Source organism: Mesoplodon mirus (genome assembly GCF_964341445.2).
Source record: "Mesoplodon mirus genome assembly, chromosome: 20".
Lineage (NCBI taxonomy): Eukaryota > Metazoa > Chordata > Mammalia > Artiodactyla > Ziphiidae > Mesoplodon > Mesoplodon mirus.
In genome coordinates this window covers 19998439-20070031 of record NC_138996.1, presented here as the reverse complement: position 1 = coordinate 20070031, position 71593 = coordinate 19998439, and the positions used below count along the sequence as shown (strand labels likewise).

The 71593-nt window shown below is 47.6% G+C and overlaps 1 protein-coding gene across 1 annotated transcript; it reads right to left on the bottom strand.

The window, feature by feature from the left end:
* Positions 1–18128: 18128 nt before the first annotated feature.
* On the bottom strand, positions 18129–66852 carry PRAG1 (PEAK1 related, kinase-activating pseudokinase 1). Its single transcript, XM_082608599.1, has 6 exons — positions 66735–66852; positions 62070–62489; positions 57727–59558; positions 38289–38446; positions 26312–27051; positions 18129–19391 (listed from the first exon to the last, which is right to left on the bottom strand). Exons 2-6 carry the CDS (start codon positions 62397–62399, stop codon positions 18225–18227), a joined length of 4227 nt encoding a protein of 1408 aa, XP_082464725.1. The 5' UTR covers positions 62400–62489; positions 66735–66852; the 3' UTR covers positions 18129–18224.
* Between the last annotated feature and the right edge of the window lie 4741 nt (positions 66853–71593).

Genomic DNA, 71593 nt, shown 5'->3' with positions numbered 1-71593 from the left:
CTATCAAACTCTTCGAGGAAAACATAGGCAGAACACTGTATGACATAAATCACAGCAAGATCCTTTCTGACCCACCTCCTAGAGAAATGGAAATAAAGACAAAAATAAACAAATGGGACCTAATGAAACTTCAAAGCTTTTGCACAGCAAAGGAAACCATAAACAAGACCAAAAGACAACCCTCAGAATGAGAGAAAATATTTGCAAATGAAGCAACTGACAAAGGATTAATCTCCAAAATTTATAAGCAGCTCATGCAGCTCAATAGCAAAAAAAACAAACAACCCAATCCAAAAATGGGCAGAAGACCTAAATAGACATTTCTCCAAAGAAGATATACAGACTGCCAACAAACACATGAAAGAATGCTCAACATCATTAATCATTAGAGAAATGCAAATCAAAACTACAATGAGATATCATCTCACACCAGTCAGAATGGCCATCATCAAAAAATCTAGAAACAATAAATGCTGGAGAGGGTGTGGAAAAAAGGGAATACTCTTGCACTGCTGGTGGGAATGTGAATTGGTACAGCCACTATGGAGAACAGTATGGAGCTTCCTTAAAAAACTACAAATAGAACTACCATATGACCCAGCAATCCCACTACTGGGCATATACCCTGAGAAAACCATAATTCAAAAAGAGTCATGTACCAAAATGTTCATTGCAGCTCTATTTACAATAGCCCGGAGATGGAAACAACCTAAGTGTCCATCATCGGATGAATGGATAAAGAAGATGTGGCACATATATACAATGGAATATTACTCAGCCATAAAAAGAAACGAAATTGAGCTATTTGTAATGAGGTGGATAGACCTAGAGTCTGTCATACAGAGTGAAGTAAGTCAGTAAGAGAAAGACAAGTACCATATGCTAACACATATATATTGAATTTAAGAAAAAAAAATGTCATGAGGAACCTAGGGGTAAAACAGGAATAAAGACACAGACCTACTTGAGAATGGACTTGAGGATGTGGGGAGGGGGAAGGGTAAGCTGTGACAAGGCGAGAGAGAGGCATGGACATATATACACTACCAAACGAAAGGCAGATGGCTAGTGGGAAGCAGTCGCATGGCCCGGGGAGATCAGCTCGGTGCTTTGTGACAGCCTGGAGGGGTGGGATGGGGAGGGTGGGAGGGAGGGAGACGCAAGAGGGAAGGGATATGGGAACAGATGTATATGTATGGCTGATTCGCTTTGTTATAGAGCAGAAACTAATACACCATTGTGAAGCAATTATACTCCAATAAAGTTGTAACAAACAAAAAAAAAAGACAAGGTCATGCCTCCGCTACCACAATGAATCAAAACTGCGGGGGCAGGGGTGGGGTGGGGGGAAGAGGTGAGGAACAAATCTTGACCTAAATGCCATGAACTTTCTTTTTGTATTCTTGAGTCTTGGATTTTATCCATAGAAACACCAATATTATTCAAACAATAGGAAGTAGAAAAGATTCATCACTATTTAGCAAAACTTTAAGGAAACAAAGGTCAACAAACATTCCTAAAAAAAACAGATTTTTTAAACACTAACTCTCCTTTGGGTTAATATTGTGATACCCTAATATATGTTCTTTCATTTCAGGAAAATTATTCATGAACTTTTTTTTGTTAAAACACAGAATTTGCCTAAATTCTAAGTTAAAGCAATGCAAATACTTCTCTGTAAGGCTAGTTGAATTTTTTTTTTTTTTTTTTTTTTTTTTTTTTTGGCGGTACGTGGGCCTCTCACTGTTGTGGCCTCTCCCGCTGCGGAGCACAGGCTCCAGACGCACAGGCTCAGCGGCCATGGCTCACGGGCCCAGCCGCTCCGCGGCATGTGGGATCTTCCTGGACCGGGTCATGAACCTGTGTCCCTTGCATCGGCAGGCGCACTCAACCACTGCGCCACCAGGGAAGCCCTTTTTTTTTTTTTTTAAATTAGAGGTTACATGTTCAGTAATCACTTGTATTTATTGCTCTTGCCACAGTTTTTTTTCAGGGATTCTTTGGAGTTTTTTCGTAGATTTATTCATGAATAAGATTATTTCTCTTTTTCCCATTTCTTCTGTTTGGACACAGCTCTGCTGGATGCTTCAGTAACTGCCAGGTCCCACCATCGCTTCCAGATACCACAGCAGGTTTGGTACCAGGGCTCTGTTCGGGGCCAGCTGCCTCTCCTAGGCAGCGTGCTTTGTGCACTGGGTGCCCAGCCACACTCCCGCTGAGCTGCCGGGTGCTATGGTCTCTGCCATCCTCTTGGCACCACTGTTTCCCACTGTTCGCTTTTACCCCCCAGACACCCAAAGCTGGATGTATAGGCCCTCTGTATCTGCAAGCTCTGCATCCATGGGTCGAAAATATTACCCCAAAAATTCCAGAAATTTCCCAAAAGCAAAACTTGAATTTGCCTCATACCTCATGGCAACTATTTACATAGCATGTACATTGTATTAGGTATTATAAGTAATGGAGAGATGATTTAAAGTATATGGGAGGATGTGTGTAGGTTATATGCAAATACTACATCATTTTATATAGGGGACTTGAGCATCCATGGATGTTGGTATCCGAGGGGCATTCTGGAACCAATCCCCCCGGGGGTACGAAGGATACTGAGAGAGGACTGTACCTCAGGCTTAAGCTGGCATACACTCTGTATAATGTAACTTCCCTGGTAAGAACAGGAAGAGAATGAGGGGAGAATTTTCCCAAACCCTTTAAGTAAACTTACTCATTGTGAACTTCTGTTATAATATATGTAGGCTGTTAATTCTTATCCATTGCATGTAGCCGTTCTTTACTTCTTCAGTTCCTTTACTTCTCTGTGCTTCAGTCTCCCCATCTGTAAAGTGGGGATAATAATAGTATTCATTTCATAGGGTTTCCGTGAGGCTTAAATGAGTTAATAAATGTTTCATGCTTAAGAAAGGGCTTATAGAATGACTGCTATTTAAGTGTTGGCTGTGATTATTTTCCTAGCTTATTGTAATTCATTTTGTCATATCCTGTCTTTCATTAGCTAACTGAATGGTTTTCACAGGTGACCTAAGTTTGTTTTTCCCTTTCTCTTTTTTATTTTTGTCTCCCTACTTCCAATGTGAGGATTTTCCTTTGAAATATCCTTCCTGCTTTTGTTTAGCGCTTTTGCTAGGATTCCTGATGTGGTTGATTTCTCATTCATTTACTGGCTAATCTCATTCAGCTTTTCCATCTCTTCCTAGGCAAAAATGGAAGGGTACGTGGTGCTTAAGAGTCAAATCAAGGATAAGCCAGATTTGTGACAAGTGAGGCAGGATCCAGAAGAGGGGGATGTATGAATAAATTATCCCAGAGGCGGAGAGGATGAGGGGGAATGAGAGGAAGGTGCCCCTTGCTCCCCACAGCCTCCTCCCAATTCAGGGACTGTATGAGCCTTTCAAGGCTTGACGGAGAATCAAGAAATGGAAGTCCCTCCTGCCCCCACTCACCCGGTCCCCCGTCACTTCAGCCAGCTCACGGTGCCCTCAGCTGCGATCACTCACCCAACGTGACATGCTTCTTAAATCCCAGGCCTTTGTGCATCCCTTCCTTCTTCTCAGAATGAGCACCATTTCCTTCTTGGGGAAAACCATCCTCCACCTCTCAAGACCCAGCTCACAGCACGGTCCTAACTAGCCTCTGAGAAGCCTTCCCCTCCCCCCATCTCCCTGACAGGGGCCCTGACCGTTTGTCCCAACCCTTCCTCCTGTTGCCACCAGCACAGAACTTACTGAGGTCTTCATGATGAACTGGGCTTATTTCTCCAATTTGAAAGTGAGCCCTTGGAAGGCTGGGACTTTTTATCTACAGGCCTGCTAAAGGGCCTGGCACCCGGTAACCAAACCAAACCAATGGTGATTACATGACAGACTGAATGACAGCAGAGGGAGGAGAGAGGAGAAAAGTTGCTAAGAGGTGAGATTGTCCGAAAACTCCCTGTAAGTACAGGATAGTAAAATATTGCCAGATGGTAATAAGTAAGGGAGAACAGGGGGAACAAGAAATTGTTAGGAAGAATTCAATATCCTTCCTTCTGTGAATGAGGCACTTGACCCAGCTGTACCCTGCCAACCTCTGTCTACCTGGCTAGTTCAGCTGGGGCTGCTACACCTCACCCCCAGGGCTGGACATGACTGAGGTCAAGTTCACGGCTCCCCATTCACCCCTTCCTGACTCTGCAATTGGCCACTCCCAGGAGGGTGAGGGAGCCTGAGAATGGAGCACGTAAAGTGCTGTGAGCATGGAGAGCTGGGCACCAGCTGACCTCGCCAGCCACGTGCCACTTCTTTCCCTGTCTCTGGGCGCCGTCCTTCACGGCGGTGACTTTAGAGCCCTTCAGAACTGGGGGCCCCCAGTTCAGTGCTGTAAGCCACCTACTTGCTTCAGCTCCAGGTTTCGGGCCCCCCAGCCTCACCCTGGTCCGAGGTCTCAAGTTCAAGGCGGGGTCCCGTCTCAGTCAGGCCTGTGGCACCTCTGTGAAAAATACTTGTTTTAAAGTCACAGGCCGGGTGCTGCAATTAGGCCTCTGCCGTCCTCTCTCAGCTGCTAGATCCCATCTTAGGAAGCGCTGAGCCCATGGGTACCATTTCTGAATCTGTGAGTTAATTGTCTTGAGTTCCAGTCCATTCTGTTGAGAAAATGGGCCCCTGCAAGTGTTTGATGGGAGACACTTCTGGAAAGAGGTGCAAGAGCAGACCTCCCACTTCTCAGCCCAGGGAGCGAACGTCATTGATGGCCTGCTATGTGCGGGGGACAAGGCACAGCCTCGCCTTGTCCTCAACAGAACGGCGTCTTCCCTCCCCGTGGACGTGGCTGGTAGAGGCAAGCGGCTTCCTCCCACTCCTTGCCAAGGAGCCCAGAAGAGCAAACCCATCCAAGGAGCAACCAAACGTTCAGTTTGTTCCAAGAGGAGGGAGTGTGGGACTCGGTGGAAGAAACCTGTGCTGAGTCCCCTGCCCGCACCCCGGGGCCCAGAGCAGAGCGAGGGACCTGGCGGGGGAGGAGGGCCGCCCAGCTTCCTCCTTTCCTTGGCGCTCGGTGTGCAGACTTGCTCGCCTCTAAGTCTCGGCGTCTGGATCCCTCTGACTCACCTCTTGCTCTGACCGGGAGGGTGTTCCAGAGCATTCCATCGGCCTGACCTCAGCGGCAACCCCGGCCTCGCCCACTGCCGGGGCGCCCAGGGCGCTGCTTCCTGAGCGGCCTGTGACCCCTTTACCCCCTCTTTCTGCGAGGAGCCCACTTTCCTGGGAACCGGGCAGGTCACGCCTTCCCAGAGGCCTTGGCCCGTCCACACGGAGGGAGATTGTTTTTTTTTTGCGGTATGCGGGCCTCTCACCGTTGTGGCCTCTCCCGTTGCGGAGCACAGGCTCCGGACGCGCAGGCTCAGCGGCCATGGCTCACGGGCCCAGCCGCTCCGCGGCATGTGGGATCCTCCCGGACCGGGGCACGAACCTGTGTCCCCTGCATCGGCAGGCGGACTCTCAACTACTGCGCCACCAGGGAAGCCCACGGAGGGAGATTCTGTGCAGAGCCACGAGACCGAGCTTTCTCTGAGCGTCCCCGGACCAGGAAGGGGAGAAATCCCGAGCTGGGCCTCAGGGCTTCTGCTCCACAGGGATCATTTGTGGAACAAGAAGACATCTTCTCGGTCGCAGGCACCCGTGTGGTGCAGAGAGGCTGCCAAGGGACCCTTCCCTTCAGCCAGGCCGGAAAGGACACCAGGAGGCAAAGATGGCCGTGCGGAAACAGGGGTGGGGGCCGCCTGGGGGAGTTTCTTCTCCGTCTTCAGGAGTCCGTGTGGAAAATTCCAGTTCAGGCATGAAAACGGAGCCCTCAGAGGGGCCATGGAAAAATGTAGATTGGCCCAAAGGACATAATGAGATCTGATTCAGATGAAACTTCCAAAGAAAGCTAAAGGTTTAGGCCTTCACTGAGTCCTATGTAACCAGATGATGTGGTGACTTTGATGCCCTCCAGCTCCCTTCTTTTTTGAAATGGAGTTAATTGTATGTCTTGCCATCCCCCAAAAGACACAGAAGGAGCATAAGCACTTAGACGGTGGTGGCATTATAGTAAAAAAAAAATCACTAGTGTTCTGTCATCCCAAAGCAGGATTTGGAGCGCCTGGGAGAGACCAGGTGCGGAGACCAGGTGGAGAAATTCCTCTCTGAGTTTTAACTCCTGGGTTAAGGTTTCGGGTCTGAGTTCTGCCTGGGAAGGTGGGCAGACTCAGAAGGGAAATGAATGGTGTCCCCTTAGGGCTGACCACCTAGACAGGGTGGGTGGGTCAGCTGAGAAATTCTTATGGGAGGGGGAACTCTCGGGGCAGTATTTTAACAAGTGGCAATGTCTCCCCACTAATGGAAGGTGGAAATCAAGAAAAAGCCAAAGAGGGTGAGAGAGAAAGATCATGTGAGACGAGGAAAGAAGAAAGAACCAATGGGTAGTGTAGAGGGACTCAGTGTCAGGAGAAAATGAATGTTAACGTTCCAAAGAGTCTCTGCTACAGTGAGCCATTCAGCCACCTTGAGAAAGCCTTAACCTCTTGGAGAAGCGCTTCAGCTCAACACAAAGACTGAGGATAAATACTCCCAAGCAATGATGGTAAGAAAGAGAACAGGATAGAGGCTCTGCTTTAGTGACCGTAATTGTTAATAGTGGCAGTAGAAGATCTTAACCATTCATATATTTTAATAGCTTTAATCATAAGTTAAAAGAATAGTTGTATCTATTAACAGCTTATCACATACCTCCTCATTTTGCCCCAAAACAAGGCCCTCAGAGCACTTACAAAGCACAGAAAACAACGACTCAGATGCCACCCCAGGACCACGGACCACAGAGAGGGCTCCAGTCAAAACAGCCAGATTCTAATACTACTTCTCATCGGTGTCCCTCTTACTAGAGTCGCCCAGTGAGCCAGGATGGCTTGTCCTTGGTACACGGTCCTCAGCTGCATCTGGCTGGTGTTTAAAGGTAACAGTCATGCTCAGTCCCCTTTTCGGTTGGAGTGAGAAAATTGTCCAAGGAGACAAACCCCAACATACTGCCAGACTGTCTAAATGAAGAGTCACAGTTAACACTTGACAGGAAAAATAAATCCCTGAATTCCCAGGCTAAATGTCCAGGTACCATGCTGGGCCTGCATTAATAAGAAAGTTCCTGACATCTGTGAAAGGGCGGAAACCTTCACTGCTTACAAAACAGACTCAGTCATCATTTGTTTATTTAAAGGGAAGTAGCCTCTGGAGAACCACAGCACTGGAAAAGACATCACAGATTATCTTCTAAGGTAACCCTTGGGCTAAATTTTTCCCCAAAAGATTTTAAATGGACTGATTATAAAAAATAAACATATTTATAAGTGATTACTAATAGTGAGGTCGTGTTTGAGAGACGGAAAAAGGAAAGCTGTAGTTTTAACTAGGCTTTAAGTAACTGCAAGTATAAAGACAGAAAGTAGCTCCGGAGTTGTCCGGGCCTGGGAGGAATGGGCTCTTGAGAAGGGATGGCTAAGGTGGCGGTGTCTTTATGGAATAATAAAAATGTTCTAAAACTGATTGTGGTGATGGATGCAAAATTCTGAATTTACTAAAAGCTACTGAACTGTACACTATAAATGGGTGAATTGTATAGTGTGTGAATTATATCTAAATAAAGTTTTTAAAAAGTAAAGCATTTGTATGATAATTGAGTATTTTGCTTATAAACTACTGATTTAAAAAGATGTGTTTGAAAGAGGTGTGTGTGTGTGCAAACAAAGTGCTATACAATTTTGTGAAAATTATCCAAATTCCAGCCCTTAGAATGCTCTAAGAAAATGAACATAACTTTTTTCAAGCCCTGACTATCCCCATCCTAAGCCCATAATCCTGTCTTTGTGTCTATGAGTCTCATGGATAAAAGTCACAGGACATGGTCATGTCATTGATCTCTGTTTTTTTCCCATATGGCTACCCTGTTCCTTACAAGGATGCTGGACAAGTCAGTGGGGGGTTCTCACCTGGGTGTAAAAGCGACTTAGGGAAACTTTCTGAGATTAGCATAGCTCTTAGTTGCTGAACAGTGCTACACATTTCTATCAATCAAAAAAGCAATGACTTGAGGACATTACTGAGGGCTCGGGGCATCCAACAGTGATTGCATTACAGCTCAGTGATTGATAGAGAGAAAACATGACTTCTCACCCTAGGATTGTGGCATGTCACATGTTTCATTGACTTTTTTTTTTTTTTTTTTTGGCCGAGCAGGATCTTAGTTCTCCAGCCAGGGGATCTTAGTTCCCCAACCAGGGGATCTTAGTTCCCCAACCAGGGATCGAACCCATGCCCCCTGCAGTGGAAGCATGGAGTCCTAATCACTGGACCTCCAGGGAATTCCCTCACTGACTTTTTTTTTTTTTTTTTTTTTTTTTTGCAGTATGCAGACCTCTCACTATTGTGGAGCACAGGCTCTGGACGCGCAGGTTCAGCGGCCATGGCTCACGGGCCCAGCCGCTCCGCGGAATGTGGGATCTTCCCAGACCCGGGCACGAACCCATGTCCCCTGCATCGGCAGGCGGACTCTCAACCACTGCGCCACCAGGGAAGCCCTCACTGACTTTTTTTAATGCAGACAAATTTCCTGAGGAAATCTATGGATGCAAGAGTGAGTTAAATAGGAGTTGGAAATGTTTGTACCTCTCCGGTGTTATTAAAAAAAAAAAATCTAATTTCAGCATCCTGCAAGATGCCAGATTTTACCAAGAGCTGGATATTATCAACTCAGATAGAAGCTTAAAAAAGTTTTTATGATCTTTATGGCACACGCGGCAGCCTCTGCCCACTTTGGAGACTTTCAGTTCTTGTCAGGGCCCTTGTATTGTCTTAACTTCCTCCGCCCTTTCTGGATGATGGGAGCTGGGGGAAAGGCATGGCACCCACAAATCCACCCGGCTACAGCCAGAAAGAGTCCGTTGCAGTCACCCCTGACTCCGGATGCAGAGAATATAGTCATTCTCAGCTAAAGCAAACACTTCCCCATCTGGGAGGCCCACTGAGCGACAAGCAGCTTTTGATGTAGACATCACTCCCCCAGAGAGCTATTTGTTTGGAGGCTTTGGGGGGGGAGAGGAAAGAAGCTTGTCTGCCAAGATGCCGTGCTATCATATTTTTGCTTCCTGCAATGCGATCCTCATGGGTTTGGGTAGAAGCGGTTACCCTGGCACTTTCAAAGGAAAGTTGCTTCTGAAACCAGATTCTTCCTGCCAGAGCCCTGACATGCCTTTATTAAGGCTGATGAAATAATCTGCTGAGGATTGAGCTCACAGACCTTTCTGACCAGAAATGGACAGAAACCAGGCATAGGTCTGAACTCCACCAAGTGTGGCTGTCAGGGACACTGGGCTAGGTTCATGGAGCCTTTATGCCAGAAAGAGTGAGAAATTATTTTGGAAAACTGAATTCCTGCTGTAAGAACATCACTCTGAGAAGCAGCTCAAAGGGAAGGCACCGTTGGGCCATTGCCAGGAAATAGAATTGTGTCTTAAAGCTGGTCCGAATTTCGGGAAACCCAGAGCACTACCTAATGGAAATTTTTCTCAACAGTATTCCTTAAAAATCACTGATAAACATTTAAATGATTTGTAAACTTATGAATTCAGGTGATTCTCATTAAATTTCATCCTACATTTTACCTAAGCATTGAAGAAAAATGCACCTCATATAGAGGAAGTCACATGAGATTCTCTATTTCAAGTAACTAAGATGACGCATATCCAGCCTTTCAGCCCTGAGCCCCATTTCAGAGGTTCAGTGCTGGGGATATTGGGACAGCCTCATTAGAAACCCTATGTACCACCAAGCTGGCATCTCAATGACACTCAGACTCAGCCTTAAGGAGAAAAATCTTCCAATGCAGAGTGAAAAATAAGCAGCTTGAGAAGTGTGAAAACTCTTGCTCCCTTTCTGCCCAGGGAGCCTCAGTTTGGGGCAGAAAATGGAATTTGGTGTTTGGAGCCATCTGGCAAAGAAACCACACTGCTCTCTCTGTCCAGCTGTCCTGCCTGGAGCTGGGCGCCAGGGTGACAAGCCCGAGGTAGGGAGACACCTCAGGAGAGTGACTGTGGAGTCACAGCAGTTTCAATGTGAGTACCTGCCTGGGACATCCCCTATGTGCCCGTCACAGGCCCCTCACCCCCCGAGGCCTCAGCACAGCGGGGTGGCAGCTTGGCAACCGGTCAGGGCCGAGCAGAGGGTCTGAGGAAAGAGAATGTCTTCCTCTGGGTACCACGGAGTGGGGCATCATCACTCTGGGAGTGCATATAAGGTAATTCAATTGAAAATGGTGTTAATAAAACTTGTGTGCGTCTGTTACTACCCACCTCATTCCTACACATTTTAGAGGGACAGACAGTGTTGGCATGACGTGCCAGAGAAATTGTAAAATGTTCCTTTGAATTTAACTTTTAAATTTGTTTTATTTATTTATTTTTGGTTGTGTTGGGTCTTCGTTGCTGCGCGCGGGCTTGCTCTAGTTGCAGTGAGTGGGGGTTTCTGTATACTCCATCGCCACTTTTATTACAATGAGATAAAAAAACAGGACCCGCCTCTCCATGAGTGAGCCAGGAGTGAGTCAAGAGTAGCTGTTCAAGAGTGACCCAGGAGGGACTTCCCTGGTGGCGCAGTGGTTAAGAATCCACCTGCCAATGCAGGGGACACGGGTTCAAGCCCTGGTCCGGGAAGATCCCACATGCCGCGGAGCAACTAAGCCCGTGCGCCACAACTACTAAGCCTGTGCTCTAGAGCCCACGTGCCACAACTACTGAGCCTACATGCCACAACTACTGAAGCCCGCGTGCCTAGAGCCCGTGCTCCGCAGCCAGAGAAGCCACCGCAATGAGAAGCCCGCTCACTGCAACAAAGAGTAGCCCCTGCCTGCCGCAACTAGAGCAAGCCCATGCACAGCAATGAAGACCCAACGCAGCCAATCCTAAAATGTAGATTTCCTGTCTTGATTCCTACATACAACAGAGAAATGTTCTACAGAGGTAAAATGATATTTCAAACACCAGGACTTGAAGTCTTTTGGAACAGAGAAATCAGGTAAACAAGGAGACTATTATTATGTCATTCATAGTTTTCCAATATTTTCATTAGACACCAAACTAGAAACTTCTGTTTATACAACCCAGGGAGTTCACGAATGAAACGTTGCCCAGATGAAGGCATTCCTTTCTCGGTGCTCAGACCACAGGGGTGTGTGAGTGAAAGCTGGACAAAGAACCTGGAGTACATGGCCGGTTTCTGTTCACTAAACATCGGGGTGTCCACTTACAGACACACTGACAGCAAACAGAGATCCACGGTAGCATTCCCAGGGTTTGTGACATGCTTTTAACAGAATCATTCCAGGGATATTAAGTGTCTCTCTCCAACAGCCTTTCTTTCCCTTCATGGTAATGTTAGAGGTACCACAGAGGAGAAGTTCCAGACCTTCCAGGGTTTGTGCCCTGGAAGGTGATAATCCTGACTCTTCAGCAAACTGCTCCCAGAGAAAGCTCCTTTGTAGGAGCACATGTGAGCTGGGCATTGTTCAGCAATGGTTATCCTACCCAAAGGACATCAATCCCCATGTCACAATGCCCTTGGTTTTCTTCATTCCAATGCTTTCTCCGATTGGCTGCTGCCTTTCCAGAGTTGAAACAAAGGGGGCTGCCCAACGATCAGGCAGGGCCCAGCAGCTGGCTTGGGGCTGTCTGCAGGCTGAGGGCTGCAATCAAATGTGTGATTCATAGCTGGGAGGAGGCTGCCAGCTCCAGCTGCGGGGATAGAGTCGGCACTGGCCGAGAAGGCTCTCTCTGCTCTGTGCCCTTGTGTGCCTTCTGCGCTGGAAGCATGGCCTGCACACTCACCACCCCCACTTCTCTCCCCCAGTCCCTGTTTCCATGTGGAGCTGTTCCACTGGACAGAACAGCCAGCGAGCCCCTTCATTCTGTCCACAGTCAGTCAGGTACTTGAAACAGTGCATGACTCATGCTGAGCTCGGCCAAGACCAACAGCATCAGGCTCCTTTTGTTGAAGAGTTAACTCTAAGTTCCATAAACAATTTCCATTAGTGGAGTTCTTGTTGCTTACATGGCACTGTCTACAGTCAGGGAAAAGCCACAGAAAAGCCAAGCCACAGAGTAGCACAGTCTTTTCCCTCTTTGAACGCTCTTTCTGGACGATCATTGTGGATAGGTTTTCCTCTGCGACCTGGCCATGGTCAGCAGGTCGACTTTGCGGTATGGGCTCAAGGCAGAGCTTATCAGAGAAGTGCTGGGTTTCAAGTGCAAGAACCAGCGGTGCCACTCCAGAGAGGAGTGAGGGTCAAGGATAAAATTCATCACTAAACTCAGGGGCCTGCTGTCAGTGCTGACTGCGGTTTGGGGCAAACCTCAGGATTTCTGTCTGGGAGGAAAAACAGTCCATACCTCTCCGTGGCAATGAAATGGGTTGTTAAGGGATCTTTAAAACTTTGGTGGATGAATACTCTTCAGGCTGTGCACATGATGTTGTTAATGCCTGGGTCGAAGGCGATGAAACCCTGTCAATTCTCTGAATCAAGTGAGGGATCAAGTTGCCTCCTCGCTTTAAGAAAGCTTCTGTTGGGCTTCCCTGGTGGCGCAGTGGTTGAGTCCGCCTGCCGATGCAGGGGATACGGGTTCGTGCCCCGGTCCGGGAAGATCCCACATGCCGCGGAGTGGCTGGGCCCGTGAGCCATGGCCGCTGGGCCTGAGCGTCTGGAGTCTGTGCTCCACAACTGGAGAGGCCACAACAGTGAGAGGCCCGCGTACCGCAAAAAACAAAAACAAAAACAAAAACATAAAACAAAAAAACGAAAGCTTCTGTTGACACACCGCTGAGAAAAGCAAAGTGCTCTTGCATCTCCAGTCTACTAACATTTGTGCGAGACAAAAGAAATATATTTGCCGCTGCTCATTTGGTTCACGGCACACAGGAAGGATAAAGAAGAAATCAGTGAGGATGGGTGGGAGCAGGGTGGAAACGATGGAGGGATGGCAACAGGAGATGGGGGGGTGATACTTCTCTGAGTATATTTTTTTTGAATAGTTTGGGCTTTTATTTCCATGTTATGTTTTACATTCTCAAAATAAATAAAGCCAATAAGACTGAGGGGTAGGGGAGAGGCGATCTCTGTCACTCCTTTAGGGAAACCAAAAATTGTTTCCATCATCATGGTGATGGGAATGGTCAGTAAAGAAAGGACATAAATAAAGGGCGCAATTTTTAAAAATAAATTTATTTATTTATATTTATTTATTATTTTTGGCTGTGTTGGGTCTTCACTGCTGTGTGCAGGCTTTCTCTAGTTGCGGCGAGCAGGGGCTACTCTTCATTGCAGTGCGCGGGATTCTCTTGTTGTGGAGCACAGGCTCTAGAGTGCGGGGGCTTCAGTAGCTGCAGCACGTGGGCTCAGTAGTTGCGGCTCACAGGCTCTAGAGTGCAGGCTCAGTAGTTGTGGTACACGAACTTAGTTGCTGCACAGCATGCGGGATCTTCCCAGAGCAGGGATGGAACCCGTGTCCCCTGCATTGGCAGACGGATTCTTAACCACGGCGCCACCAGGGAAGTCCCAAGTCTTTCTTTTAAAGGAAACTGCTATAAACTTGGCAATTGAAATCTACACAATCTAGAGTTCTATAGTTTCCACATGGCTGGAGCTCTTTGAGAACAGAAGAGTGTCCATATGATCCCAGTGAAGGTCTTGACAAGAGTGATGCTGTGGACTGAATATTTGTGTACCCCCCTCTCCTCCCAAAATTCATACATTGAAACTCAATTCCCAGTGTGATGGTGTTAGGTGGTGGGGCTTTTGGGTGGTGATAAGGTCATGAGGTTGGGGCCTTCATGAATGGCATTAGTGGTCTTATAAAAGAGACCCCAGAGAACTCCCTTGCCCTTTCTGCCACGTGACGATACAGTGAAAATATGGCCTAGGGAGTGTGGTATTACCAGAACTGAATCTGCTGGCACCTTGATCTTGGACTTACCAGCTTCTAGAACTATGAGAAATAAATTTATGTTGTCATAAGCCACCCTTTATGGCATTTTGTTATAGCAGCCCTACTGGACTAAGACACAAGAATACCTTTTTGGGGGTTGTGGGAAGTCCTCAGGGCTGGATCCAGGCAAGTGATAAAACAGGTGGTTTGTCTCTGGATCTTGTCTTCTCATTTCCTGCCTTCTCTTCCTCCCTTAGATGAAGAGTTCAGTTGCCATGCTCAGTCCCCTTAACCTGTCTCCATGCCTGATTAGCTCTGATAGGGCATCAAGTCAGGAGTCTGAAGAATGACCTTTAGGTCCTAATACCATACATAAATGTTTTGGTAGTCTAACCACAACCGGTGTTCAGGACAGTGTTTTTGTAGGAAATAGCTATAATCACTTCTGGTAAAAGATCTGGAAAGATTTGAATCCAGCATTCACAATATGTGATAAGTGTACATGTTCGAGTCCTACTGGGATAGCCCAATACCAAGTTGGCTTGCTGGCATGCAGAAAAACCCCAAGTAAACTTGACTTTGCTTCTGCCACTCCAGAAAGTTGGGATGGATGTAGTCAAGTCCCCGGAGGAAACATGCAGATCAGAGAAGACTGAATACCCAGAATCCAGTAAGGTTGCAAACTGACCATGGAAGTTCTGGCCCATCCCCAGTTCCCCCTCCATCAATGATATTGTGTTCGGGTTAATTTGGACTCTTTTCCTTAAGATGACCTCCTTTCCAGGGCACAGGTTATCCAAAGACATCTCTTGCCTGGAGTAGGTTTCCTTGACTGTCATTAACCACATAATTAGCATTGGAAAAGAGAAGGAAAGACTAATTTGTCAAGACTTTTGTCCCATAGAACTTACCCTAGATGTTTTATTCTTGTCTTTTATTTTTAGCAATGACAGCAGTTGGTTTAAATTTTGGTTTCTAATAAATCAATTCCATTTACCTCACCCTCTATTAAATATGCCAAGCAGATTTTACGTTATAAATCTACTATTTTCATGAGATTTAATGAGCTTATCCTTAGATCTTCAAAGATTTATAGACATTCATCAGAGTGGGAAAGGGCTGCTTCCTTTATTGACTGTATATTTAAAGAACACATTTCAGAGAAGTCATTAAAGTAACGTGTGTCTTCCCTCTTCAAAATCTTCATAACTGTTTTGTGTACATGTGTGCAACACAAAAGAGCTTTTTCCAGCCCCAAGCCTTTGAAAACCAGGACGTGTCACACAGTGATAACTACAGCTCCCCAGAGCCCTGTCTTTTTAGATCTGAGCCATGTCTTTTGATAAATAAATCAACTCTGAAGTGCTTATCTTGCTTCTGGCAAGGATATAATAATTTAGATGCCTGCTTCGTAACGCCTACAGGAAAGAGAACGATTCCACATCTTGGCATGAGAAAGGGAAAGGCCCGTTAACAACCCAAATTACAATGTGGAAAGGATATGGGGGCGACTAGAGTTGGAGGGAAAAAAACCTGGAGATTTAAATACCAGTAGTTGGGTCTAAAGCCAAGAAAAAAAGGAGATGAACTCACAGATAACAGAACTATGAAATAGCCAGATGTTACAACACTGTCATCATATAAAGGTCCCTGCTTATTTCTGAACCTCAGTCCGTGGAAGAAACTTTTGTTTCTGGACTCAATCCATTCGGTCCTTGAACCTTCTGTGAGGTAAAGCCATGCATCTCAGGTGTATTTTGGGGTAACAAAAAAACAGTTATATCAAGCCCCTGAATTTTGTGTGAATGAAGCTGTTTGCCAAAGCTAATATTTGTAGCCACGTGACTTACCGTTCACGGAAGAGGTGGATCCATGGGGATGAGTGGGTGGCCAGTGCCCTGCAGAACCACCTTGATGAAACGAGGCCTGAACACTCCACACTTGGATTTCACCAACTGTGGATAGAAGAAATTGCCCTATCTAGAAAAATGTTATTTTGTTTATGTGCTACTGGGAACATTATTCCATGCCTTCAAACAAGGAAATCATTGGCAAAGTCCCTTCAAAACCAAGCACCCGGGAAATGTTTGTTCCTCTCAATGAACAGTTTCCTAAAATTACACGAATTCTGCAACTGGTTGTTTTCTACTTTTCTAGGTTGGTGGACAGCTCAGAAGTAAGTTTTATGTTTGATCGTTATCATTCTTCTCAATTAGAATTTATTGCTATAGTTCCTTTTCTTTCCACCTTTATTTTTGGGTTCATTTTGGTTCCTAAAACCTTTTCTACCATCTCAGTTTTTTTTTTTTTTTTCCTAAAGTGGGTGGCATATAAAAAAGGTGCAATTAATTCAGAGGTTTAAAATGTGCCTCTTGAGACTTTTATTTCCAAATAGCGCTGCATTCCCCGGCAGAATATTTGTTTCCTCCCTCTCCATTGTTTATTTATTTGAAGTGAGAAAGAATAAGAAAGCAAAAGACAGCAAATCGAAGGCAGAGGGTTTGCCTGGAAAATTCCCAGAAAGAAACAACTGACAAAATAATACCCCCTGAAACAGACAGGTCCTATGGAGAATTATGATTTCCATGTTCAAAACTCTTTCTCTTGTACAAACATAGTTGGAAGCTGGTTTTAGCCACTTCTTCCCTCAATGCTCAAGCAAAAGTTGAAATGACAAATGTGCCCCGAAGCCCCAGGTTTCACCTCAGATGCTTGGAAGTGTAGGTGTGTTTACCTGGAGTCCCAGGCTGGAAGGCTTGTAAAAGGAGTGAAATTAATATGCAGAAGGTGACCTGGGAGATTTCCCCATCCTGGTTGCTAGCCACATTCCTAGATTTCTAGGACATTCATTAAGATCTTTGCATTTGTTTTAAAATTGTCCATAGTTGTTAACAAGGTGTGAGAAATTAGTTCACAAGTTGGAAGATTACTCTTTAGGTAGAAATACAAGGGTCTTGGGCTGTTTCCCTTCAAATGAGTTATTTAGTGACTTCTTGTGAGTCCAGTTTTGAGGAGGAAAGATCCGCTGCTTCCTAATTTTCTTTGAGTATTTTAAAAGTATTTTGAATGAGTTTTTGAAAATGGAAACCCAAAGGAGCTTAGAACAGCAGGGGGACTAGCAGTCTGAAAGTGGGAACACTGGAGTTCTATTCTTGCCCTGTCCTTACCTAGGACAGCAGTAACAGTGGGCTGTTTTCCACCTAGCCCTCCATCCATTCTTCTCGACCCTGCCCAGGGAGGCCAATCCTGCAGACTGTATTACCCAGGTCCCCTTGCTGTCTGGCATCTCACTGGTCTTGGCCTAGGGATGACAGGTGGGAAACAGGTTGAGTGAATCCTCCCCATTCCTGCCCTTGCTTTTGCCTCATCATCCTTAGCTTTTCTCTTAACCCTGCCCACGACTCTGTAAGTGGTTCCCTGTTAAGGTCTTGTCATTTGAACCATCTGGGGTGGCTTCTGCTTTGAGCCAGGCTTCTGATACAAATGACAACCAGCTTTAGCAAACTGGAAATGGATTTCAAGCAGTGGGATTAAATTCTGAAATTCTGGGATCACACCAGCTGTGTCTGAATTCTTCCTAAGAGACTTGTTAGGTGGGGAGACAAGTAGGTAAGACTAACTGGTCTCTGCATGCCTGGGACCCTTGCAGCCTATTGCTCTATCTTACGAGAAGTGTAAGATAGAGGACAGTTCAGGTGGTCTTGAAGCCACTGCTTCAGGGGCTTAAAAACAATTTTACCCACCAAAGGTATTAACACACTTGTGCACTTGAGGATAAAAGAGCTTTCTTTACTCATGAGTCAACCGAAAATTTTAATTAAAAATGGAGGTGTTTTTTTCTTTTTTAAATAGCCACTTGACAAGAGGGTAAAGAGAGCCCATAATGGGGTAGTGAGACCAGAGTCCAGGCTTCACTCTGCTGGCCACACTGTCCTCAGGACCTTGCAATAAGCTAGAAATGTACACAATTGTAGGGGAAAACTTCAAGACTAGGGGAGGAGAGGAGGCCAGACCAGGGTGGGCAGTGACATCCTCAGTCTTTTGTATTTATATCTTACGTGTGTGTGTATATATATATATATATATATATATATATATATATATATATATATATATGTATATATTACATCCAAGTACAACAGTCATTTGTACCATTTCCCAGGAGACACAGATGTTTCCAAGGCAAGGCAGGGCAGGGCTGGGGGCAGCACGGGGGCGGGGGGCTGCCTCACAGAAGCTGCAGGAGCTTCAGCGACTGTAAGAGAGCTCCGGGCTCCGCCGACGCCAGATACTGGCAGCAGAGCCAGTCCTCCAGCTCCACCCCGCGCCGGCGGTCCACCGCCTTCTCGGCGAACTTCATCATCATCAGGGCCCGCTTCATGTCGATCCAGTTGCTGAGCGTGGCGCACAGCGCCTCCTCCGAGGTGCCCGGCTGCTCCACCAGCTCCCGCCGGGGTCCCCACAGAAGGCACTGCAGCACGCGCTTGGCCTCGCCGATGCGGATGCGCTTGATGGGGTCCGCCTGCAGCAGCAGGTGCGCGAGCCGCTGCAGGCCCGGCGAGTAGAGGGACAGCGCGGGCAGTGGGGGCAGGTCCTCTTGCCGGTAGTCCTGCTCCCGCAGCTGGGCCCGCACTTCGAACGGGTTGGGCTGGTGGAGCAGCTCGTAAATGAGGATGCCCGTTTGGAACTCGTCGAACTTGCGGTACTGGGAGGCAGACACAATCTCTGGGGCCAGGCGGGCCTGGCTCTTTTTCTGCTGCAGGTTGGCGGTACCGCCCGGCTTCTGCTTGGCCTTCAGGAAGTTGCTGATGATAAGTCGGGGCAGGTGCTTCTCGCCGGGCCCTCCCTGACAGGCGGGGCCAGCCGGAGGGGTGGGGGTGACGCCGGCTGGGAGGGCAGCAGAGGGGCAAGAGGAGGGGGTAGCGGCAGGGGCAGGGGGTACGGCGGTGGGAGGGCCCCAGGAGGTGGCGGAGGAGGGGTCCGGGGAGGCCTGCGGGGCACAGTGCACCAGCAGCAGGTTCTCCAGGCACAGGTCCCGGTGGATGATCCCGTGCTCCTTCAGGTGCTCCAGCCCATTGCAGAGCTGCAGAAGCAGGAAGCACACGCGCCGCTCGTAAACCTCGGGCTCAGACTGGTGGCTGGTGGCTGAGTCTTGCACAAAGTCCGAGGCGGTCTGGTGGGGTACCTCTCGGGTGATGACCACCACGCAGTCCTGCTCCTGGGCGGGGGGATGTGAAGGCAGGGCAGACAGGGGGTCCTTGGGCGCATCGGGAGAGGTGAGCATGCTGGAGGGCACCGAGGCGACAAAGTGGCCGCAGTCCTGCTGGATGTTGAAGTGTACGGGCACGGAAGGGCTGCAGTATGAGGCTGCTTTGGGCTCAGGGGTTTTGCAGATCTGCGGGGGAAAGGGGCAGTGAGGTCAAAGAGCCAGAGCCATCATTCGGTTCAGCAACTGGTGTTGGGACATTTAGATATCCACATGCAAAACGGTGAACTTAAACCCATAGCTCACACCGTACACACAATTGAACTCAAAATGGATCCCAGAGACCTAGGTCAAAATGGAGAGACTTAGATGTGAGAGCCAAAACATACACACTTTTGAAGAAGACACAGGACAGAATCTTTGAGACCTTAGGTTGAGCAAGGATTTCTCAGATACCACACCAAAAGCATGGTCCGTAAGAGAAAAAAAGGGACAAACTTGACCTTACCGAAACTCAAAACTTGTATGCTTCAAAAGATACTAAGAAAATGCAAAGACAAGTAATAGAGTGGGAGGAAATATTTGCAAAACACATATCCAGTAAAATGATTTCTATCCAGAATTTACCAAAAATTCTTGCAATGCAGTAATAAGATAAATTACCCAATCAAAAGGTGGGCAAAAGATATTAACAGGCATTTCACCAAAGAAATATATAATTGGCCATAAACACATGAAAAGATGTTCAACATCATGAATCATAAGGGAAATGCAAGTCAAAACCACAATGAGAGACCAGGTGAGGCCCACCAGAACGGCTATAATAAAATGGTAATAGCAAGTGTCTATGAGGATGTGGAGAAATGGGAACTCTCATTTATAGCTGGTGGAATGTAAAATGGTACCACCACTTTGGCAATTTCTTAATAACTTAAACCTAAAATTATCATACAACCCAGCAAGAGTGAGTTCCCTTGGTAGGAAGATGTCCCCATGCCCACAGCATAGGCTGGACAAATTCTCAGGAAGCCAGATGAGAGCTTACACAGGCAGTCAGCCTCACTCCCCAGCCCTCACACCTGATTTGGCAGCTACCTTATAATAGATGTGTTCGACCCCTGGGATGTTCCCTTCTTGGGGAATCTTGGGGGCAGATGCAGGCCCTAAACCTCTAGGCCTTGGTCAAATTCTCTTAGGCTGCCCTAGTTTCTAGATCCAGGTACATATGCCATGCCTACCAGCTGGCACAACCTGTTGGGCTGATTTCAGTGGAGCCGCTAAGTGGAAGCCACGAGCTTTTCCTACAAGGGTGAGTCAGAGCAGCTGAAAGAAAACAGAAATCTCCAGAGAATAGGGAACCCAGAGGGCCCAAAGGCACCCTCTGAACCAGAGGTGGGAATAAACAGACGGATGATCTCAAGCTCCTTTGGGGAATTCCCAGTGTCTTTCCCACCTCTTCTACATCTTCTTGTACTAACGACAGCGACTGCCACCTAAGGATCCTGAGCAACAGGAACCCTCATCTGGTGGCCACACAACTGAAGAGTCTTGAGCCAGACACAATGGCCCTGTCAGGTCTCAATATCCCTCTAATTACACTGAAAGGGACGGTATATGGTCTGTGGGTGCCCCTCTCAAAAGGAGATGATGCAACCCCAGCCGTACTTTGTAGAAAGGTAAGGATCAGTGCGTAATCCTGAGAAGAAAGGCATTTCGCCTCCATCTATAAAATATCATCCTGCAAACAATCCCAAAATAACCCTTTGGGGTGCTGCATGGCTGCACTCAGATGAGTACAGCAGCGTTTATGGAGCACCACAATGCTTACAGGTGACGTTTTTAGAAGTTCTGTTGCAAGCACCTTTTCAAAGAGATTTATTTATATTGCAGCTCTACAAAGCTCAGCATAAAACCTGGCATAAAAGAGCTCCGCTTCTGAGAAAACTTTTAAAAAGATAATTGGAGGGCTGGGGGGAGAGAACACATTAATTTATTGATCCCTCTATTAGAGAAGTAGAATAGAAATAAAAGGGAAGTACATTTTATCCCAGACAGTGCTTCCTATTACTAACAAAAGTGATTTCAGAATGCATGCCTAAAAGGCACTGCTGCAGGCTCTTTCTTATCCGAGCACACCCAGCTATATTCAGTTTTTATTTTTGGCTGTGTTGGGTCCCCATTGCTGCACATGGGCTCTCTCTAGTTGAGGCAAGCAGGGGCTACTCCTTGTTGCGGTGCGCGGGCCTCTCATCGTTGTGGCCTCTCTTGTTGCAGAGCACAGGCTCCAGAGCACAGGCTCAGTAGTTGTGGCGCACGGGCTTAGTTGCTCTGCGGCATGTGGGATCTTCTGGGGCCAGGGATCGAACCCGTGTCCCCTGCACTGGCAGGCAGATTCTTAACCACTGCGCCACCGGGGAAGCCCTGTATTCAGTTTTTAAAAGGTAGTCTTCTGGAACACTATTACACTAAGGGAAATTTGGGAGGGGTCCTCAAAAAACATTCTTGCATATAAATACCAACCCCTGTGTATGGACCCGTCTGCTGTGCCATCCATGGATACTGGTGTCATCCCGTCCCGTGAGGGCTTCTCAACTACAACATATACCTACCGAACTCTTGCACCATGCCTACAAAGCATTTTGTCATGTAGTGTCTCGTTAAATCTCATTGAACAACTCAATGAGGTAGATGCTACTACAGAGGAGGAAACTGAGACTTCAAGAGGTTAAATTATTTGCCCTAGATTATACGGCTAAGAAGTGTTCTGGAGGTGAAAAGTATGGGCTTTGGAGTGAAAAGGACCTTAGTTTAAATATAAACTCTGCAAACATTGGCAACTTTCCCTTGATTCTTGTTGTGGTCGTTACGTTCTATTAAGTAGCCACAAACACTGAATGAATGAATGCTGAACCACTGCTCCTGGGGAAATACAATGTGAGGTTCTTGCAAGTTTCTGGTCACAAGATGTTCACCAACTTATCAATATGTAACCTTGTTGTACACTGTGTGTTTCTGTTTAAAGACGCCTTATTCATAGATACTGCGGATGCACTAACACTGACTCACAGCCAACAGCAGGGTAACTCATGCCTGAACTAAGCTGATCTAACACCCTCTCAAAGGTGCATCACAGCCTTTCCTGGCCTTAGGAACACGAGACAGGACTTCAGCACTCAGCGTGGCCATTTTAAAGAGCGTAATCACCAACGAAAAGCACAAAAGTGTGATGATGAGGCACTAAATAGACACAAAAAGTACACCTGTGTACAGTATGAGAGCTGAAACAAGAAGGCGGAGGGTCCCCTTGTGCCACCTCAGCTGAAGATTCGCAAGTCGGATGACCCGGATTTCCGCCCCCGCCCACTGTGTGCCAGTTCAGTAATGAACCCCAAAGCCCTCCAAGTACTGATGTGGGGTTACAAGTAAGTTTCAGCATCGAATTCACAAACGCAGAATCCACAAATACTGAAGATCAATGGTATTTATCTCCAAGTGTGTTTCTCCTCTGTATCTCAGGGGCAGTGTCCCTCTTCACAGGGCCACTGGGAGCATTAAAGGACACAACACAGGTGTGGCTTTCAACACAATGCCCAGGCGAGCACCCACCGGGAGAGGTTGCTATGGTGACTGCCCTTGCGGGTCTGGCTGTAGCCGTGTGGTGGTGCTGGGCAATTCCAGAGCTGGCTGGCTGTACAAACCCAGAGGGTGCAGCTGCCGGGGCCTGGGCTGTGTTTCCAAGGATCCCCTTTCTCCAGGGTATCAAAGGCCTGGGCCCGGCAAACACTCTCCTCGGGAGCTCCAGGCACTTCGCACAGGGGTGTAAATGAAAGAGGAGAGTGAATGACAAGTGGCCTGGATGCATTTCAGAATCAGTGAGCTGGTCCCTCTGGCAAGACCTGCAGCTTCCTCGCTGCCTCGAACAAAGGACAGAGCGTGTGTTATCCAGAGGGGCAGCCCTGGGCGGGGCCGCCAAGATCATTCTACAGTGTCAGATTAGAGGTGAGGGGAGAGGAGGGGCGAAGGGAGGGGACGGCTTCTTTTCCACCCCATCTCCCCTCACCGCCCCCCCAAGTTCATTTTCAGGGAGTCTGTGCTTGAGTTCTGGCTCAAGACCTTCACAAAGGCCTTTGGTTCAGCTCAAATTTCAAACGTTTCACTGAGCCAAGTTTCACTTTAAACTTTGGTGCCACGGCCTGATTCGTGGTTGAAAATCTGGGCTAAGTCACGTCTGTTAAATAAAAAAAGCCCAGCCCGCTTAGCACAGGTCCCTAATTACCGGAGTTCTGGCTGACTGAGGCATGAAACAGCTTCGAAAGCACACACAACTAAGGCTTTTTTTCCCTCCTCACACTCGTGGAGCTGGGCTACACGAGCTGGCTTCACCTCCTCGTGGCTACAGGGTGCCAAGCTGACAAAACACAGGGACCAGCATCAGCCCGAGCAGGTGCGAGCCTGCAACTGAAGCTCCTGCTTCCCAGGCACGGATGAAATGAGCTCAGCCACAGCCAGGCGGTGCGGGAAGGAGCCCCGCTCCCCACTCCTGGGGATTCAGCTGATTCAGATGACTGTATTCCATCTAGGATCAGCACTAATGAAGTGGAACAGCAGTGTGGAAGGATGCTCCATGCCCCGCCCCCTCCCCTCCCCCCCAGGCCAGGCACATTTGCAAATAGATATTGTTGTTCCCCAGACTCTGAATACAGGAAGCTCTTCCCCAGATTTCCTTTTCACACGTTACAGAGACAGTCCCTGAGCTGCCAAGGCTCCAGCAAAATCAAAGAGGAGACCCCGGGGACTCTCTTCCTTAAGAGGACCAAGGTCTATCACTGGCTTCCTTATGGTTTACATTTCGAATGCAATGAACGATGCTGCCTTTCAACATCCTCTGGAAATGCTGAATTTTCTGCACTGTTCTTCGGAGAACTGGCTAATTCTACATTGTTACAGGAGGTCCTAGAATCCAAGTTGCACATCACCATCATGGATATAAAAACCAAACCCCTTTGCCCGGAGGTTTTGATCCAGCGGCAGATCTTGCACCAGGTGGCCCCCTGGGCCATATCACTTTCTACCCCATGGGCAAGAGGGATTAAGCCTGTCCCACCAGGCTCTTTCCTCCTCAAAATGGAGAAGTCAGCTGTCTCTTGACAGTGAAGGAGCCGCCCAGGTCCAGCCCAAGGAGACGGGGGAGAGTAACACATGCACTTGAACACAGGAAATGTTCAGGGTGGAAGCAGAGACCTTATTCACAGATCCCTTTCTCAGGTCCACTAGGTTGTCAGAAGCAAAGAACTTCCTAAAGGCACCTCCATCCCCTTGACTTTCAAGGAGCTCAAATCTCCATCCCTTTCATTGCATGGATACAGACCCCTGGCTCTGGGCCACCAGCGATGACCAGGCTGACCACGTCCAGCTCTCTGGAGGGTCTACTCACTCTTCCTTTACTGGATACAGCACCCTCCTAATAGGAAGGGAAACGCTGGGGTTGTTTCTTTTTCTTTTAATTGTGGTTGGGGCGGGGGTGACCAGGAAGGGTAGCTCAACAAGAGAGTAGCTGCTGAGTTCAGATATAAAGAGGCAATGAAGTTCAAAAATCTATCTAGTCTTTTGGGGCCTTGATTTCTGACAATGAACTGGATCCTCCTAATAGCTACCTTTCCGCCTAGTTTTTTTTGCAAGAAGGCAGCGAGTAATTATACAGAGCCCCTTGAACAAATAAATCAGGGGTTCCCAATCTATATTTTATGGTGGTGTCACCAATTTTTTAAAAGAAAAATCTCACAGTAAAATTCACTGCAATTTTCCTTGGCTAATAATCACAGTATTAAAAAAAATCTTACTGGTAAGAAGGAAGCTACCCCGCCAAGACCATTTCATGTTAGTTCACTGTTTGCACTTTTTCTAATTAGAAATAAAAGAACGTCTTGGGGCAGGTGGTGGCAGAAAAGAGTTCAGGGTTCCCTTCTCGCTCCTCACAAAAGCCTGCATTTATAGAAGGACCACAGACCACCAGGTACTCAAGGGATGCCAAAAGAAGATGAGAAAAGGGGCCACCAGAGGGGCCAGATGGATACAGACAGCTCCACCAGCTTACTCAGAGCTGTGCCCCAAAAGAGCAATGGGGCGTGCTAGCAACAGACCTGATCCAGGGCCAATGATTAAAGAGCTGTGTTACTTTGGACTAGTCCCTTAACTTCCCAGAACTTCTTAACTGACAGGGTGGTAGCATAGGCTTTGAGACAAGACAAAGAAGACTTCAAATCCATCTTAGCCACCTGCCAGCTGTGGGCAGATTACTTAATCATTTTGAGCCTCAGATTCCCCAGCTGTAACACCTACCTACCCTGTGAGGATTTGAGGTCGTGTAGTTAACACACCCATCCAAGAGTCTAGTTGTATACTGACTGCTCTATCAATAATATTACTGTTACTGTTCAAGATGATGCTTGGGTCTAACTCTCCTTCTGGCTCTATTTTAAGAACTATGTCTTAATTGCCTATCTCCCGTATTAGATTATAAGCTCCACGGGAACCATATGTTCACCTCTATATACTCAGATCTTTACAAAATACCTGGCTCATAGTAGGCATCCAATAGAAACCTGCTGAATAAATGAATGAACTCTCCATTACATTAAAAGGCAACTGTCTTAATCCAACTCGATCATGTAGGTTCGTTCCTGAATGCACAGAATGAACCTTCTATTCATTGTACAAATCACATCGCACCACGTCCTGGGCCAGGCAGAGAGTGAGATCACCGAGCATTTTTTTTTTTTTTTTGCGGTACGCGGGCCTCTCACTGCCGTGGCCTCTCCTGTTGCGGAGCACAGGCTCCGGACGCGCAGGCCCAGCGGCCACGGCCCACGGGCCCAGCCGCTCCGCGGCACGCGGGATCCTCCCAGACCGGGGCATGAACCCACGTCTCCTGCATTGGCAGGCGGACTCTCAACCACTGCGCCACCAGGGAAGCCCACCGAGCATTTTTTGGAAACTACCCTCCTCCGGGAGCCGGCTGAGGGGCAATGACTTCCCCAGCCATAGCGCTGCCCCCCTCAGCCAGGACCGGCTGGCGGCACTGTGGAATGGGAGGAGGGGTTGGTACCTACTTTCACAGCGTAGGTGCTGCCGGGGTCCTCGGAGCAGGTGGCACAGTAATAAATGGCATCCCCCGAGTCGCAGCAGGGCTTGTTACAGGCCAGCTTGAACAGGGACCAGTTATTCTCGCTGAAGCGCAGCCCCTTTTTCTGGCCACCCATGAAGAGGTCCTCACACCTGGCCACGAGGCGGACCAAGGACTGGGCGTAGAGCCCTCCCAGCTTGGTGTAGGTGCCCTCCTTGCTGCTGATGCTGCTCAGGAGGCTGTGGAGCTGCAGCTGGGCGCCGCCCGCCGAGGCCTGGCTGGACACACTCAGCTGGGAGGCCGCGGCCGAGGAGACCCCTTTGCCCTGCAGGCTCTGGCTGCCCGCCAGCCCTGGCGCTGGGCCCCAGGGGCCATTGTCTTTGAATGTTTTCTCCAGAGGCTCAGAAGCAGAGAAGATGTGCTGGTGGCGGCTGCCAGGGCCTGAGGAGTAGCTGAAGTGGGGCTCGTCATGGACACAGACGTTGGTTTCCGAGTGGCTGAGGTTCAGCTTGGGACCTGCTGTTCTTGGCTTGGGGGAGCCTTGGGTCCAGAAGAAGCCATCCGGGGAAGAGGCCGCCCGGCTCACTAGCTTCTTCTGGGGGAGAGGCGGGGGCTGCACGGGGCCACCTGGGGACACATCCTCAGTGGAGCCCGAAGGGAAGGGGACAGGGCTGAAGAGCTCCTTCCCGCTGCTGGTGGGCGAGTGAGTCAGCTCAGATGATGGACCTGAAAAAGAGAAACAGAAACCATCAGACCGGGGGCCCAGGCCACTCAGTTCCAGGGTCCTGTGGGCCTTTTTTTTTTTCTTTCCATCAAAGCAATCTATTTTATTTTGTTTTTATCTATTTCTTGAAGAGACAACATATGCACAATGAACACAACTCAAAATGCAAAAAAAGGTGTACAATGCCAATGAAGTCTTCCTCCTATCCTGTTCCTTAGCGCCCAGTCCCTCTCTTCAGAGGAAACATGGCTGGCAATTTCCCATGCATCCTTCTGGAGATCTGCCAAACAACCCAAACACACACATACACACACGCACTTACACAAAAGAGAGCAAACGGTGCCCACTGATTGCAGTATTCCTTTTCTTCACTTGCCACTATGGCTTGGAGACATTCCACATCAGATGATGTTCAGGTCTACCTAATTCTTTTTAAAAGCTATCCCATACTGTATCATCATATGCAAGTACCATAATTTATTTAACTGGTCCCCCGTGCATGGACACTTAGGTTGCTTCTAATATTTTGCAAACAATGTTACAACAGCAACGACAAACTGGAACATGTGTGGCTTGGCTGGATTTTTTCAAAAAGTCAGTTTATAGAGGGCACAGTTTAGCTACAGTATAATTCCTCCTTCTTAGTGTGTAATTCTCTGAGTTTTGACAAATGCCCTGATGGCCTGGGGGACAGTGCAGGCCCACAGACATTTCAGAAGGCAGAGAATGTGATTGCATAAGAAGAAACAGATCTCAAGGGAAAGTGAGTGGTTCCCAGGCCCCACAGTTCCCAGAGGTGCACGTGGATATTGATGTGATTTGGGGAAAGTTCCATCACTGCCTCAGGCCTCCGCAGAGCATGGGGACCTTCAGAAATGTCACAGACGGTGAGACAAGAGCGAAGATTGGACTTACTCTTTATATCAATGTATGAAATGGAGAGTTCACAATGAAACAAGAGTTCAGGTAAAAAATATATAAGAAAAGGTACTGACATCAGAGACAAGAAAGGGCCAATTGAAAATAATACTCATTTCTTTCATTCTAAGAACGGACTCAAAGATGTACCCAATATTTTAATAACAGCTTTTAAGGGGATTAAAAAAAAACATTAACTGTATCCATACATTATAAAATACATCTTATTATCCTGAAGGTTAAAATGTGAAAGAAACATGGGTCTCAGATTCAAGGAAATACGCAGTTATGATGTGTGCCCCTCATTTAGTTGACTGTGCATGTAGCCTAAGGGCGGGGCACATAGTGCCTCTCTGGACCCCCTCCCACCTTAGCAGGACGACCAAGATGCAAGACGCACAACAAATACAGAGGCCGGAGGCAAGTGGAGAAAGGCCCCAAAGGAAGCAAACTGTCTGTTAGCTTTGTGTCACTTCACTCAGAGGCACATGGCCTTTGCAGGGCTGCTTCTGAACAGGTAACAGCTATCTCTGCTTGAGTCCCTCTCTGCTTTCTCCAGCCAAAGGGGGACAGAATGGGCTGGCACCAAGCTTCTCCCATCAGCATGGGGGCCTCCTCACTTGGGGGTGCTCCACAGGCAGGAGGGAGCCAGGTGGATGACCATGTCCTCAGGTGCCGATGTCCGTGCCTCAGCCCCACTGACCAGCATCAGTAAGTGACAGCAGGGGTCTCCTGCATGGTACAAGCTCCAGCGCAAAGCCCCCAGGAGGACAGAGTTGGTAAAGGCAGCTAGTTGAACACAGGAGCTGGGAACCAGGTTTGTGCAAAGAGATGCATTATCAACACGCAGAAGATAAGGGTTGGGGAGGGGGCAGGCAGAGGTGATCAGAATCCCGGTCAACGCTTTACTCAGCGGCTCCAGTCTCCCTGTCCAGACAGGGACAGCCTGCCTATGGTCAGGACTCCTGGGTCCCCTGTCCAACCGGCCGGGGAGGTTTTTGACAAATCAGTTTCAATAGCTAGTCCCCTCCTTAAGCCTTATGCTTATTCCCACCCCCTTATTTGGTTTGTCTTCCTGGGCTTCCCCCTACAGCCCTCCTTGACGCTTTCAACACATCCCTTTCTGCCTCTCGTCTGATCTGAGGGCGCACAGCGGGATGAACCCTGATGTAAGCTGTCAATCTTACTCGGCTGAATTTCCTCATTTAAAAACTGATTGGGAGGCTTCCCTGGTGGCGCAGTGCTTGAGGGTCTGCCTGCCGATGCAGGGGACACGGGTTCGTGCCCCGGTCTGGGAGGATCCCACATGCCGCAGAGCGGCTGGGCCCGTGAGCCATGGCCACTGAGCCTGCGCGTCTGGAGCCTGTGCTCCGCAACGGGAGAGGCCACAGCGGTGAGGCCTGCATACCACAAAAACAAACAAACAAACAAACTGACCAGATTGCATCCCTGCGAAGGCTCCTTCCAGCACTGATAGTCTATAATTTCAGCCATTCTCTCCATTTTCAACAGCTCCTCATGTGCATTTTGTCTCAAAGCTGCCCCTGAAATAAAATACCTCTAGGCAGATGCTTATCTTGCTTCCACTGTTCCTCTATCTCTAGTTCCCACAAGCTGCCGCTGGAAAACTTTTCAATCTTTAAGGATAGCAGGAATCTTAAAAAAAAAAAAAAAAAATCGGTAACACTTCTCATTCCCTAGATTACCAAAGAAAACCAAGAGGTTGTGGTTTAGCACAGAAAATAACGCGTGTGTTCAGGCAGTTGGAAGGAAGGGATTTTCTCCTTTGCCCTGTGTGTGTTCTCTTGCTTTCTTGTGGGAACTGTGAGTGTGTGGCTTTGATCAGATCTATATCCCAAAACCACTTAGCTAAATCGGGGCAGGAGTAATGGGTATTAGGAGGCGCGGCTTCGGGGATTAGCATGTGGACTGGTTCATTTTTCTTTATTTCTTAGATGTTAGGTGTTTCTCACCCAACAATCACCAGCTAAAGCATACAGTAATCAGAGGATGGCACTGGATAGGAAGGCTCCTAGCCACGCACTTCACCAGAGGTTGTAAAGGACTGCATTACACAGACCTCATCTGGTGAAGTGAGGCTCATCTGAAATGTGCACTTCCTCTGTATATCTGGGCATTACATATACATATTGTGATTTTTGCATTAAAAAAAAATCTCCTACTTGGGTAACAGGTACACCATCTTCTGACCATTCTCCAGATGTGGACCCGCACCAGGCAAAAAGACCATAATTCACTCGGATCGCCCCCAGGCACCCCAGGACCATATAACATCTCAGCTGTTAATATTCTTGGCTGTTAATATTTGGAGGGGGATGTCTACGTGTAGCCCTTCTCGATGAAACCGATTTCTCCAGCATGAGACAAGCGGTTAGCTGTCTTCTGCGGGACCAGAGAGCACCCCAGAAGATCCGCTCTGGGTCTGTCGTTTTCCTGGCTCTTGCATGGGGCACCTCCTCACAAACACAGCTGTGGGCCCCCCAGAGGCTAGATTCTTACTGTTTGCAGCAGCTGCCACCCTCTGCATTCAGAAGAGCCAGAAAGAAGAGGGAACAAATATGCCTTGACACCTAAAACAGTCTCAAAATTCACAGGCAAACCACTGGTTCAGAAAAACGTGCCTAAAAAAATCGTTAAAAACTTTGGCCAACAGCCCATGTTCTCAGGACTCAGATCCAAGGGTGCATGAGACGAAGTCAAATATATCCCGGCTCTATGCCGGTGTTAGATCTCCCTGTTTCCAAATTCTGGCTTACAATTAAGGGTGTAAAAAGGATATGAATGGAAAATACTTTGCTGGGAAGTCTGCCTACATCATAGTTACATCATTGGTGCTTGTTTTTTTTTTTTTTAATGACTTTGAGTCCTAATTGGGCCAGAGAGCTACAAATCCCATTTCCTAAGTTTTCCTTCCAATTTCCAATTCTGCATATCAAGCCTGCAGCCGGCTATAGAGAAGAACACCTCTGCATCTCCTTAGCGCCTGTGTTTCAGAGAAGAGAAAGTGTTTCTAGGAAAAAACTACACATCACGTACGGTGCACTGGGTGGGACCTTACAACGATGGAGAGGAAAGTGTACTAGTTTGGTGCCATTATATTTATAAAGCAGAGAAGAGAAATCAGGATTTCAACGGTGGGGAAAAAAAGGCTTAACTCCTATGCAGAAATGCAGGCCAAAAGTTCAAACCCAGCACTGTGAGGTTTCCTGATTATAGAGTCCTCTCTTCTGGCTGGGTTGTAATAGGTACATTCACTGTTCTCTATAGCCAAAATGAGAGCTGGGCTTCAGGAGGAAGCGGTCAGTCCAGTTTTGAACCGTACAAATGAGCCCGTGTGGCTTGCTTGGCGCCCGGCTGCCTCCTGACGGCAGCTGGGCCAGAACAAATGTGGGGACAGAGGGCAGGGTCCCAGCTAAGAGTCCCCCAGCTCCAAACTTCAGCTTCGGTGTCTGACGATTCTCCAACTTAAAGTAAAGGAAAGCAAATTGAATTTTCTTTTGTTCGAAACACCGAGTGTTCTGTGGATCGTTTTTAAAAATGAGGATAAGAGATTTGGCTGGAAACGGCTGTATAGATTAATCCATTCATTCACTCAGTATTTCTTCAGCACCTACAAAATGCAAGGCAGAGGGAACAAAGCAGATGGAGAAAACCTCGCCCACACCCTGTGGCCTGTTTCAACCTCTTCACGTTCAAGGTGAGAAAACTAAAGCTATCTTTATAGGCCAGGGTCACACAGGAAGAGGCAGTCTTACAGGTTTTGGCCAAAACCCCTCTTCCCACCCCCAGAAGACGTGAAGAGTGGCGGCAGAGGGGATGTTCTAGCCTCACAGAGAGTATTTTTTTCCTCCAAAGGAAAATTTGGTCAGAATAAACTCTAATTTTTTTTTTTTTAAAGGGAGGCACATAGCATTCCTTCAAGAGGAACCTTTGCTTTTTCAAGAAGGTAAACGTGGTCTGAAAATGGAAGCATAGTATTAGCATTTTACAATTGGATGGAAAATGTGGCATTTGTGAGAAGTCTCTCCAGACCACTTCATCATCCCAAGAAACAGTGATCCAGATGGGTAGGCAATTGACATGCAAAAAAGGAGAAGCACCGTCTCAGTTTGGAAAACAGGCTCGTGGAAAATATTGCATGTCTACAGCCCATGTGTGGCTCCAGAATCATGATCTTTCCCCTGTTATAACAAAATCATTATGGGTTTTCTTCCAAATTAACAGTAAAATTAAAAGTTAGTTCAAGGCACTTTCACACGCTGTTGACAGAAGCATAAACTGACATTTTTAGAGGTTAATTTGGTAACATCTGTTTAAAAATGCATATACATTTTGACATATTGATTCTACTTCTAGTACTTTATCTTACAGATATGCTCACCAAATTATCTTGGTGTACGTCACAGGATCTTCCTGCAGACTTGTAATGAAAGTAACCTAAACATGCATTGACAAGAGAAGGGTTTAACCAATTTATACAATGAAACAAATATACAGTATGAAAAAAATGAGGTAGACCTAGAGGTTCTGATTTGAAGGACTTCAAGATACATTAAGTACAAAAATGTGTAGAACTGAAGTTTATGATATTTAAAATATGGATAAGAATTTCTGGGATGATATAGAAAAAAATGTTCCAAATGGGGGGGGCGGAGCTGGGAGTCTGAAGACTCGGACTTTTAACTTTATATCTTTCTCCACTGTTTGGATTTTTATCATAGACATGTATTGACTTTATTGAAGTAATAATATATTTAAAAAAATTTAGTTTAAAGGGAATAGCTCAAACTAAAATGAAGCTTCACTTGAGTGATATCGTGAGGGCTCAGGCCACAGACAATCTTAAAAATGCGTAGTTTTTCCTTTAGGATAACTTCTCCATCCTTCAGTAGCACATCTCCCAGAATAGAACCGGTGACTCAGTCTCCCTCCATGGGGGATGGGAGGGTATACTGTGTTAGAGCAAAACATCAGTGTAATATATTAGACTGAACCCATCAATTTAGGATCAAGCGCTCTACAAGCCTGCTTAATTGTCAGAAAGCACACTATTTTTGGCTAGAGAGTTTTAGATGCCTTTTTCAGGACCACCTTTCTTTTTTCTTTTTCTTTTTTTTTTTTTTTTTGGGCTGCGATGTGCGGCTTGTGGGATCTCAGTCCCCTGACCAGGGATTGAACCTGGGCCACGGCAATGAAAGCCTGGAATCCTAACCACTAGGCCACCAGGGAACTCCCAGGACCAACTTTTAAAAAATACTATTTCTTCTTCTTCTTTTTTTTTTTTTTTTAACATCTTTACTGGAGTATAATTGCTTTACAATGGTGTGTTAGTTTCTGCTTTATAACAAAGTGAATCAGCTATACATATACCTATATCCCCATATCTCCTCCCTCTTGTGTTCTCCCTCCCACCCTCCCTATCCCACCCCTCTAGGCGGTCACAAAGCAAGGAGCTGATGTCCCTGTGTTATGCGGCTGCTTCCCATTAGCTATCTATTTTACATTTGGTACTGTATATATGTCCATGCCACTCTCTCACTTCGTCCCAGCTTATCCTCCCCCCTCCCCATGTCCTCAAGTCCATTCACTACGTCTGCATTCCTGTCCTGCCCTTAGGTTCTTCAGATTCTTTTTTAGATTCCATATATATATATGTGTTAGCATATGTTAGCATATGGTATTTGTTTTTCTCTTTCTTACTTTCCTCTGTATGACAGACTCTAGGTCCATCCACCTCACTACAAATAACTCAATTTCGTTTCTTTTCATGGCTGAGTAATATTCCATTGTATATATGTGCCACATCTTCTTTATCCAGTCATCTGTTGATGGACACTTAGGTTGCTTCCATGTCCTGGCTATTGTAAATAGAGCTGCAGTGAACATTGTGGTACATGACTCTTTTAGAAATACTATTTCTTCTTAGAGTCTCAGGTAACAGCCTGAGTGGGTGAGCAAGGGCTCAGTGAAGGTCAGGCTGTCACTCATTCTGACGGACGTCTTTGTGGACTTACTATCTCCCCTTGACAGGTGCTCCCACCCTTCCCTGGCCCCTTCCTGGCTGACTTTTCCCCATAGCACTTACTGCCATCTGACATCAGCACCTAAAACTGTATCCAGCCCATAGTTCATATTCAACAAATATCTATCAAACCAATGATTGAATTAATGTCTATATTTCAAAAATCTTCTTGGCATTATTGTTGAGAAACACAAGCTGACTACTCTCAAGATATTTAATTAACTTTCTGTGTTTCTGGTTTGCCAGTTACAAAAAAACCAGAACACAAACACTGCCTTGGTGCATAGCTTCATGGGAGTTTATAAGTATATTCACTACTGTATAGTTATTTAGACCTCTCATCTGTCACTTCTGCCCATATTTCCAGTTCAACACAGCACTCATCTCCTTTGGGAAGAGGGGAACCTGGCATCTATGATGTTTGTTTAACTGTGGAACTGAGTTGTAATGTTATCCTAAATCAAAAGGGAAAATGATCTTAATGCAATTATGAGGTCTGCATATTTAAAAGTAACCATTTAAAAGCACAAGAGTCTTCTGGTGACCATTTCTGCTGATCATTCCCCCCACGCCCATCCATCCATCCACTACAGATGACCTTCCCCTTGGCAGCGTTCATGGATCTGTCGTAATACATGCAGTTTGTCCCTCCCCAACCAAGCATAAACCCGACAACTGCTTAGATGGATTTTTCCTTTCACTGAGTTGACCCACTGTTCAATGGAACTGCCCACATGGACAAATGGGATAACAGATGTGCCTGGAGGAGTATGGAATGCGATACAAGCACAAAGAGCTGACATTAACATTGATATAAAATATTTTGTCAACGTAAAGTTTAGACACACTCGTTTTTTTTTGTTTTTTTTGTTTTTTTTGCGGTACATGGGCCTCTCACTGTTGTGGCCTCTCCTGCTGCAGAGCACAGGCTCCGGACACGCAGGCTCAGTGGCCATGGCTCACGGGCTCAGCCGCTCCGCGGCATGTGGGATTCTCCCAGACCGGGGCACGAACCCGGTCCCCTGCATCGGCAGGCGGACTCTCAACCACTGCGCCACCAGGGAAGCCCGACACACTCGTTTTTAAAATGCAACCAAGTTATAGCTTTCGATTACGTTTATTTTACTTATAAAATTTAAAACTATATTTTGGGGGACCACAAAACCTGAATGGTAGAAAACTAATTTTCACCATTAACCCTGATGAGCTTCCAAGAAGTTTACACAAACTACTACTATGCTATGCCCTGGAATGACTTGTCCTCAACTCACCCAGGCCCACCCATACCACAGACGCACACAGTCCACGAAATGCATTGTTTTCATTACTGAAGTCTTACTGACAAAAATCAATGTATAGTTGAATGGTCTCTTTTGACTTAATATATAATATTAAAGAGGTGGACGCTACATTCTTGAACTAACTCTATCTCTCCTATTTGGATTCCCTCTCTCAGCTTTGGCGTTAGATGCCAAATAGTAACAAAAGGCACGATGGGTCAGTATTTCAGCTATGAGGTAAAAGTGAGTAAGGATTCACAGGATGGAAAGCTAATTGTTCAGTAATAGATTAAAGCCAGCTGTCTTGGCTAATGATGAGCGGCTGAATGAAGGGTTTCTTACATTTCATGACCTGCGGTTCTGGATATTCTCCAGCTTAATGTTTAAGAGACACAGAAAAGGAAAAAAAGAGAGCAAGAGAATGCCTGTGGTCTCTTGCCAGTTTCAAAGCATGGTTCTGGGTACAGAGCCATAAGTAGGAGCAGCAGATAGAAATTGGTTTGCTCTCAGGAGCCAGAGTCTGGTAAGAAGGTATAAACCGGGCTTCCCTGGTGGCACAGTGGTTGAGAGTCCGCCTGCCGATGCAGGGGACACAGGTTCATGCCCCGGTCCGGGAAGATGCCACATGCCGCGGAGCGGCTGGGCCCGTGAGCCATGGCTGCTGAGCCTGTGCGTCCGGAGCCTGTGCTCCGCAACGGGAGAGGCCACAGCATTGAGAGGCCCGTGTACCGCAAAAAAAAAAAAGAAGGCATACGCCTTTTTGTTGATCTAGGAATCTAAATTTCGAGGTGCATTTCCACTGAATAACTCGTTCGTGATAAAGGACTAACCATGAAAATATACTCTTTTTTAAAAACTGAAGTACAGTTGATTTACAATGTTATCTCAGTGTCAGGTGTACAAGAAAATATATTCATTTTAATTCGAAAATGAGAGTTAGGTGTCACCATTGTACTCATAAACCCTCATGTGGCTCCCTATTTCCAAACTCCACAAACTGGTTTTGAGAGCTTTGTACAATCCAGCCCCCAGCCTCCCACCACCTCATGTCCCACTGCCCCTCATTTGCTTCCACTGAAGTGCGTCGGGCTGGTCTGACCCTTTCCCCATGTGCACCGCTAACCTGTGCCTTCTCTCCTCTTGAATTGCTTCCTTAACCTGCAAAGACCCCTCCTCCTCCCTCTACCTTCTCAATTTTAACCACTCTGGAGACAAGAGCTGAAGTCCCATGTCCTTAAAAAGACTTCTCTGGGATTTGCTTGGCAGTGGAGTGGTTAAGACTCCATGCTTCCACTGCAGGGGGTGCAGGTTCAATCCCTGGTCAGGGAACTAAGATCCCGCATGCCTCAGGCGAGGCCCAAAGGGAAAAAAAAAAAAAAAAAAAAAGCATTCCCTGAACCCTACATCAGCACTCATTGATTTCTCTCTCTCTGGAAGCTTTCATAAGCACTCCTGTTCTGAGCAGCCCAATTTCCTAGCTTAACCCAGCCACCCACATGTCATGTATTTTAATCTTACCTTCCTGGCTAGACCGTAAGAGCCCTGAGAGCAAACATCATGATCTGCTGGTTCTGAGAAGCCAAGTGCTTGGGCAATTAAGTCCAGTTCTCACCAACACCAGCTGGCAAGTGGAGGATGAAAGACCCCTCCCTCAGAATTGCTCACAATCCCAAGAGAGCAGGTCAGGGCTGCAGCACAGGGACTAATGGTTCACGTGCCCAGCCCAGCCTTCGATGGAATAAGGTGCCTTTTGAATGGAATGGGAAAAGGAAAAAGAGAGAAACCCAGGAAAATCTGCAGAGAAAGAAAATCCTCTTTTGCCACGTCCCACCCAAATCAAGGCTAAGATATTTCCTGTTTTGAAGTCAGAGCTGTCAGAAGTTTCCCATCAGAACACACTACAGGCTGACGTACAACATATGCTTTTGTCTTAGCAGCGCTAATCTTTTAGATAGAAAAATGTTGGTGACAGTAAATTCACAATGGAACCCTCTACTCCAAAAATGCCTACTGAGAAGAAATACTTCCTTAGGACTGAGAAAGAGAGTCATGCTAGCACATGTCCAAACCTAACATGCTAGGGCAAGTCAATGAGAAATGCAGGAGGGGACACACACACACACACACACACACGTGTTAAAGGGTGAAGGTTTTAATACTACCCATCACAACCACAGGAAAGCAAGAGTTCTTTTTTTTAGGAATACAGACTTCCTTCATTATCTGCGGGGAATTGGTTCCAGGAATCACTTCAGCTACCAAAATCCGTGGATGCTCACGTCCCTTATATAAAATGGCGGAGTACTGTCGGCCCTCTGTAACCGCACGGTCTGCATCCGCGGATTTAACCAACAGTGGTTGGAAGTTCTTTGAATCCGCGAATTCAGAGCCCGAGAATACCAAGGGCCAACTGTATACCCAGTCAGGACTTAGCCACATATTATGCCTTAGAGCTTAATCCAGAAAGTGGGATGGATGGTGGTCTAATGAAGCCTGCATGCTTTAATTCAACACACACTTATGTAAACACCTGCTATGTGTCCAAGTAAGTGTGTGCATATATATGTGTGTATGTGTGTGTGCCCATGAAAGAATGAGAAAGACAGAGGGTGGAGGCGGGGGAATTTGTGGCTGGCATGCACCCAATCCTCTGTAAACTAATCCTGAGGACAGAAATGGAACACAGACCTATACACAGATGTCTCATTACCCAAGGAATCGGGAGTCTTTCGATATGCTTCCGACTTCAGCCTCCTCCCACCTTGCTGCCATGCGGATGCGCTGTGTGTAACTGGAGAGGGAGCTATGGGATGAGGCACCTTGTCACAAATTCAATAGGGAATAAATGTCAACTGCTCCTTGGTAGAGTCTACTTCACAGGGAAAGTGGGACCAAGACAGTAGGTCTAGCTCGGCCCTTCCGAATCTAGGCAGTTAACCCAGGCTGGCCTTCCAGACTCAGGGAATCTAAGCCTCTCCATCAAGGTCAAGTCTGTTACCTCCGTCGCTGCAGGTCCTGGAGTCGGAGGCCAGGCTGTCCGTGGAGCCCGTGGTGAAGCTGACGTGGACGCCCCTGAAGGATGGGCTGAGGCTCTCAGCAGAGCCCTGGCTCACCTTCTCCAAATCAGAGCTGCTCTTGTTCATTTTTAAAAGGTGCCTGGAAAATGTAGAAACAAATGATCAAAGTAATTAATTTGGTTTCTATTAAAAAACCAGCTGGTGGATTATGAACCTACTATGCTCCTGAAGCCTGATCAGTGCCAGTAAGTTTTAAAAAAATGATTTGGGGAAGAGAGAACAGGGACTCTTCTGAAACCTTACGCACATGAATGGCAGGAGATTTCTCAAGCATGGTTAAGGAGAAGTGAATCTATTAAATTTAGAAAGGCACCAAAATCATGATTTGGGAGGAACTGCCTTCATATTCTGGCCCCATCTGCCAAAACATTTATGTCATCTACTATATCCTATGTAACATCTCTACAAAGAAAAATTATCATACAAGCCAATGTACAGAGATATACAGAGATTGGGTAGGTTTTGCAAGATCACAGGACAGGGGAATTGCAAATTCAGACCAAAAACAAAGAGATTTCTTTTGTGCCTGGTACTCTCTTGACATAGCTTCAAAGGGTCTAGCTTATTCCTTGGACTTACGGTCAAAGGGTCTAGCTTATTCCTTGGACTTACGGTCAATTTTAACCAGACATCTAGTGCAATGTTTAGATGGAACCATGTTAACATAACCCTTATTCCAGAACTATGGAATGAATCTGCCCTTAGGCTTTCTGTGAAATCTTTGGTTGCATCTCTAAGACAGCATGACCGATACATCAGGCACAGGAATACCAAGTTCAAGAAAAAATAACTCGCCTTGGAGAAAACAGTTCCATTATTAAGTAGAAGGTTTAGCTTATTGATTTCTCTTTCCCTCTTTCCAAGGACTACATGAATATTCACTCTGACCTGACATTTTCCCCACGCAGTGGGACAGGCCACAATCAATCCAGCCCTTTCCCTGTTGGTGGTAACCCAGATTTGTCTGAACTGATATTTCCTGATTACATGCCTGCTCCCACTACGGCAGATCTATATCTCAATATCTGCTGTAGGAAATACACAATACAGTATTGATTTGACATCAGAACTGCCTCATTTAATGCATATGACCTTACAGCCAAGAACGTATCGATTATTCTTTGTGTTCAATATTGCGCAGCCCTGTACTGGTCCTCACAGGCACTGGAATCCCTTGTTCATTAACGGAAAAGTTTGGAGAAAGTTCACTCCCATGAAACGTGCTCCCTAGAAACATGTCTGTCTCCCCACCTCCAACCCTTAGAACCAGATTAAAAAACGCTTTAAAGCTGTTATACCTAAGTGTGACAGTGATGGCAATCTTACAACTAATAGTATTCTTTATATGTCAATGTCACTGTAGGGACCCTAGGGATATCAAATCTTTTGGAAGTGCTATGGCAGTATATCATCTTTATTTTACTCTCTGGCAAAATATAATCATAGAAAGTTTCATAATTTTTTTTTTTTTTTTTTTGCAGTACGCTGGCCTCTCACTGTTGTGGCCTCTCCCGTTGCGGAGCACAGGCTCCGGACGCGCAGCCTCCGCGGCATGTGGGATCTTCCCGGACCGGGGCACGAACCCTTGTCCCCTGCATCGGCAGGCGGACTCTCAACCACTGCGCCACCAGGGAAGCCCCATAAAATATTTTTACCTCATCAAATCCATCAATAATGGCTTTTGCAGATGAAGCCAAGATATGAAGTTGTGAATAACGACAAGTCCTCAGTCTAGGAAAAAAGCCAGATCTATGGCAATCCAACTATGCTGCCCTCTTCAAAGTGGCCCCTGGAGTCTCTTGGTTTTCAGGCTCAGAAAGCTGCCAAGGGAGAAATTCCAGCACCATAGCTGCTGAGCTGGTGCAGAAAAACACTAGATGAAATGTATAGAAATAGGTGAAACTAAGAAATGCATAAATGTGTGTATGTATGAGTATACACAGATACACATATGCACGCACACATACAATTATTTAGTATAACAGTGAAGCATTAAAAGAAAGAAAAATGCGCAGGTGCCAGATGCAAAGGGAACAATGATTTTCAAATGACTAGTAGTGAATGAATGGCCAGGTCAATTTCATGAGTCAAGGCAGTTTACCAACTAGCAGTTTATTTTAATAAGAACAGACCAGAAAAAAATATGAAAATATAGAGTGAGGATTCGTGAAACTTTGTTTTGTGGAATTTTTGTTTCATGTGTGTATGTGTGTTGGATCACAATATTAAATATATTTCTTTAAAATATATTTTAAAAACCTGGTTCAAAAAAGGTTAAATAGGGATAGACAAACTTTTCCTTAAAGGCCAGATGGTAAATATTTTAGGCTCACAGATCATATAGTCTCTGTTGCAAGTATCAACCCTGCTGTTGTAGCAGGAAAGCAGCCATTATATGTAAACAAATGGGTATGTTTTCTAGTAATACTTTATTCACAGACATAGATGGCTGGCCTGTGGGTGGTGGATTACTGACTCCTCATCTATTGATAGAGCAGCCTTATTCAACAGAAGTATAATGCAAGTCACATATCTATCCATGTATATATATATAAAATTTAAAAAATTTTAGTAGCCAAATTATAGATGAAATTAATTTTAATAATGTATTTTATTTCACAAAATGCATAAAAATATTGTCATTTCAACATGCAATGAATATAACATTATTAATGAGATATTTTATATATTTTTTTCATTCTAAGTCTTCAAAATCTGGTATGTATTTTATATTTACAGCACATTGCAATTTAGGCTCACCACATTTTAACTAGTGGCTACTGCACTGTACAGTGCAGATCTAGAGAAACTCATGCATGGACAAGACTGTTCACAGTGTTACTAACAGCAAAACCAAATCATAAACAGTCCAATGTCCATCAATAAAGGAATGGATACACTGTGGTATGGTCTTGTAATGGAATACCACACAGCATTCAGAAGTAAATAAGCTTGATTTTAAGGTACCAGTATGAAAATTATTCTTAAAATGCTGAATATTAAAAGTAGATTGCAAAAGGCTCATGTAAAGTGTAATACCATTTATATACAATTTTAAAACACATAATGATGCTATGTATTTTTTATATATTACATATATGTGGTAAAATGGAAATAACTTCATCAACTTCAAGATAGTGATGACTCTGGGTAGCAAGGGGAAATTGAAATGGAAATTGGATGGAGAGGGATCTTCCACTGTACCTGCAATATTTTATTTAAAAAAATCCAAAACAGGTAACAAAATGTTAATATTTGAAAAATCTTAGGGGGACACATGAAAGTGAGTTAAATTATTCTTTGAACTTCACTGTATGCTTGAAATACTTGATAAGTTGAAAATGAACATAGAAATGTTCATTTCTAGAAAGAAGGAAAGAAAATCACTAGGGCCTGAATGAGTCCAGGATGGCCATTCCTGTTGACCTGTTGCTGAGCCTCTGAAAGGCAAGGAACACAGAGATGACCCAGTGAGATTTCCATCAGTCCCCATGGGACAGACAGGCTCTATGAGGATTGTTTCCCCACAGAATAGCCTCATGGATGGAAAAAGTTATTTCTCAGTCCTAACAACTCGCCTGAGACTGTGGGCGTTAATTTTTCTGCATCTAGTCACTATGAGAAGTCATAGCTTTGAAGTCCACCAAGTGAATGCAGACAAAATCAGATTATGCCTGTGGCTGCAGGATAAATTCTCCGTGTGTGTGTGTGTGTGTGTGTGTGTGTGTGTGTGTGTGTGTGTGTGTGTGTGTGTGTGTGTGTGTGTGTGTGTGTGTGTGTGTGTGTGTGTGTGTGTGTGTGTGTGTGTGTGTGTGTGTGTGTAAGTGGGAAGCCTCCAAATGCACGGTCAATCTTAGTCCAAGCCACAAGTGGAATTTTCATGTTTCCATGGCTTCTGGGGATATTACTACTGTTTCTCTACCAAAAAAGCTCAAGAAGCCCAGGTTCCCGCCCAGTAACTAAAACCCAATAGGCAGTTGGGATGCTTAGATGTAAATAAGGAGGAAAGGGGTGACCCCTTCTCTTAAATCTGTCGAATGAACTGCATCAAATATCTTCCACCTTGGAAACCTGTATGATCTGCTGTCTTAGAGAATTGCCACTTTAATTATTGAATGAACAAAAACACACCAGATTTGAAAATGAAAGGGGAAGCTGGCCATCAAAGCAGACTGACAATCACATTGTTTTTGTATCTCCAGTCTGTGTGTGCAATAGATTTCTTAAGAATCCCTGCAAAAGGCTTAATATTCCGAAGGTGACTTTTCTGAGCCCTAATGGATTGTTCTGTCAGATGCAAGGCCAAGGCCAATCCGAATGTACTCAGCAACGCGGAACAAGACTATATTTATTCTTTTTTAAAGGCACTTTTCCCTCATTAATGATAGTTTGATTTGCCTTTCATAAAACCAGTGCAAACCATCTATAAGATGAACTCTGATGTCACGAGATTTAAGGAAGTGGCTTCATGGGGCCAAAACCACATACTCTAGTCTTTCCTCTCTGGGTGGCAAATAACACTCTTATCAGCTGCAGTTAGAGCCCGGCCCGCACAGAGGTCTTTGCTCCGCACTGTGATAAATGACTTGCTCTTGCTCAGACTTCCTTCCCTGCCTCCCCACGTTGATTAGACACAGTCACAGGAGAGCAGCGTGAAATACACAGCCAGTGGCACAGCGTCCTTAGAGATCTGAGCCCTGCAGCTGCTGCCCGGTGTTTGCAGAATGGCTTTTCCCCCCATTGTCCTTAGAGAAAGAAACCTTGCCAGAGTTTTCTCCATACTGTATTAGTAGAAAGCTGCAAAAAATAATAATAATCCAGCCGGAAGAGCCATCTGCCAGACTTCCTCATTTGTAGGAAAAAAGCCGAGTCTAAAAATATCCCCTGAGTTTTCAGAATGTCCGAAATTTTTAATGGATACTGGACCCCAGTGTGGGGCAGAGATTGTATCTCGAACTTCACATGGCTGCTAGAATCCTCATACGGCAGCACAACTTAAAGTGTGACAGAGGCAAATTTTCATTCTCACGGCCGACTCTGGTTTAGTTCACATCCATCTGGTTGAAAACTTTTTGCCTCTGGGGCAGAAGATATGAAAAGTCACATAATGCCAGCATGCAGTTTTAGACTAGCTCTCCAGACCCTGGTACACGATCACACCACCCAGTCTTTGGATTGGTCAAGTTCACTGCTAAGTTTAGCCTTTGGGAGAAGCCCTTGTAGGTAGCTCTGAAAGCACAAACACGTTAGAAAACTCTATATACCTTGTTTACATTACCAAGAAGTGAAAACAGACTGATTTAGATGCGAATAAATCAAGTCATGCCTAAATCAAAGAATGAGAGCCTCTTACCATCCCGGACTCCAGCCTGCGGTGCTGTGATCATCCACATGGCCCCCAGAGCCTGGGGATGGGCTGTGCCAGTGACCGCGGGGTCCCGTGGAGCAGCCCTGAGGATGAAGGGCCAGCTTCAGAGGCGGCTGAGAGTGCCCTGTCAGACTGCTGTGAATTCACCAGCTCAGAGCTCTCCGTTTCCCCTCAGTTCCTCTCTGACTTTTCTATAAAATGCACTTCCTGCAAAAGCACAGGAAAATAGGGACGGCTTTGCCTCTGTGACCTGCAGCTTTCAATCTCCAATTGTCCTGTTGGGCTGCATCATTAGAAGCAATTCAAATACCCTCTCAAATACACTCGGTTTCACCCTATTCATTCTCTACTATTTGGCCATATCCTAAAGTCAAAATGATTCAATGATTTGAGCTAAAACACGGGGTTTCCTTGGTGAATAAGAGCACCCCATTTTTATTTATCTTATGCCTGTAGGACCTGCAGTGCATCCCCCATCCTGTCTCTTCTGACTCTCAGATTTTCCAACGAATACTGACTGCCTGCTCCGTGCCGGGCACTGTGTCAGGTCTTGTGCATACAAGAGTGAGTAGAGGTGACACCGTCCCTGCTTCAACAACCCTTCCCTGGTGGCACAGTGGTTAAGAACCCGCCTGCCAATGCAGGGGACACGGGTTCGAGCCCTGGTCCGGGAAGATCCCACATGCCACAGAGCAACTAAGCTCGTCCACCACAACTACTGAGCCTGTGCTCTAGAGCCCGCGAGCCACAGCTACTGAGCCCGTGCGCCTAGAGACCGTGCTCCGCAACAAGAGAAGCCACCGCAACAAGAAGCCCACGTACCACAACGAAGAGTAGCCCCTGCTCACTACAACCAGAGAAAAGCCCGCGCACAGCAACGAACACCCAATGCAGCCCAAAATAAATAAATAAATTAATTAAAAAACATATTTATCTACAACCTGGTAGATAAATATTGATCAATCTCCTTTAAAAAAGTATATACAGGGTTCAAGCCACATCTTCCGAAAAGATCTGCAGCCTTGGGGCAGATCATCCTGACTCAAAATCTTTCCAAAATTCTACTCTCATAATGATGACCAACCCTGAAGAGCCGTACACAGAGCTCTTGTAAGTATTCTTGACCTCAGCAGCCATACTAGATCAGCTCTGGTCCTCTATGGTGACAGAAACACACATCCCGGATTTTCTTTGACAGTCCCTATTTCAAATATTTCCCCACACGGTCTGTACATTAGAACATATGCCTAGTTTTTCGTCTGGAAAAAAATTATCACCATTTTGGTTAATCAATACCTATTACTTATGCTCATATATACTTTGCTCTAATGGGGCTAGTCTCCTATTGTCCGCAAAGCACCCTGCATTCCTGTCCTTTCCCCACCTTGGCACAGAGGAAAACATTCTCCCTCCCCTTCAAACCTTTTCCATCCCCAAGACCTAGCAGCAGGATCACTTACCTAAAAACCCTTCCTAAACCATCTCAATCTTCTCTGACTGGTCTCTCCCCTCTGGAACTCACACCAAACAGTCTGATTCACATCACTGAGGATTTGGTTATAATCCTGGTTAGATTATTCTGTTTCATGTGAAATAGGCTTGTTGCCACCACAATTATAAACTGTTTGAGGATCTGTGTCATAGTCAGGACATGCTGGAACACAGAGTAATTATTAAATACTTCTTGATTAAGTTTATCTGCCTCTGTTTCAATAACTGGGAGGAATCTAGAAAGGCAGACAGCTACGCCAGAAAGGTTCTTATTGTTTTTATCTTTAGTGCTCTTTGATGAAGATGCTATGGGAGCTATTTTGCAAGTGTCTAAGTGCCAAATGAAGGAACTAAAGGATCCAGTCTGCTCTGGGGCAGGTTTCCCCGCTGATTTATTAGCATGTATGAAGATAGGAAATCAGTTTCATTTTGGGTCAGATGACCTTTACGGTCTCCACGGTGCAGACCTGTTAATTTGCATTTGCAGTTAATGCACTGGTGACTGCTGGGGGCTCTTCAAGCTGAAAAAGCCTTTGGTTCAACCCCAAAATGAATGTGCTTTGCATTCAGTGGAAACCATTTAAAAATAGAAACAAAGCCATGCTTATTTTTAAAGATAGTGGTAAGCGCGCCTGTGCACGCACGCACGCCTGCACCTACACACACATCTTTAGGTTACTAGTTAGCTAGTATAAAAATGGATAAAAATGCTTAAATTGGTCAAATGGAAATTTGGAGTCATTTGCCCTGACTATACACAGATATACTTTGGCATTGAGAGACACAAATGCTTTTAAAAGATGACCTTTCCCGTCTTGGAAAATCAGTCTCTTATTTGTGGCCGCAAGTCTGCGTGGCTGTGTCCTTCCCCAAGGAGGTTCTGATGCAGGAGTGAGAAGGGCAAATGTTTGCAACTACCAAGCATGGGGAGGTTTCAGCTAAGGCTGAGGATGGGGAGACCAGCTGTTGAGAGCAAGTAAGAGAGTATGGAAGAACACAGCGGCTGGACCCCATCACCTGGTCCACTACACTTGCACCTCCAATCCCATCACCTGAGAACAATAAGTCTTCAACTCCTGGCCTGTTAAGCCAAGGTGGAAGCTCTTACATCTGTTCACACAGGGGCAGATGGGAAAGAAGACGATGCATAACCACTGGAAGTAAAGACTGAACAACTGCAATCCACAGAGGGGCCCCTCCCACCAGCTGCCCTGCCCATAGGCCAGCATAGCGTGGAAGGACACTCTGGAGCCTTTGGGAACAACAGCAATGCAAGCATTTGAATAGCTTCCCAGACGGATTTCAGAGTCACCCAGGAAGGCCACTGATGTAGTTAAGAGCATGAACACTGGGGCTCCGCTGCCTGGGTTTGGGGTCCCTGCTCCACTGCTTACTGGCTGGGTGCCTTGGAAAAGACGCTTAATCTCTCTGTGCTACAGCTTCCCGTCCATAAAATGGAGAGAACAATACTACTTACCTCATTGTGGGGGAGGAGAGTGGTTAGGAAGATTCAATGAGTTAATATTTAAAAAGCGCTAAAAACAGCACCAGGTACATAGAAGGTACTGGTTATACAGAAAGATGGGTGGATGGGTGGGTGGATGGATGGATGGATGGGGAGAGAGACAGAGAGAAGACTTCAGCAGCCTCCAGCAAACCCAGTAATTCTTTCTGCTACCTGGATAGAAGCAGAAAATGGATGGGCTAGAGATTTCACTCTCTGGGTACTTTGAAGAGACCCAAAAAAGAAAGTTCATCAGGGTGATTCTTGGAGGACATGCATTATTCTGAAATAACCGGGAAGAGTTGACTTGTCTGTCAACCAGACCTCAGTTTGAATCTATATATTCAAGAGCTTGATAAACTGTAGTGTAGCCCCAGGTTCAGGGGCTGACATAGTCTTCAGATGACCAGGTAGCTTAGCTCCATTACACAAAAATTTAGAAACAGAAGAACCTCTTTTATTATATTAGCCTGCCCCCCACTGTAAAAAAAAGAACCTCCCATGATTCCTTCCCCCTTCACACCACCTCCCCACCCTCTAGCACACAGAAGACTCCAGTGATGGACTGAACTAAAACAGTACTGAGCTGTGGCTCACCAACCTGGGAACCACTGCTGTTCTAGTCCTGACCTATTCCTGCTGGAATCCATCCACAATGATCTCTGCCTGGCCAGAATCTTTTTGTTTCTAGACTACTGATTTTGGCAACCCTGCTTTCAGAATGATCTTCCCCTCGTTCTCTTGACTCAGCAAATGCTTCAAGTCCACTTTGTTGACCCAGCTTCTGAGCCCAGCTATTGGGCTTAAGAAATCTGTGTGTATTTATGTTAGATTTCATTCCTACCCTCCTGACTTGGGAGATTCAGGCTATTTGTAACTAAGCTCCTAGGATGATCTACTTCTCTACTCTCCACTCTGGTCCAGCCTGTTGCCTAATAAGGTCAAGGTTCCTCTCCTACTCCCGAGTCAGTTCATCAGCACCCTCTTACCTACTCCCCAACAGCTTCATCTCCTGTCCACAGACTTAGATGAACCCTCCCCACCCCAGGTAAGGGTTCTGGTCACCCAATTCCAACATGGGATGGTGTGCTCCCCACACCATCAATTCTCGGACACCAGCTGGGTGTTCTACCATTCAACTCAATTCTGACACTATCTACCCAGAGACAGCACCAGGTTCCACGGGTTAAGGGCTCAGTCCCACAAGACCGCCCTCTGTTGCAGACGACCGGCTAGGGTTAGACAGGTTGGAGGTTCCAAACTGGCTGCAGAAGCTCACAGAACACAGAGAAACATTTTACTTAAAAGGACATCACTCAGGAAGAGCCAGATGGAAGAGATGCCTCGGCCAAGGTATAGGGAAAGGGCGGGGAGCTGCCATGCCCTCTCCCAGTGCCCCACAGGCCAACATGTGCCACTTGCTTCACCAACCTGGAAGCTCTCTGAAGCCTGTCCTTTTGGGTTTTTATGGAGGCTTCATTACATTACGTATGCATGACTGATTAAATAATTTAAATCATCAGCCACTGGAGACAGATTCAACCACCAGTCCCTCTCCCCTCCCTGGAGGTGGTGGTGGGGGGTGAGACTGAAATAACGGCCCTAATCACGTGGTTGGTTCCCCTGGCAACCGGCTTCATCCTTAGGTGGGGGTCCAAAAGTCAGCTCATTAACATAATAAAAGACACCTTTATGGCTTTCAGCACTTAGGAAATTCCAAGGGTTTTAGGAGCTCTGTGCCAGCAGTGGGGAGGAAGACCAAATGTAGATTTCTTTTTATAAATCAAAATATCACACTAGGTGACTCCAAACATCCTCACTCTTCACTAGGCAGCCCAGTGCTTCTCTAGGAAAGCACAAAACCGTGCAGACTGGGACCACAATTAACGCATGCTTCCTGACCAGCTAGCTCTTGCGGCTCCCTGGCCATCCTTTCACTGGACCTCCCATTCTCCAAAGCAAGGCTGCTATTAAGTATTTCATCGCACACACGTTTTACTTTTCTGTTTCTCTAGAGATGAATACCTGGGTTTGCTCCAACTCCCTGCTACTGTAAGCAATGTTGTAAAGATCTTCACTGTATATGCCCCTAATTGGTCTGTGTGTGTTACCCCAAGGCATGGCTCAGGAATGAAGACCGTGGGGACACAGTGTGTTCTCATACTTAATTGTCCGGGGTAATTCGTTTTAGCTCCACTTACACCAAGTCCTCAATACTTGGTGATTAAATGACTATCAACATCAAGAAAGTCTCAGACTCTGCACTGTTGGAAGAGTCTTTCATTAGCTTTCCCTGCTTTCACAGGAAGCGCAGACCAGTATTTAAGGTAGGCCAAGAAGCTGGATCAAGGGGCTGGATTTAGGATTTACTGCACAGACAATTCCCTGTTTCAAGAGAACACAAATATAGAGAAGGCATTTTGAGAGATTTGAAGGGAGGTCACCAAGTAAACATAACAGATCAGCGAATATTCCTGTCCCGGTTTTCTTCTATTTTCTTACCTAGGGAGATGCGTTTTGTCCTCACGTTGAATATTTTTATTAAAAAGATGGCCTTGGGCTTCCTTGGTGGCGCAGTGGTTAAGAATCCACCTGCTAATGCAGGGACACGGGTTCGAGCCCTGGTCCGGGAAGACCCCACATGCCACGGAGCAGCTAAGCCCGTGCACCACAACTACTGAGCCTGCATTCTAGAGCCCGCGAGCCACAACTACTGAAGCCCACGCGCCTAGAGCCCGTGCTCTGCAACAAGAGAAGCCACCGCAATGAAGAGTAGCCCCCGCTCACTGCAACTAGGGAGAAGCCCACGCACAGCAACGAAGACCCAACGCAGCCAAAAAGAAATAAATAAAAGAAAGAAATTTATATAAAAAAAAAAAAGATGGCCTAACTTACCACCAGTCAAAAAGACTTGGAAAAATTATATGTAACATTAATTATGAAAACAATAATTTGTTTTCAATTTCAAAAATTTAAATTTATATTATAATATTTAATTTCCAATTTCAAACTATTCCTCCAAAAGATTCTGACATACCTCCTAACCCGACCCCCTTACCCCTCAATCTGGGACACAGAAAGTCAGTGCTATGAGTCAAAGAGGGTGAGGCTAAGTGAAAATTCATTGTTTAACGAGATTTAAGGACCGAAAATGTAAATTTAAGGTCTATAAGGAGAAATAATACTTTAAATATTGGATACTAGACTTAACGGTAACCGTTGTTTACTAAAATACAGACTTCCCAAAATGCATGGAATATTCATAATCACTCATTAAACTTCACAGAATATCCACAGTCACTGATTAAGAGAAAACCAAACATTTTGGCACAATAGTCTGAAATTGAGGCTGTAATCAGAGAGGAAAACCATCTTCTGCAAACTCTTTGCTTTGGGCCATGTGGGCTGGACAGACCACACAACCCTCCCAGGTATGAACTTTTTTTTTTTTTTTTTTTTGCTGTACGCAGGCCTCTCACTGTTGTGGCCTCTCCCGCTGCGGAGCACAGGCTCCGGACGCGCAGGCCCAGCGGCCATGGCTCACGGGCCCAGCCGCTCCGCGGCACACGGGATCCTCCCAGACCGGGGCACGAACCCGTATCCCCTGCATCGGCAGGCGGACTCTCAACCACTGCGCCACCAGGGAGGCCCTGAACTTTTAAATTTAGTATACGAAACAGTTATTGACCACCAATGACTTTGCATCACCAATGGTAAACTTTATAGATTCTGAAGCTGGATTGGCAAGCAGCTGGCACACGTCTGCACTCCCCCCTCGTATAACCTGCAGACAGTACTGATGGACGATGGCAAGCTCTCCTGCAGGGTGGGCAGGTGGCCTCACTGTTTTCCATGAGGAGCTCCAGACTGGTACTCCAACTGATTGCAGCTGGTGTGGAGGATGCAACATAACTTGTGGTGCAAGAATATGCAGTCACAAAACCCTCCTTTTGATCTGCACACATTCATAAGGATTATTATTATTATTATTTATTTTTTCTTTTTGCGGTACGCAGGCCTCTCACTGTTGTGGCCTCTCCCGTTGTGCAGCACAGGCTCCGGACGCGCAGGCTCACTGGCCGTGGCTCACGGGTCCAGCCGCTCCGCGGCATGTGGGATCTTCCCGGACCGGGGCACAAACCCGTGTCCCCTACATCAGCAGGCGGACTCTCAACCACTGCGCCACCAGGGAAGCCCATGAGGATTATTTTAAGTGACCTCCTCACTACGACTGATTTTAAAATTCCAAGGACTCTTCTTCCCTTTCTTCCTGATCTTCAAGGTCTTGTTACTAATTAATGTATCAATTTATCTCAACTACTCTTGTTTTTATCCAAGGTGGCTGGATTTTCACTCATTTTGACTGTCTACAGAGCTCCTGAAGTCAGGAGCCATTCTGGAGGGTTTCTACAACTCAGGGACATACGGTGCACACACCGCCAATTATAGGCCTAAAACGCAAGTTTTAAACTCTAGGAAAAGTTTTTATAGCACGTGCATAAATGGGCACGAAATGGCTAAAAACCAAACTGACAGGAAGTCAGGGGGATCATTTGATAGTGACAGATACTAAAATTAACTGGAGAGTAAAATATCTGAGTAAAAAGGGAAGGATTTTTTTAAAGTAGTCTTTAATCTGAAACTTCCCCTTTGCCCGAAGCGGAGAACACTTGTTTATATAAGTCTGCCTGTTAAAAAAGTACAGAGAATAAGCTGTCCAGGGCATCAGACAAAAGCTAGTGGAAGCAGGGGATTTTACAGAGCTGTATGGGAACTGCACGAACACCCTTAATACCTAGCATTTTTAGGGATCTGCCCAAAAGCCAATAGAAAGAAATAATGAGCGATTTTAGCACAGAGGATGAAGACTCTGGTCTTAAACTCTGAAAAGTATTAGCTGCAGAAATGGCTGCTGAGGATTCTTTGTAGTTGGTCTATCTACCCTGATAGACGGAAACCCAAGTCTTTTCATGATCGCCAAACAACAAATTTCTTGCACTACGAATAGAGAAAATTTCTCACCAGTTGGTGAGTTCCACACCTCAAAGGCAGGCTGGCTATTCTAGGAACAAAGTGCCTTTGATCACTTGATGGGCAGAGGGGGCTTGATCATATGGCCCATGCTTTTGTTTCCCAACCCAGCTCGGAAAGCATGGAAAATCTATTCTCAGAGAAATTAAACCACACCCTAGAATTCCTTGCAATTCATGGGTGGGGAAAAAAAGTCCTTAGGTGATTACTGCTTGAAAGGAACATTCTTGTGGCAAGAGAGGGCTGGGCTCCACACACCTGCTCAGCTTTAAAAAAAAACAAACAAAAAAAAGAGCAAATGTACAATCATTGGAGAGTAATTAATCCATGAAAGGATGCTTTGTGCCCTCATGGTGTTTGCCCACCTTGAAGCATTAATAATTATTAACTTCAGTTTCTTTAACTCAGGGTGACAATGTTCTATTGAGCAAGGCTGGCCACAGAATTATAATGGGGTGTCCAGTGAAAAATAAGGCCAAGATCTGTAGTTCCCTCTGGCCTTTTTTCCCCCTAATTCAATAATCCTTTATTGAATACCTACTATGTCCCAAGGTATCCTATGGGAAAGTCAAAGAAAAATGTATAAAACATGGTTCCTGTACTCCCAAGAGTTTACAAGCTTTCAGAGAGATATGAATATGAATCCAGTTTCGTTCAAGACACTGCGTTAACTGCCAAAACAGAGGCAAGAAAAGAGCGCTGGGGCAATCCGAAACCCGGTTATCAGAAAGATACTTCGATACAAGTATTTAATGATGCTACTTGTTCCTTTTTCAATATTTCTTCATGTGCAAAACATAAAGTTAGGTGCTTTTGGCCATCATGAAATAAACAGGGTATGGCCTCTGCCTACTACTGTTTATTGAATAAAAATTTCTTGAGCATCTACACGTGCCAGGCATCAAACAGGATATTTTGGAATTACAGATGGTTAAGCATGCTTTTCACCTTCAAGGAGCATCTGGATTTTTTTTTTTTAAATAAATGGTTATGTATATGCTATACTATGTGTGATCTTGTATCAGGTCAAAAGACCTTAAAGGAAGGACTATTTCTTCATTACTCCTGGACACCAAGCTGAGCTTACCTTGGCCTTACTGAATAGAACAAGGAATCTGGTGAGAATCCAGATGCTCTGGTAAACAGTCTCATCAAAAGCAATCAAAGCAGGAGTGAACCTTTCATGGTCATTTTGCACATCTGCTGATTTAATTCATACCAACTCAACCCTCAGGGGCCTTAAGGGGCAGAACCCCAGTCACTGGCTTTTTAGCACCTTGCACAAAGTGTAACAGAAAGTAGGCAATTAGTAGATATCTGATGAATAAAATAAAGAATCTCTCATCCCTAACCTTCACCATGGATGCCTGCTCAAAAATGGAGAGAATATTGTAAGTATTTCATATATATGAAAATCAGTGATTTTTTTAAAAAATTACAGAATAGGAAGATGGGAATCAATTTGATTTCTCCCTGCTTCAGCATCACTAGATGTCCCATGTCAGGTTCTACCCACAAACTCATGGGAAGAGGCCAGCTAGTAATTCCCCTCTGGCATGGAGCAGGATATAAACTTGTATTGTTGATACATGTGCTTTGTTCTGTTTGCCAAACTCTGTGTGTGTGTTGGGGGGGGCATGTGGAGGGCAATTTCTCTCCCTGAAGTATGCCCAGCGTTCAGCCTCCCCTGGACCGACTCGACCTCCAGCTGACTTATTTCAGTTTTGTCAAAAAGGCTAAACATAGAGAAGATTCTTGAAGCACATACAGTACTTTCTAATACAAACTGTCGTCTTCAGAATGCCGCCCAGAAAAACCTGTTGTGCATGAAGACTGTGGGATTTCTTAGTAAATTGTTGCCATCCCATTGTAATCCACTACAGTAGAAAGTGCTCCAAGAATAAGGCATTTGGAGGTTTCATCAGATTGGATATGGGGTCTGGAGACAATGACCCATCTCGCTCATCTGACTCCCATCCTCAAGGTCATGCTAAGAGATCATGTGATTGAGAGGCCACACAATGAAGTTGTTTTGGTTCCTCTGGCTAGCAACGTGGCCACTTCTGTGTGCAGAAAAGACCTCCATCTTTGACACCATCACCACCTGTCTGCTGAGAAGCCATGTGGGAGGGAGGGAGGGAGGGAGGGGAATTAGGAATGAACGGAAGTCCAGGACAGACTCAGTCTCTGCCCCCAGAATCCCTGCAGAGGAGGAGGAGAACTTAGTACTACTATTGGGTTAAAATTACAATAAGCATGAGTGATAACTGTAAAACAAAGTCATCCCTGGCTTTCTTGGGGAAAAGTTTCTTTTTTTTTTTTTTTTTGCGGTACGCGGGCCTCTCACTGTTGCGGCCTCTCCCGTTGCGGAGCACAGGCTCCGGACGCGCAGGCTCAGCGGCCATGGCTCACGGGCCCAGCCGCTCCACGGCACGTGGGATCTTCCCGGACCGGGGCACGAACCCGCGTCCCCTGCGTCGGCAGGCAGACTCTCAACCACTGCGCCACCAGGGAAGCCCCGTTTCTTTCTTTTGATTAGTCTCACCTGGGGCCAGACCATTTGGAAACTAAAACCCTATAAACCTGTCTTATTTCTCAGTCACCTGTTTTCCTCTAATTCCACCTCTGAGTTCAGGTCTACCAGCCTAATTTGGGGTTTCTTTGTGAAATGCCTGTTCTGCACTAATCAGATGATTTTCCCTCAACTGACCTTGTCACTCAAAAGCCATAAGTCATTTAAAACGCAGTTTGCACCCACAAGGAAATAAAAGGCAGAAATAAATTTGATTTTTTCGCATCTTAATTACTCCCCCAGGCACTGGCTGCTCTCATTAAACTGCCTTAAGTCTTGAACGTGACATTTAAACTAAGAAGTCCACACTTCCTTCCTGCAGGTTTTCATTTTCTAACCAGCAGTATTTGTTGACCCTCACCTTCCAACTCTGCTCTACATTGGAGCAGGGGTGACCCAGACTCAGTGGGGTCAGTCAGTCTGAGTAGGTGTGAGCTTGTACAGGTAGGAGGTTGCCTTGGCAGCAGCAGGTAAAGAAGGACCCAGGACCCTTACCTGCCCGGGAGGAGGGCTGGGCATATACTTAAACACCTCTAAATGGCTTCCAGGCACTAAATGAGTATTGAGAGCCTTCGTCCTACATGGCATTGCAGCAAGGGTTTCCTCAGGAACCCTAATGGGAGTTTACAGAGGATGATATCTCAAAACAGACAGATAAGCTACTGCCAACCATTCAAAACAAGACCACAGGAAAGCCAAGCCACTCTCAACATCTATTTTTTTTTCCCTCCAAGTGAGTCAGTTTTGTAAAACAGGACCGTAGGAAAGTCAGCAAATGATTCTTTGTTCTTCCATAATGGCCCAAGAAAGCAGGCGGATCTGCTTAAGTAAGCATTAGTAAAGATAACACCGCCTTGCATGCAGCAGCCCCCTTCCCTAGAGCTGTGAGTGCACAGTACACAGCGTGACAGCTGTTATCTTCGTTCACAGGTGAGCTTGATCCTTAGAAACAGGACCCACTGAACAGATGACCCATGTGAAGAAAGTAAGTTAACCTGGGATGTCACTCAAAGGCCTTCCAGCATTTTTCCATCTTGGAAAACTGACGTCAGCCTGCAATAGTCACCAATGTGGTGCTGGTACCGGTACTGGATCAACTGTGGGCTTCACTCTCATCAATACTCTGATGTGCCATCATGCGGCTAGGTTTGAAGGCTGTGGGTTCCTGACACCCTCCTCAAAGGAATTCAGTACGTGCAGTACCGAGTTCCAGAAATAGAAGTCAATTTATGGTCCTGAGCCTGCCCTCTTATCTCCTCATGGGAGAGATGTGATGATTCAAAAGAGAATGTTGGTAATGCTTGAAAAATCTTCCTCAAATGAATATATATATACTAGTTTGATTTATTTTAAATGGTACCAGATGCTCTTTTCTTTTTTCTGTGTTCCCTTACGCTAATTTTATTTCCTAGATTTTTCTCCCCAAAGTTCTGAAAATAAAAACTTTAAGAGGTGGCACCTAGAACCTCTGAGATTCCCACCTGGTTTAAGCTGTATATAATCCAGTGGTTTTGTCATAACAAACCGGCCCCCAAACTTGATCTCAATCAACCCAGATGCTAACGAACATTCTACCTGAGTCACATTGTTACAATGGGTGACCGGGGTTTCTCCAAACATTATGATTCTCACCCAAGAAAGTTTTAGTTCCTTCCCCAAGGCTCAGGTGGTGTTCCTGGGATCGGGCCAGGCCCATTCCTGCAGGGTGTGTGTGTCCCTGCCACTGTCGACAGCTTGGGGCGGCTTTTGCCTACATAACTCATCTGTGCATTGGATTCTGCTCATCTCACTTGAGCCTTTCAACAACAGGTGCTACAAATGTATGGTTATTATTAGCCCACTTTGGACAGTAACTTGGAGGCTCGTTCACAGTGAGTGGCTTGCGTAAGATCACTTAACCTGTAGGTGAGACAGGCACAGCATGAACTCGATTTTCTGACTCCAAAGCCAGCGCTTTCCACCAACCTTCCCAGGCCTGAGGCAGACAGATACAATGCCCACGTTTTACTCGCGTGCCCTGCCTGCTCCCTAAGCCGGCTGATGTGCCCTAGGTGTTTAGAAGCACAGGCTTTAGAAGCAGACTGCCAAGTATGGCCGTGTGACCTTGGCAGGTTACTCAGCTCTTCCTATCTCTGTTTCGTCATCTGTAGATGGTAATTCCTACTTCCTAGAGCTGTTCTGAGCATCAGATGAGTTAATATGTCTAAGTCTCTTAGCTCCCTGCCTGGCCCATAGTAAGTGCCATATAAATGGGAGCTCTTCTGAGCTGCCTCATTCATTTAGGGAGTGAAAACTGTAGCCCAAGAGTCTGCGGTCACCCGAGGATCTGGAGGATGGCTGTCTACTCCGCATAGCAGGTGCCCAACTCAATACCAGAACAAAGTAGTGGTCCCAGAAAAAGCCCATGCTAGGACGCATCACAGCCCGTGATGCTTTGATGTTCAAAGTCAAGTGTCACAGCCGCTTCCCCCTGCGGTCAGTTCCCCGCTTCTGACATCAACCTGGAGGCACTTGAGCTAAAACAAAACCAGCAGAGATGACCCGACTGAAGAAAAGTCTGTTCGGAAAGGCTGTCAGCTTTTGAAAAGCAGCAGGTTGTTCCTTTCTCTGATAGGAATCAGTTCTGCTCTAATAGAGAGCCATTTTCACCCCCCCAGAATTTGAATTCCATGCACAACTCAATACCTTAAAAAAGGCATTTATTTTTCTCGGGCCTTTGAGAGGGACTTTAAACTGGACTTTAAACTCGGGCCTTTGAGAGCAGTGAAGCAGTGGAGAAAGCTTTGAGTTTCAGCATGCTACCATGAAACTATATATATATTTTTTTCTTTAAAAACCCACATCTGAGGGTTCCAAACCATGTGCAGCACCTCCTACTATTCTGCTTTTGGCTCCAAAGCCTAATGGCCATCAGGGTCACAATTTAGGAGCCCTTGCTCCTTGGCCTCCCCATCTCTTTGCCTCTTGAGATTCTGTAGCATAGCCTCCTGGAGCCTTCTTTTCCATGTTTAAATAAACGGGGAATTTCAGGATTTGGGGGGAAAAGCCTGCTGAAGACACTTCAGAGGGATGGAGAGAAAAAAAGAGTACCAGATTATAAGAGGACGGGCACCAGGAGAGAGCGACAGCTTGGCAGTGCTTCTTGGAAAGATGCCTTCCGAATAGCCAATCCCAAGCAGGGCACTGCTTGTAGGTTTGTGTGCTGAGCACCAAGTCACAGAAATTTACACAAAGGCACAAGGGCCTTTGGGCCGACACTGGTGCCTGGAGTTAGGACTCTGAGCCTGGGCCTGATGGCTTCGGTACAGGTGGCAAAGACCAAGGTTTCTGGAAGAGGCCTCGGTCCTGCCAGATAAGCCCCGGAGTCGCGCGCACACACACAACTGTACTCACCGTGACTTCGGAGGCGGCGGGGGAGGCGAGAATGCCTCGATTCCACTTTTGTCCTTGGGGAACTCAAAGGCAAACGAGGCTGATTTGCTCATCCCGGTCCCGGCTTTGCTCTTCTGCCCAGAGGAGCCGTCTGTGGGGCAGGGGCGGTGCCAGGTGGAGGAATTGCATGGGTCCGTGGGGCCACTGTCCCCCTCTCTCCCCCAGCTTTGGCTCAGAAAGTCCTGCTCCACCTCCTCCTCTTCCTCTATCCGGCACTGGCGGCTCCAGGCACCGGTCTGGTACCGGGGCCGCCTCTGGTCCAAGGCTGACGTGGCAGTGGCGGGCGGAGGGCCCCTGGCAGAGTCGCTGGCAGGGACACCGTTGGCCCGGCAGGAGGAAGCAGGGTCAGCGGGGCCCCTGGATGGAGGCTGGGGCCCAGAGACACCTGAGTTGCCTTCGCTGAGGTTGGACTGGGGGGAGGCCGATGGGGACACCGGGGACCCTCCGGGGCTACTCTTGGACAGCTTGGGAGGGATGGCAGGCCTCCCCTTGGGCGTGCTCTCACCGGCACCATGATGGCGGCTCTCCCTAGAGCTGAGCCCCTGCCCAGCCGAAGGCTCTCCTTCGCCTGCCTCAGGGGCCTGGCTCAGGGGCCCGCGAGGCCACTGCACCCCCACCGAGGAGTCGGGGCTGCTCAGGTAGATTGTCCGGTGGTCTTCTTCTGGGTGGGCCGCCATGACTGTGATGGTGGCCGCCACCTGGGGGGCCACCTCTGGGCCTTCCCTGTCCTGGCTCCAGCCAGACGCTGTTTTCTGAGCCCAGGTGTTAGCCATCCTCACCTGGCCCTGGCCCTGGGCAGCTGCCGCCTGTTCTGCCTTGGCCTGTGGCCTGGAAGGCACTGGAATAGCCTTCTTCCTCTTGGTGCTCTCAGCATAGATGGGTTCAGGCTGTGCAGTCTCCCCGGGGTGGGCTGGGGCCTGGGGCTCCCCAGTCAGCCCCAGGCACCTGCTGGAGGCCACCCCGTGGCAGCCAGAGTCCTGCTGCTTCCCCGGCCCAGGTGCCTTCATAAGGGAGCAGGAATCGCTCTCGTGCTGGGGGACCAAGGGGCTGCTGGCGCGGCTACTGGCACTCCCGCAGGAGAGGCCATCCGAGGAGCTGGCGGCCTCTGAGGTGAGGGACTGTTTCTTGGGGCCCAGGCGGGGTGGGTTCTCTGTCGGGCCCTGGCTGCGGCACTCCCTGGGGAAGCTCAAAGCCCGCCTCTCCTCCTCGGTTGGCTTCGCGCACATCCCCTGCTCCCAGCAGGCCGGCGAGCAGTCCCTGCAGCCCTGTCTGCGCCCGGAGTCCTCGGCCTGTGAGGCGTCCTGATCACCTGGGCTCCCAGGGCAGCAGTCCAGGATGGAGCAGTATTCTCCCCCTTCGCTGTCCCCTGAGGGCGAGCACCTTTGGTCGCTGTCATCCTCCGAGGGCAGGGATTCCCGCAGGGGCTGTGCAGAGGGGTAGGGCCTGGGGCCCTTGTGGCAGCCAGAGGTCATCTCAGCAAAGGCAGCCAGTTTCTGGCGGAAGCTCTCCTGAGGGGAGGTCAGCTCTTGGTAGGGAATCGTGGGTTTATCTTCTCGTCCAAGCTTCTCATCGGGGAAGCTCACTGGGTGGAAGGCGACACTCCGTTCCCCCCGGGGCTCTAGGCTGTGCAGGCCGACCATGGCATAGGCAGGGGGGCAGCGAGGGTGCCCCCCGTCTGCCGGGGCCGAGGGCCCAGCAGGCTTCTGGACGCCTCGGAAGCTGCCCAGGTAAACTACTGGCACATCTTCCTGCTTCGGGAGGGGGAGCTTGCCGGGGGCTCGTCTCCAGATGACCTACACAGCCCCAAGGTTAAAAGACTTACGTTAGACCTTGTCAGAGAAAAAAGGAAGAGAGAGAAAGTGAGAGGGCAGGGCCATGACACTGTAAACTGTCTTCCAAGCCACCGTGAAGCAGGCGGCTAGCGCGCCTACCCTCTGACCTCCCCACAGCCTTCTCGTCATCGCTGGGGCCCCGTGGAGCCACGGGGCTTCCCGTACACTGCACTCCTCACCCCCGTCTGTAATTCTTTTGGCTTAGGTCTGTGAGGTAGAGGGGAAAAAACGTCAAAGAAGAACGTTTTGCCTTCTCCCTAGAAACTGCTGGACGAGATAAGTTCTCCCAAGGGCTTCGAAATAGAGTTTGGGGTTTTGTTTAATTTTTGCTTTGTGTTCATTAGTGTTTTGATAACAGTGTCACAGCACAAAGAAAACGAAGTCATAAAGCTTTTAAAAACACTTTGGAGGGCTTCCCTGGTGGCGCAGTGGTTAAGAGTCCGCCTGCCGGGCTTCCCTGGTGGCGCAGTGGTTGAGAGTCCGCCTGCCGATGCAGGGGACGTGGGTTCGTGCCCCGGTACGGGAAGATCCCACATGCCGCGGAGTGGCTGGGCCCCGTGAGCCATGGCCGCTGAGCCTGCGCGTCCGGAGCCTGTGCTCCGCAACAGGAGAGGCCACAACAGTGAGAGGCCGCGTACTGCAAAAAAAAAAAAAGAAAAAAAAAAAAGAGTCCGCCTGCCGATGCAGGGGACACGGGTTCGTGCCCCAGTCCGGGAGGATCCCGCGTGCCGTGGAGCGGGTAGGCCCGTGAGCCATGGCTGCTGAGACTGTGCGTCCGGAGTCTGTGCTCTACAACGGGAGAGGCCACAACAGTGAGAGGCCACGTACTGCAAAAAAAAAAAGAAAAAAAAAAAAAAACACTTCGGGTGGGTGGTGGGGTCAGAGAGCAGCAGGGTGAGGGCCGGTTTCCGAGCTGGGTCCCAGCTCCCTTACTTCGCTCTGAGCCGTGCTCTTTCTCCCAGTTACAGGCAGTGACCTCAGCCGAGGTTGCATAAGTGGCTGGACTAGTCGAGCTAGAGACAGTGATGTGGGGTGGTCATTCCCATCACTGAAATCACTGTCCCCTCCTCCTTCCCCTCTAGTCTCCCCTATCCCCACTTTTTTTTTTTTTTTTTCCCCTGGTACGCAGGCCTCTCACTGTTGTGGCCTCTCCTGTTGCAGAGCACAGGCTCCGGACGCGCAGGCCCAGCGGCCATGGCTCACGGGCCCAGCCGTTCCACGGCACATGGGATCCTCCCGGACTGGGGCACGAACCCGTGTCCCCTGCATCGGCAGGCGGACTCCCAACCAGTGCGCCACCAGGGAAGCCCAAAGAGAGGTTTTTTTTTTTTTTTTTTTTTTTTTTTTTTTTTTTTTTTTTTTTTTTTAGTCCCCACTTTTAAAGCAGCCTCAAGGCAGGGTCGGCCTCTGGCTCCTTTCCAAGGTGATTCAGAACAGAAAGAGTCCCTGGTTTTCATCTGTGAAGGTCAAAGGTATTGAGAAAGGCCTGGGGAATGGGTGTAACCAGCTTCTGCAAAATGGAGCGGCTTTGAAGGGGACAGGAAGCTGAATGCAGCCCCAGGAGATGGCTCACCTTAGTCAAGCCTCCCTTGATTTAAAACTGACCTCTGATTTCACACACGCTCACACACCCTTCCTGACCCACTCACTATGATATTTTAAGGAAAACTAGTTAAGTTTTTAGAATATGCCCCAGAAATGCAGATTCCCAGAAGACATGTCTAGAGGCAGCAGGTTCCATGTGCCCTTTAAATAATCACACCTTGGTCAGGGTCACCTGGGGGTGAGCAGAATGGTCTAACCTCTAAGGATGTAACTGTCTTTAGTAATCCTAGATCAAAGCTGGAAAAACCCAAGCTTCCAAATTGGAAATATGAACACTGTCTGGGAATTGGATGACATTACGGAATTACTGCTGACATTTTTCAGTGTGATAATGATATTTTGTATAAAGACTTTATTTTTTAAAGAGGTACTGACATGATGCAGTATGTGGGGTTTGCTTTAAAACCCCAGGTGGGGAAGGGAAGGTCGGGGCAGGGGTAGAGACGGAACAAGACTGGTCATGAGTTGATGATTGTTCAAGCTCATGCGGCAGGGTGGTGGATGCATGGGATTCGTTAAGCAATTCTTGCTACTTTTGTATATATTTAAAATGATCCATTAAATAAAAAAAATTTTTTAAACTTTTTAGAAAAAGCTTCATTCTGGTGTGCCCTGATACAGTCTTCAAATGAACTTGGGGGGACTGCATTGATGGTTCTCAGCCTAAAGGGACAGAGAGAAAGGAGGGCAGAGAGAAAAGGGGGCGGTAGTCGGGAAGGAGCAGTTTTGGGGCGAGCCAACAGGAAGCCACCCTGCAGGAGTCCTGCTGGGACAGCCCTCCTTGGCTTCCCGCCAGTCACCGGTGTTACAACAGGAGCAGCCTCGTAAAAATACCACAAAAATACCACGGGGCTGAGTCAGCCTCACCTGCGCAATGTCGGCACTCACGCCAGCCTCTGTCCACCCATCGGAGGCGTCGGAGCTCATCATGGTGGGCTTCACGGCAATGGTGGGCTTGGAGTAGGGCGAGCTGCTCAGGCCTTCATCTTCCGGACGGCCGCTCTCGGGCCTGGGGGGCAGGCGAGGCGGAGGGGGCAGGCTGCCGGCTCGGGGCTGGGGGCGGCCAGGTGCCGGCTGGTGGTCGGTGCGCAGGCAGAAGCAGTTTTTGCAGGACCCGGGCTTCCAGATGTGCTCCACAAAGTCGCTGCACGCAGACATTTTCGGGCTCTCAGGGTTCACTGGGATGGTCTGGTGCATCTTGAGCAGTGGGCGGGGTGCTGGTTCATCTTGCGCCTGGCTCCCTGGCGTGGGCTCAGGGGAGGCGGATGGGGCTCACAGGGCGGCTTCCTGGAAAGGCAGAACACTTGCCTCATCAGAGATCCCCCCTGCCAGAGGACGGGGGCATGATCAATTCGAGTCTGACGACGTGACTGGGGAGCAGAGTGGGGAGCAGGGGGGAAGGAGGAGAAAGAGGTAAAGAGGAATATTCTATTTATTCTGAGGCCCTCACCCATTTGTCACGAGGCTCTTAATCCCTTTCTAGTGGTGTGGCCTTAGAAAAGCCGTAAAAGCTAAACACAGCTCTGTTGCATGAGTAGAGAGTGTAAAAGATACTTCAGTCCCCTAAACTCCTGAGCTCTTGGAGGTTTGGGGGCAGTTAACGGGAAGAAACCACACAGGGCTGGCGATGAGAAGCTTGTGGCTGACCCATGCCTCCCCTGCTGCTAGGGGTCTCGAGCCTGGGACTCTGCCCCAGAGAAACAAGAACTACCAAGTAGGACAGCAGATAAAAATCGTGGCTTCTGGAAGATAAGCCACAATTTTTAACCAAGAACCATGTGTGTGTGGGGGGGGGCAGGCCTGGGCTCTGAAATCAGCACTGTAACCCATACTTGGGAGGATATGGAGACAGAAGTCGTGAGCGAGGGGGGAGGTGGGGTGCCGGTCTGCCCCCCAGGGACCTTTGTCGGGAGGTCTGGCATCTTGGGAATTCGCCCTCCCCGGCCCCCCTTTCTTAGTATGCCTCATTCGATCCAGGGCTCAGTGAGATCAATACAGCCAGAGCTGCAGGGCCAGGGGGAAACCGAAAGAGAGATTCATGGTCACAACAGCCCTGTGGTCTAGGGCTGGTTAGGCTACAACAGAAGGAAGAGATGATCACAGTTATTTTCCCTACGAGGTCCCTGAAGGGGAGGCAGTGAGCTTGCTGAAAGAGTTTGTTGCCTCTGACAGTAAAAACTGAAGGCTGAGAGTTTGCACCACAGAATTCACTCAGTAAATTCACCATCGAGGGGGAACTCGAAGGGTTGCAGATTTTAACCAGTTAACCTGAATAACATCCGTCAGGTAGCTGTCATCCCCATTTTACAGATGGGAAAAGAAAGGCAGCGACATCAACTAAGACTTGGCCACAGACACAGAGAGTTCGGGGGTTCTAGAAAAAGAAGCCAACTTTGCTGGCAGCTCCTCATTATCACCTCACTCATCACCTCACTCTTTATACTGAGTTGCTTGCCATTATCTGTTTGCTGCTTTGGCTCTTCTTTCCTCATTTAAATGAACTGACTTCCTCAGAAGGAGAGCGTTCAGGAGAAAATCGTCCTGAAGAATCCACAGTGAACACACTCTCATTAAACAGGGAGGGTTTGGCCCTGGGATCTGCTTTCCACTTTCCTCCCATGAGAGCTGGCTCTGAGGTTGATGCTCTCCATACCGTCAACAGGACTAACCAGGTGGAATGAGCCAGAAGCCCCAAAGATCATTCCAGAATCTCTGTGGGAAGAGCTCTCTTTCTGGTCTCCCACACTCACAGAGAGGGGTGCTTATTCAACAAGCGCTGAAGCTATATTGGCCTCTTTTCCCTCCAAAGTTAACCAGGAAGCCCACCGCATCATCTTTAAGCTAAATGAACTCTCTGAAATAAAAGACAAGTATTTGTCTTTTAGTTTGTGACCGTTGTTAGGATTCATGCATCAAGATGATTGCAAGTTAGGTTCTCCTCCTCCTGCTACACCCGAGTAGCAGGTTCATTCCCTGCCAAGTTCCCAGAAGAGGTCACTAAGCTTCAACAAGCAGAGGAGAACAAGGATTTTTCTTTCTCCTACGATCCCAGGCCACGGAGAGCTCTAGGCTCTGCTGCTAGATTGTGGGGAGAGGAAAAAGTGGAGGAGGTGCTCTGGTGTTCAGTAAGGCAAATCTCCATACCACTGCCCCGAGGTGAGGAGAAGGTCCTTTCCTGGGGTTCCTGGCCCCCCTCTTCTACTGCAGGCAGAGGCTCCCACACCCCAGGTGGGATGGAAGGAGAGAGCTTGGGAATCGGTTCTGTGTGCGCTCGGCTCCTTCCTGCAGCTCCTCACAGGGCTGGGCTATCTGAGGACTGGGGGGGGGGGGCATCCTACAGATTCGCAAAGCAGCCACTTGGGGTAGCCACGCCTCATCTCCTGCTCAACAGGCAAGTGACCCACACTTGTCATGGTTGCTTGGTGCCGGAGGTTCCCCTCCTGTGCCGCAGATGGCCCACTCCAGCCCTGGGACTTTTGGTAGGCTCTGGATTACCAACGTTCGGGAAGCTTCCAGAACCCCTCAGCAGTTCATGAGCACTCTCCTTGCTCCCATCCTCAGCTCTGAAATTCTCTGACGGTGAGTACAACTTCTACCACACAACTGCTCAGACACTGGAGAGGTTTTTCAGGAAAAAAGAATGAAGACGAGAACAGAATAAAGCCCTGAGCTCCTCTCCATCGCTGACTCACTACACATCCTGTTAAAACTGGTTTCTCAGTCACAGCAAACAGAATCTATCACTACATCAAGCCAGAAAGGATCCTCTCTGTCTAGAGAGGTTCTGTGCTTGGAATTATATCCAATTTGTTTTAAGTAAAAGATGGTGGAAAACTCAAGTGGCACTCACAAAGCAGGAGCCCTGCCTGCCTGCCGGTGCCAGCTCTCCACAGCCTGGGAATGGCACCTTTCCAGCCCACATTCCTTGCCTCCGAGGGGAGGTAGCCCCCAGAATTATGCAAATTCCTCCATTTCAGTGGGAGGCAGCGGTGTAAGATTAGAAAAAGATCTCAGCATTCTTTCTGATCCAAGTCATGATAAAATATCTTTGCCTCTGCAAACTTCTGCACCAGATTTGTGGCTAAAATGTGCAAGATCGAAGCTGTCAGACACACACCCACCCCCACTGGAAAAAGAATCCGAAGAATGGTGACCAGAACCATAAAATGAAATCTTTGGGCTCAAAATGCCCCTCATACTTGCATCGAAAGTTGCTCACACCTTACCCTGAAGTGACAGAATTCCAGAAAATATTCATCTAAAAAATTATCTATATTACAATTAAATGATTGCAACACCAGAAAGGAGAACTATTTATGAAAGTGTTTGTCTGGATTTCAACACTCCACTGACAGAGGTTGCCCCGGCAGAAAGGAGAAAGTGACAGCCTTACCTCCCCCCTCCCCCCGCACACACAGAGGGTAAGTCATGATATTCACTCAACTTTTAATTTTCTTTTTTCCTTCTCCAGTGCAATGTAATCTAATCTTAGCAGTAGGAATGTGGTTTCTGTGGGTTAGACCCATTAGTCTAAACCAGTAAGGAAGATACCCGCGTTCCACAAGACCCCATGATAGCGAAATAACCGCACAATTTCCCAGTGCTTCCTGTCAAATTTCCGGCTCAAAAGGGGAAGGGGTTGTTAAGGACAGTTCAGGCCAATGATCTATAGGGCCTTCCCAACCTGACTCTGGGCTGGACGCCTTGCAAAACTCCTCCCTCCTAGACCTTTGGGCTTTGCTATCGGCTCTGCAAAGCCATGTGCTTGCTGGCTGAGCTTCACCTGAGAGAAATATACAGAGTCAGCCCTGCCTCCATTCTCAGTGAAGAGGTTCTATTTTCTAAGTGTGTGTGAGTGTGTGTGAGTGTGTGTGTGTGTGTGTGCGTGTGTGTGGCTGGGGAAGCGGTAGCACAAGCAAAGGTTAACAACGTGCCCACAGTAGCCTTTCATAGGGCTCTGCCACGGCTGAAGAAGAAGGCATCGTCTCGTTCCCCTTGGAGACCCCCAGGCTGGCATCCAACTCGGGGCTGCCTAAGAGGCAACTACTAACTTGGGGCCCCAAAGCATCACCCCCGGGGGCCTGGTCCGAGGCGCGCGGGCGGTCTCTCCCTCTCTGCTACTTTGACAATCCTGCGGCCGCGGAAAGGCAGTCTCCACAATAGCAATCCCCAAAGCGCTCCGGTCTCCTGCCCCAAACCCAGCAGCCAGACCAGCGAGACCAGCAGAACAGTCGGTTCCCTTGCCGGAACTCGGAGGAAAGTTTCCCCGTTCGAAAGAGCGCGGTTCTCGAATGAATCGAAAACACCCCTCCGGCTCCCCGGTCCTCCGGGACCGGCGCCTCCACCTCGGGCGCAACCAGGGGCGCACGCGGTCCGGACGCCCCACCCTCCCCCAGCGGCCGCCTGTCACCCCGGGGGACGCCGACTGGGGTCGCCCGCTCGGTAACCGCCGCGCTCCCCCGGAGCTTCCCTCTGCGGCCACGTTTGCCAAACAAAAAGAGGCAGGCTTTGGAGAAGGCGCCGCGGGCTCACCTCGGGGCCGCGCTCCCCCGGCCTCGCCGCTGGTCTCTGAGCCGCCAGCCGCCCCGCCGGGCGCCTCGGAGCATTGTTTGGAGAGTGCGAGCGCGCGGTCCGTGCCCGGCCGCGGGCGGTGTCGTCTGCCTGGGCCCGGCGGCCGGGTGGCAGCTGCGAGCACAGCTCCGCCCCCTCCGCCTCCGGTGGCGCCGCCCGCCCAGCCTCAGCCTCACCTCCGGAGTCCCTGCCGCCGCCCCGCGCCCCCCGCCGGCGGGCGCGCTCCCTGGCCCCGGATTCCTCCCGGAGATCCACGCCCCGCCCCTCCCTCACGCTCCTGACGGAGGCTCCGCCCCCAGCCCGAGACTTGGAGGCGTCCGACCCCCGAGCGAGCGCCCTTTTCCACCCCTCTCCAAGGAGGGCCCACGGGGTTCTGCAGGGGCGAGTTTCGGTGTCTAAAGCCTTCCTTTTCCCATGATGTGCTCCTAGGTATGTAGTTGTCTTGCGTCCCTTCATCCTACCTGCTCTGCGAGACCCTGAGAGGACCAGAGAGGCGTGGAGGGTACAGCCCCAGAGCTGGAGGGGCGGGGTGGGGGGAAGGAAAGCGAGGGGTCCGGAGGGGAATGATGAGGTCAGGACCGAGACGCGTTCCGAAAGCTGCGTGGGCACCGAGATAGTCATGACTTTTGCAGGTAGGAGGAGGCTGACGCACGACCCAGCCGGACTGGGAGTCCTGACAGCGGGTTCTGGGTCCTGCTCAGTCCCTCGACTGAGGCCTCAGGCAAATGGCTTAACCCCCTTGAACTTTAGTTTTCTGAAAGAGGAATACAACAGTTGGAGTGGGAAGAGCTGGTCTTCCTCCACGCTGGGACAGTGAGGGGTTCCGCAGGCCAGTATTACACCTGTATTTACACCGTTTCCAGTAAGTGACTCATTCACTGAGATAGAATGAGTTCGAGATAGTCCTCGGGCTAAAAATCTTTTAACCGAGAGTATGACAGCCTACGACCCAGTCAGTCCCCTCCCTTTCTCCTGCTGCCTGCAACAGGCTTGCACCTTGACCTGGGTGTTTCCTCAAGGAGCCCGCACCAAGGTCATCACCTGACGCCGGCCTGGTTGGGGGGAATTCGCGAAGACCCCAGAAAAACACCTGTGGCCTTCTCTCTGCTCCTTCCTCCTCCCCAGAGAGGCAGTGTGTAGTAACTCCAGCGGGAGTCCTCCGCCAGGCAGCCCACGCTGCGCCTGTGAGCCTCCGCCCAGCTCAGAGCAGGAAGGCTGGTTCTCCTTGAGATTCCTGCGTTCTCTTAGTGATCCGGCGGTGACACAGCAGGAGTGGGGGGTGGGATGAGGGTGGGGAGAAGACATGTATTTGAGGTTTGGTTTCTGTGTGAGAAAAAGAGAAAGTTAGAAAGGATATGAAAAAAAAAACTTCCTGTGCTCCAGTGTCACTGATTTCTCCTGAGTATGAATAGAACTGGGGAGAAGGTTTAGAGGGAGGAAGGTAGGTTAAATACCTACCCTGTGCCAAACAACCCCATGAGAGGGACATCATCCCCATTTCACAGAGAAGAAGACCAGGGCGCACAGGGCCACATAATTTGCCAGGGCCCATCAGCTGAAAAGTCGTGGTCCTGGGGTTGGAACCAAGAGCTGTCTGACCCTTCTGATGGGCAGTGCCACTCTGCCCTCCGATAGGACTGGTTTTCCAGCTCTATTTATCTTTCTTCTCGAAGTGAAGGGAAACCAATTGAACAAACATGGAAGGAAAACTCTGTTTAGGCTCCATCATCATCCAATAAAACTGAAGGGTCAATCCCACTCATTTACAGAGAGACCAGGAGGGGAAGGTGTTGATAAGCAGGTAGGGACAAAGTGGATGTCGCTGGAGAAATACAAAAATGACATCAGGAGGTGCATGCAATTCAGTTACAATGGAAGAGGGCAAACCCGGGTGTTTGACAAGTTCCTAGTTCCCATGATTCAGGTGGAATATTTCCGTTCTTCCTCTGTAAAGCCTGGTGGGGACACCCACCCCGCAGAATGGAGCATACAGGAGGCACTCACGTTCCCACATTTTTCCTTCTCTTTACTTAATTTGTCTTTAATATATTAACAGGCTAAAGAACGTAATTATAAGAAGCAAAGGTTATAGTATAAGATGGGCGGTTCTGTGGCATGGTACAGCAACTGAATGGTTAATTCAGTCCTTCTGCAAAATAAACTGTGTTTTCAAGCGTTTTGCTGCGCTCACACAAAGTAAATGCATTATACTGTAGTTGCTGACATATAAAGTGCATCTTTTAATGCCAGCAACATGGCCTTAAAACTGGCTTCATCTTGCCTAATGAAAGGAATAAAAAAGTACTTCAGGGCTTCCCTGGTGGCGCAGTGGTTGAGAGTCCACCTGCCGATGCAGGGGACACGGGTTCGTGCCCCTATCCCGGAAGATCCCACATGCCGCGCAGCGGCTGGGCCCGCGAGCCATGGCCGCGGAGCCTGTGTGTCCGGAGCCTGTGCTCCGCAACGGGAGAGGCCACAGCAGTGAGAGGCCCGCGTACCGCAAAAAAAAAAAAAAAAAATACTTCAAAAGAGTTGCCTAGATCCACACAAAATGCCCATTATCTTCTGCAGTGCTCCACCAGTGAGTGTTAAGTATGTTATCTCCTCGGTGAAGCTGCAGTAAAGCTCATGCATTTTACTAAACAATTCTTGCTTGAACTTCCAAAGTTCACCCTGCAATGCAGTGCAGTTTGTGTATACACAGCATTCTGCGTCTTTCCACTTATCAGGTCATTTTCACGACATTCTTAACTGCAGGGCTTGGCTTCCCAGACACAGATCAGACCTCGAAGAAGAGTGATTCCCTTCAGGGTTTTAGTCCTAGAGCACCATTCTGTACAAGAGAGCAGTTAAATTGGGGGAAATTAAGACAAAGCCTGGGGCAGGTGGTGCTTTGAGGTAAATAGGGTAAAGTAATTTGGAATTAGAAAGGCAAAAAGGTAGGATTAAATTATACAGAGAAACTAATGCTAGCTGGGGTACTTGAGGAGTTAGCATGAAGATTGGACCAAAGTAATCCCAGCCTGTATCTCCCTAGCTGGAGAAGAGACCTCAAATGATAGAGAGGTGTTCAATTTTAGTCAACAAACATTTATCGAGTGCCTTCTCCTTATGAAGCACAGGATGAGGGAATATAGGGGGGAAAATAAAGATGAAAAAAAGACTGAATAAAAGCTCTATGAGAGGAAGAAAAGCTAGGAGCAGTGAGGATTCAAAGGAGGAGGAGACAAAAACACAAGTGGTTTCAGGGAGGAAGGGGCTTTGTAGGATGAGAAGGATTATAATTGGTGGACAGTGGGGACTTTCCAGACGGAGAGAGTGGTATCCTCAAAGGAACGGACGTGGGCGAGGCAGAAGACTTTTTGAGAGATTTCTTATCCAGTCTGGCTGGAGCATGATTATTGGAGACAAGCCTGGAAATGGCGTGGGACACTGGACAGGAAAGGCTTGCTTTCTAAGTGAGTCAACGGGAGAGGATTGACATTTCTGATCAGCTGAACGATGCTCTCCAAGTTAGTTTTTCATTTGCTCTATCTGGATCTTATATCTCAGGTGGATTAGGAATTGGGAGAAGAAATTGGAGACAAGGAGACTGGCTTAGAGTTTCTAATCCTGGTCCAGATGGGAGGTCAGGGCTTGATAAGGGACACAGCAGGGGGAATGGAAAGGATGGATGTTGGAGGGATGGCTTTGAAAGACATCAAGAGGGAGATATGGGAACTGGATGCTTCCTGGTCACTGTGAGCAGTAAAATCTTAACTATACTCCTGGCTTACAGGGTGGGGTGCTTCCTCTGTGTCAGGCCCTGTGCGCTACATGGTTTACATACTTTCTCTCACTTAAACTGCACAGGAACTCTGAGGTCAGTGCTGTTGCTGAGGGAGAGGAGGGCATCAAAGATAACCAACAGAACTTCTGCTTCAAGAGACTGGTAGAAAGATGATGTCATTAGTACAAATAAGGAAGTCAGAGGATTTCGTTTGTGGTCTCTGGAGTCTGAAGTGTATGGAGCCATCTGGTGAATGAAGTTCTCCTGCCAGAGTGGTGTCTGGAGCCAGAGGAAAAATGAAAGAGCTTGGAGGGGTAGGTGAGGAAGGAGCAGAGATGAGGCGAAGAGAGACATGGTGATCTAGAAGGCCATGAAACAGAGGCGCTCTCTTCCAGACCTTGTGTAATCCGGAGCAGTGTGAAGAGAGGTCTCTTGGAGAGGATGGAGGAAGCATTGTCAAGGGAATTCCAGGTTTCTGCTAATTGCATGAGGTGGGGTGTGTTCAAGACCAGCTTAAACTCTTAGTTCCTTTGCTTATATCAGCAGGTGTTTCCAGCAGACCCCATGGAAGTAGATCAAATGGGAGCACAGATGGGATGGGAAAGGCGGGCTTGATAGGGATGCAAGTCGGGAAAAGGCGGATTTAGCAAGGGGAGGAGGGTGATGGCAGGTGAGAGAGGATGAAACTCCTGGAAGCCGTGGGTGTGTGTCGGCCTGCCTTGGTGGCATCTGGAGTCCCAGAGCCATCATGGAGGGGATTGCCAGGGTAAGGAGAGAAGGAAAAAGGTCTTCTGAAAATTTGCTGTGAGGAGCCCTTCTGGGTTCCCTCTGTCCTGTGAGAAGATGGTATTCTCAGCCAGCCAGTGAAGGTTCTTAGGCATACACGGCCCCACTCCTCTTTCTTTTTCCTTCCAAGTGATAATCAGCTCTTTAAGTTGCCAACCCTCAATTCTCTCTTCCTTCTCAAAGGTGTGGAAACTTAATCTGATCAGTTAATCCTGGTCCTGTGGTTATGGCATCACATCCTTGTGACCCAGCTTTTTTTTTTTTA

Excerpts from the sequence above, each read along its gene's own strand:
- PRAG1 (XM_082608599.1), bottom strand. The coding sequence starts at position 62,399 with ATGCACCAGACCATCCCAGTGAACCCTGAGAGCCCGAAAATGTCTGCG. Across the intron at positions 38,447-57,726 it reads CCGCCGCCTCCGAAGTCACG|GCACCTTTTAAAAATGAACA; the intron begins GTGAGTACAGTT and ends TACATTTTCCAG. Across the intron at positions 19,392-26,311 it reads GCAGCACCTACGCTGTGAAA|ATCTGCAAAACCCCTGAGCC; the intron begins GTAGGTACCAAC and ends TTTCCCCCGCAG.